Genomic DNA, 72,089 nt, shown 5'->3' on the forward strand with positions numbered 1-72,089 from the left:
TACGGGCTCGCCAAATGGATGAATGGTTTGGATATAATACATATCTCATGATGGGACCCACAGAATTTGTTGACGTCAATACAGCAGCTATATATTTGGTGTAAGGTACACCAACGAATCTGGATCCTACTTGGACGCGGATTAGCTACCGATGGACGTGGATTGCATCCTACCCCTGCGGGCAGGGCTCTATGAGGCCCACTGTGATGTAAGTATTTTATCCACACCGTTAATCATTTTTATATGATCATTTTAAGGTACCATACAAAAAATGAAATAGTTACATAGCTCCATTTGACCACATCAAAGGAAGCTGCATTGATAATGACACCCACCGTTGAAACCTTTCTAAGGGCCACTGTGATGTTTTTTTTACCACCCAACCTATTAATAAGGTCATGCAAACTTGGATGAAGTGAAAACACAAATTTCAGCTTGATCTGACACTTCTCCAGCTCCCAAGAAGTTTTTAATGGTGAACATTCAATCCCCACTTTGTGATCCACTAAAGCCCTGGAACTACCTCAATTTTTGGCTCATACCTTAAAATGATTATATAAAAATGATTAATGGTATGGACTCTCTTGATGGTTACCAATGATATCATGAAACAGAGAGGTGACTCTTAATATTGATAAGCCGAGATTGCACTTTACACCTATGGAACTCAATGTTTAGGATTTTTCTAATCGATGGATAATTACTTTGAACTTGATTATGAAATTTACCATGCGCTTAAGTCCAGGAGAAAGGAATGCCCAACATTCATGAATCTTCATATTTTTGCATCTCGATTATTCTTCACTAATTACTCGTGTTCACAGGAATTATCTCGTAATTCTCAACTTATTTTTCGCATAACTTGCTCGGGAGTAGCAAGATGCTGGTTGGGGGTTGTGTTGAGGGTCAAATATTGTATATTAGACCCCATTTATTACGTGGATTTACGAACATGGTACTGTTTAACGCCCGATTTTAACCGTGTTTGTGCTGCAGGGTGTATTTGCGAGCCTGAACTGAAAATGATCCAAAAAGCATAGATTTAACGCTCAAGAATCACCAAGGCAATGGACGGGACTCCAGGGGACCAAGATCAATACTAGAAACCCAAGAAAACTGAGAAACTGAAACTCAAGTGCCTTGGAAGATGTCCAGAATGCAAGATTACAGGCTTCCCACCATTCATTCAACTCAAAACTTCATACATGGACTTAGGACCATAAACAAACCGTACACGTCAAATCTCAGCTCCCGGATCCCAGTGGAAGTGGCTCAATAGACACATCAGCCCCTAAACCGTGATTTAGGGCCCACTTGCTATCTGAATGTGCCTCAACTTCGTTCCCCACGATTAAAAGGATATGAGAAAAGAGATGCACGGAACGGATCTCGCATATACACCCAAGTGGACCCCACCTTGAGTGGCGTGCGCATCCAACTCAATGAAAGTCCATAATTCTCACAATCTGAAGAGAACCTTCATCTACATACTCCCATGGTCACATTTTGTCGCAGAAAACCATGGGAGTTGTAATTAAATCATTACATTCATGACCATTATTCATGTTGATGATCCAAACCGTCCAAGTACTTCAGGGGGTGGCCACAACCCTTACCTACATGATATTTTGAGACCATGCAAGATTTTGCAACATCCCACCTGTTAAACGTCAGATGGACGGCGAAGTAAGCAAGCTTGTGGGCCACACCGATTTTCTCCAAAAAATACCCCTTCCCGGAGGGTTTTTCGTCCTGAACCCAGTGGACGGAATGAATTTCTCAAAATACATCACTGTGGGGCCCACTGACCATCACAGCGCATTCGCGTGGGCTCCGTTTCGTAGCAGAGCCTGCGGTTGATCTTAGTGGGCCACCATCAGGGCCCATCGGCCTAATCGGGACCATCCACCAGAAGACCTCGCTTTCTATCATCCAATCCTAGCTGACGAAATTACAGGAAGAAATGAAGATCGGGTTTTTAACCGTCTAAAAGGAAGACGAACAGTGCATGAAGAACTCCACGGACCACACCGCAATCAGTCAAGAACAGCCTATTCCCGATGGGTTTTTCGTCCTGCATCTAATGGACGGATTGGATTCTTCCGAAGAAATCAATAATGGGCCCCACCAAGCTTCATCGTAAGAAGCTTACGCAGCAGATTGTGCGTCCGAGAGCCCTGCTGCGCAGAGCGTCTATGACCAAAATTTTGGCCCTGATCAGGACCATCCAAACTTCATGTATGAAGAATTTGGACCCTTCCTTAGAGGCGAACAGATCAAGGTTCGATCTGTGAATGTTCAAACTGCTCCGATCCTTGCTGCCAAGAAGACAACTGTAGCTGCGTAATGCCTCTCTGCATGCAAAAAGAAATCCGTACACAGGGGAGTGCGTGAAACTCTAACCGACCTTTCCATGCTGACCGACCTTCCTACCACTATAAAAGGAAGGGAGGATCAGCAGATTTGGGACGTGGAGCACAGAGGAGAGAGAGAAGAGTAGAGTTGTTCCCCCTTTTTTTTTCTTTTGTTTATTTTATTTTGTTCAAGAGATTAGCCTAATCAAGTTTATGGGCTAAAACTCTTAGCTAGGGCTAAGAGGTGAAGCTTGTAGTGAGATGGGAGATTCTATTTTATGTCTTTAATTTAGTTTTTATTTCTAAACTGAATTTGATAATAGTTTAATCAAGGGATTGTTTTCAGTTTTTAATGGTCTGTTGTGACTAAAATTACAATAGGTCTGTGATAGCTTTGAGCATGTTCCTTTCCTTTTTATGTTTATGACGTCAGGAAGCCCTGTTGTTCACCATCATCTCCTGGGTATGTTTGGATGTCGGTACTCTTCATAACCTTCATAACATGATTGATTGGTTGATAATTAGTTTAATTCTGTTGTTTACTTTGTCTCATGGGCATGGTTTGGTGATGGAATCCATTCTAATTCATATACCTTTCATCTCTTTTAAACTATATCAAAGGAAGTTCAGTTTAACTGGATGAAGATGAACTCTACGTCTAGTTGAGTAATTTATGCAGGCATAAGATCTCCCTGATCTCTACAAGTGGATCCTCTGAATCCTTTGTTTCTCTTTTCTGATTTCGCTAAGTTTAGATAATTATTTCACCATTATTCCTCCAATTACAAGTGATTTAGATTTCATCTTAATCTAGTTCTAGTTCAAATTAGTTTCAGATTACGTACAGGTTTTAGTCCCTGTGGATTCGACCTCGGTCTCACCGAGTTTATTACTACATCACAACCCTCTACTTGGGGAGTGAACAAGTTTTTGGCGCCGTTGCCGGGGACTGACGGCTACGTATTTTTGAAATTAATTGGTTTTAGAATTAGTTTAAGATTAGGATTTTACTGACTTTAGTTTTAGGTTTTTCGTTCTATTTGATTTTTAGAAACTAACATGCTTTCCTGCTTTATATGATTTTGATAGACCTTTTAAAGTGGAAACTTCGTCCTAATTTCTTTATTTTCTCTATTCTCTAGATTAGGTTCTATTTTTTTTAGAAACTAACTTGTTTTGTTTGTTTTACAGGTTTTTAAGTTAGGATCCTCCAATCTGGTAACTTCTTTCTAACTTCTCCCCCTCTTACTTTCTATACTGCTGTAGGATTCTTTCTTTTGTTTTTTCGTAGGATTAAAATCAGAGTTAGGGTCTCATCATGTATATGCACGAGTGGGAAAGTCAGTACGCTGAGAAGAATAATCTATATTGGGATAATGACAATGGTAGAAATCAACCTATGTCTCAAAAATTTTCTGAAACTATCATCGAGAACCGACCGAAATATAATGATCCATCGGTTAAGAAGTCCTTACGCGATCATATGCGGGAGAATAATTACACCCCACGAATTAACAAAACAGTACGTGAGTGTTGGGGTTATCATAATTATGAGCGTGATGACTATTATCACCCATCAGATAAGAAGAAAACAATGCGTGATTATATTATGAGTGATAATATGTATTACCAACCATCAAATTCCCCCACCTATGATCCGTATGACTATAATTAGTGGAAACATCAAAATTGGGAAAATAAACCAACAAAATGTCATAGTGATTATTCTCTTGGATCTCCTACCTTTGAGATCCAACCAGAAATGATACAAGAGGATTCATGTTTTAATCTAAAACAATTCAACCAGCATGTTGCAGACATGATGAAATCACTTCGAATTTCAAGATACGTGATGTTGGTAATCTAGAACATTGCTTGGTTTTAGATCCCGATGAACAATTGGTGTTTGGTAATGATGATGAAGATAATCGAATGCCAAAGCCACATCAACGGCTATATTTAGTCTTTGAGTACGATTCAAACTCCTCGATTAAGGTTGTTCATCTACATTTGGATGCAACCACTTCTCCTTACTACCATTAGGCATGTACTCAAAACACTAGAGCTTTGAAATCATTGCCATTAAAATCAATGCTTGAGCAAACCGTTGAGATCTTGACAAGATTTCGATGCTGGATGTTTCTTAAAGCTTCGCATTCAGCTGCAAAACTCTTAAAAGCTCCTTGCTGTACGAGGTTGAGTACCTTCACTGCAACAAGTGTTTCAAAGCATTTTAAAATTCCTTTATATACATTACCGAAACTTCCCACACCAATTAAATTAGCTGAAGAAAACCCATTTGTTGCTTGAAGGAGATCTGCATAAGAAACTTGTAACCACTGATTCTCTGTGGAAGATGGAGAAGAAGCTTTCTTTGGAGAATTTCTTCTCCAATAAAGAGCTGCAATGATACAAGGCAGGAGAAACGAAGATAAAACCACAGTAATGACTGTGACTTTTACTCTTGGAGCAAGAGGCTTTCCTCTTTTCTTAGAAGCTTGCTTAAGGCACCCTGACAATTATAGTTCTGGTATATGATGCGGACACCAGGCCATTCAAAGTATATCAACGCAGGAGGCGTGCATTACCCGTGTCGATGTGGTTGGATGACGGATACGAGTCGGGTTTCTAGAGGTTGAAAACCTTACACATATGTTCGTGACATATGTAAGTTGCTTATAGGAGACACTTGGATCGTTGGATCGCGAGGATGGTGTGATCGGACCGTTGGATCGTCACGACACATTCATTACACCACCTTCAGGGCGCTATCATCGGGGCCCATCGGGCATTTTCAATTTGCATTTAGTTTATGAACATTTAACTTATTTAAGTTTTGAGATAGTTTGTGCACAATTTTGTGCAAATTTCTTTTTTTTTTAAACTTTTTTTAGTAGGGGTATTTTGGTAATTTCATGTAATTACGAATTTATAAGGGTTGCCCTAAACCCATAGCATGTTTTGTTATGTTTTATGAAAGAAAAACAAAGAGCTTTTTGCTTTTGACGATTTCGTCTTCAACTTCCAGTTATTGGAAGAGGGCGTGAGGTCCAGGTAAACGATTTCGCATCCCCTACTTCTTTCTCTTTCTCTCTTTTCTCAGGGTAATCTTTTCTTTAACCCCATTCTCTTCCTTTTCTCTTAGAATCTTTAGATCCAGAAGCCAAATCTTGTTTCTTTTTATCTAAATTATTAGATCTCAAAAGATTTTCATCCCCACATAAAACCCATCACCCAGATCTCAATTTAAAGAACCACCAATTCTTTTCTGAATTTTTCAGATTTCCCAATTCAGGAAATTCCTATTTTTCTGGATTAGAAATCCACTTGGATCGTTAGATGGACCTATTGCAAGACGAAAGTTCTATCTTTTGCTGGATCCAACTAAATTCAGATTTTAAGATTCAATACTTCGTGTTTGTGATGGATGGTCCTAATCAATGCTATATTAACCTTATTTCTTTCTTGTGTTTATGATGTATAAGGCAGAATGATATTTTATTTGTTTATTAATATTGCTTGAATCTGCCCCTTTCATATATCATGCTCATTTAAGGTTAGATTAGGCTGTCTTACATCAATTTTGGTATCAGAGCGTAGGTTCTTACATTGGGTCCTCTTAGATCGAGTTATCAAGAGTCTAGATTTTTATTTTATTTTATTTTTTTTAGGGTTTCATGCTTCGCATATAGAGTCTAGATCTGTAATTTTCAGATTTGCACAAAAAAAGAGTCTAAATCTAAAATTTTCCACATTTGCATCATTCTAAAAGGTAAGATCATCGGTGTCTATAGTCTTGTGTCAAAACAATCTCCTAGAGTCGTGTTTTAGGAAACCTAAGTTGAGTCTTATTGTGTATGCCCACTCGGACTGGTAAAGGATTTGGTCTACACCCAATTTTCACTATGGAACAGTTGACTGAGATGATGAACACGATCAACCAACGTTTGGCCACCATTGAGGTGCAATTTAGGAATACGAATACCCGTATGGATTAGATGGAAGCGTCCCTAAGAAATCTCCGACATTGGAGGGGATGAACAGTCTCACGTAGGGGTAGTTGAGGAACGGGTAGGAAATCGTGGTAGAGATCGTGGACCATGTGGCCGAGGGGTGGGACGTGGAGGGGCGTGAAATCCGCAGTCCGCTGTCGAGTATCATGACTGTTATGATGTCGATGAGAGGGTCTTAAAGAGTGTTAAAGTAGATGCTCCTAGTTTTGATGGGCGTCTTGACCCAAAAGTATTCCTTCATTGGTTAGCGGATATGGACCTTTATTTCGAATGGTATGAGATATCTGTGAACCGACAAGTGTAGTTTGCGAAAATGAAGCTTGTGTGTCAAGCTAAATTGTTTTGGACAAATATGGAGCGTAAGATCGAGAGATCAGGAGGTGTCTCGATCGCACATTGGGTAGAGATGAAGGAAGTCTTAAAAGAAAAATATCTTCCTCTTTCTTATCGTCAAAAGCTCTTAGATCAATGGCAGGCATTACGCCAAGGATTTATGTCGATTGCAGATTACATCGCAAAATTTGAGGAGTATATGATGCGGTGTGATATTCAGAAGGATCCCTTAGTGACGCTGGCGCATTTTAAGGTGGGTCTTTGTATGATCTACAGCGTGAGCTTATGACTCACGCAGTGGGTGACTTGGATCAGGATTACTAAGTTGTACAGGAGTTTGAGCTTTACCTAAAGTCTCCTGTCACGAGGCGCTTTGAGTCCCGAGACTCTAATGTTAGATCTGGTTTTCAGGGAGCCAAACCTAACATTGGAAGTCAGCCTAGGGTGCAGGCTAGTGCACCGCTTAAGCTTAAGGATGATAAGGGCAAAGGTGTCCTTGGTGTCAATCCTAGCAGTGGTGGTCACTTGAGATGTTATGAGTGTGGAGGTATAAGTCATTTCGCATATCAGTGCATGGCAAAGACTCGCGGGAAAGCTTTAGTCATAGGCGAGTCAAATGAAAATGCGGATGACATGGATGATTATGAAGTTGAGGAATAACACCCAGAGATAGGTGCTAGTGATTATGAAGAAGAAGAAGTAGAGACTGCACCACTAGCTGTAGTTAGATGTGCTTTATTGTAGGCTAAAGAGAGTGATGATTGGCACAGAAGCACAATTTTTTACACATTTATCAAGAGCGGTGACAAAAATTACAAAGTCATCGTGGATAATGATAGTTGCACCAACGTGGTCTCAGCTAGCACAGTCACTCGTTTGGGTTTGAAGCCCATCCCTCACCCTCAACCCTACAAGGTTTCTTGGGTTGACACGTCTTCTATGCCTGTGTCTCAACAGCGTTTAGTCTCCATCCAAATCGGTTCATATAAAGACATATTGTAGTGTGATATTTTACCTATGGATGTAAGTCACATCATTCTTGGGAGGCCGTGGTTATACGATAGAGATGTCACGATTTTTGGTTGCTTGAACATGTGTACATTCACGCATGAGGACAAGAAAATCAAGATTAATCCGTTACCAACCAAGAGCCACATGGACAAGACTAAGGATGTGAAAACGAGTGAGTCAAGGAAGGATGTGAGGAAATCTATTCTGAAATCTCTGCATATCATAAATGCAAAAGAATTTGAGAAAGAGACAGAGGATGATTCAACGGTGTATGCCCTTATGGCTAGGGAAGTTACACCCAAGGTTCATGTAGAGTTACCCCTTGGGGTGACTTCGGTTCTTGAGGAGTACAGTGATGTTTTCCCTGAGGATTTACCAGATGAGCTTCCACCTATGCAGAACATCCAGTATGCTATTGATCTCGTCCCGGGGTCTTCTTTATCGAACCTCATTACAAGATGAATCTTGCAAAGCATGCAAAGTTGCATAGATAGGTAAATGAGCTCCTGCAAAAAGGTTTCATCCATGAGAGCATGAGTCCGTGTGCCGTACCAGCGTTATTAATGCCTAAGAAAGATGGTACGTGGCGGATGTGTGTGGATAGTAGGGCCATTAATAAGATCACGATCAAGTATCGATTTTCGATTCCGAGGCTTGTGATATGTTAGACATGATGGCCAGATCCACTATTTTTTCCAATATAGACCTCAAGAGCAGGTATCACCAGATACGCATACGCCCTAGAGATGAGTGGAAGACAGCCTTTGAGACGAAGGATGGGTTGTATGATTGGTTGGTCATGACCTTTGGTTTAACTAATGCACCCAGTACTTTTATGCGTGTGATGACCCAGGTTTTAAGACCCTTTATGTGGAAGTTCTTAGTGGTTTATTTTGATGACATAATCATATATAGTACCACTAAAGAGCTGCATCTCGACCACTTGAGGCAGGTCTGTAGTGTCCTGAGGGCGGAGAGGTTATGTGCGAACCTTAAGAAATGTTCGTTCATGTCTGATAGGGTTGTCTTCTTAGGGTTCATAGTGTCGTCTGTAGGGATGCGAGCAGATCCAGAAAAAGTCAAGGCCATAGTTGACTGGCCTGAACCGCGGAACATACATGAAGTGAGAAGCTTTCATGGCTTAGCCACATTTTATCATCAGTTCATTCAAGGATTTAACACTATTATGGCTCCCATTACTGATTGCATTAAAAAAGGAGAGTTCATATGGTCTAAGGCCGTAGCTAGGGCATTCAAAGATATTAATAGCAAGATGATAGAGGCTCCCGTCATGCGTCTTCTAGATTTTTTTAAAGTCTTTGAAGTAGCGTGTGATGCTTTAGGCATAGGTATATGAGGAGTACTAAGCCAAGAGGGTCATCCAGTTGCCTATTTCAGTGAGAAACTGAATGAAGCAAAACTAAAGTATTCCACTTATGACAAAGAATTTTATACGGTTGTGCAGTTGCTACATCATTGGCATCATTATCTTCTACCGCAAGAATTTGTCTTATTTTCTGATCACGAGGCTTTGAGGTATTTGAATTTCCAAAAAAAGCTTAACCCAAGGCATGCCAAGTGGGCAGCGTTTCTTCAGGAATATTCATTTGTCATGAAATATAAAACCGGGATCGAGAACAAACTAGTTGATGCCCTTAGTAGGAGAGTGACATACTCAACTCCTTGAGTGTAGATGTTGTCGGGTTTGAGCAATTGAAAGACGAGTATCCCATGTATCTAAATTTTGCGGGAACATACGTGTCACTCTTAAGTGCCCAGCATAGTTCGGGTGAGTTTTTGCTAAAAGATGGTTTCCTTTTCAAAGGAGACCGACTTTGTATTCCTCGTACTTCCCTCTGGGATTTTCTTGTTTGGGAGCTTCATGCGGGAGGTATTGTTGGCCATTTTGGTCGAGATAAGACCATCGCCCGAGTGGAGGATTGGTTTTATTGGCCAAGTCTCAAGTGAGATGTAGTCAAAATTTTAGGGCAATGTCGAACATGTCAACTGGCAAAACAGAAGAAGCAAAATACTGGATTGTTCACGCCATTGCCAGTGCCACACGCACCGTGACAAGACATCAGTATGGATTTTTGGCTAGGACTTCCCCAGACAATTAAAAAGCACGATTCCATTTTTGTAGTCGCGAACCGTTTCTCAAAAATGGCTCACTTTCTCCCTTGTTCTAAAACCTCAAATGCGTCCAACATATAGCTGAGATTTTCTTTGAGAGGGTAGTTCGATTACATGGTTTGCCTAAGACCATAGTGTCTGACAGGGATGTCCGGTTTACTAGTTATTTTTGGAAGACATTATAGCATATGATGGGTACAAGACTCCAGTTCTAGTCTGCCTACCATCCTCAACTGATGGCGAAACTGAGGTTGTGAATCGAAGTCTCAGAAATCTAATACGATGTTTAGTGGGTGAACACATTAAAACTTGAGACTTAGTCCTGCCAGTCGCCGAGTTTGCATATAACAGTTCAGTTAATAGGCTTATGGGTATGAGTCCATTCGAGATTGTTAGTGGTTACAAACCTAGACTACCCATAGATTTGTTACCTGTGTCAGTCACCCAGAGGACCTCAGAGTCAGCCGATGCATTTTCCCATCACATTCATGAGTTGCATTCGGAGATTAGGAGGCGGATAAATGCTAGTAATGAACAATACAAAATTTTAGCCGACTTACATCGTAAAATTTAAGAATTTAATGAGGGTGATTATGTAATTGTTAGGATGAGGCCAGAACAGTTCCCACAGGGTACCGTTAAGAAGTTACAAGCACGCAGTGTTGGACCATTTAAGATTCTGAAAAAGATTGGGTCCAATGCGTATGTGATAGATCTTCCACCTCGCATGGGGATTAGTTTAACATTCAATATGGATGATCTTATGCCTTGTTCAAACCATCCCATAGACCCTAATTTTATTCCAAACCATTTGCCTATTTCTGAATTTTCTTCCCAACCTACACCACTTATGCCTACTATACCTGAGATAAGAGAAGAAATTGAAGGAATTGTGGATGAGCAAATTGTTTCCACTCGAGATGGTGGATTTCAGAGGTACTTAGTGAAGTGGAAGAATAGACCATCATCCAACTGTACATGGTTGACAGAAGCAGAGTTGCAGCGACTAGATCCAGATTTGCTAGAAAAGCACAAGAGTTTTATCTCGCCGGAGTCGAGATCTTCTCAGCCGAGGGGAGTTGATGCGGACACTAGGCCATTCAAAGTATATCAACGCAGGAGGCATGCATTACCCGTGTCAATGTGGTTGGATGACGGATACGGGTCAGGTTTCTAGAGGTTGAAGACCTTACACATGTGTTCATGACATGTGTAAGTTGCTTATAAGAGACACTTGGACCGTTGGATCGCCAGGATTATGTGATCAGACTGTTGGATCGTCACGGCCCACCTTCATCATACTACTTTCAGGGCGCTATCATCGGGGCCCGTCGGGCATTTTCAATTTGCATTTAGTTTATAAACATTTAACTTATTTAAGTTTTGAGACAGTTTGTGCACAATTTTGTGCGATTTTTTTTTGAAACTTTTTTTAGTAGGAGTATTTTAGTAATTTCATGTAATTACGAATTTATAAGGGTTGCCCTAAACCCATAGCATGTTATGTTATGTTTTATGAAAGAAAAACAAAGAGTTTTTTGCTTTTGACGATTTCGTCTTCAACTTCTAATTATTGGAAGAGGGCATGAAGCCCAGGTACTCATCCCCTACTTCTTCCTCTTTCTCTCTTTTCTCAAGGTAATCTTTTCTTTAACCACATTCTCTTCCTTTTCTCTTAGAATCTTTAGATCTAGAAGTCAAATCTTATTTCTTTTTATCTAAATCATTAGATCTCAAAAGATTTTCATCCCCACATAAAACTCATCACCCAGATCTCAATTTAAAGAACTACTAATTCTTTTCTGAATTTTATAGATTTCCCAATCCAAGAAATTCCTATTTTTCTGGATTAGAAAATCCGCCTGGATCATTAGATGGACTTATTGCAAGACGAAAGTTCTATCTTTCACCGGATCCAACTAAATTCAGATTTTAAAATTCAATACTTCGTGTTTATGATGGATGGCCCTAATCAATGCTATATTAACCTTATTTCTTTCCTGTGTTTATGATGTATAAGGCAAACTGATATTTTATTTGTTTGTTAATATTGCATGAATCTGCCCCTTTCATATATCATGCTCATTTAAGGTTAGATTAAGCCATCCTACATCAATATACCTCCACAGAGTTTGCTATTTCCGTCAATTGAAATTGCGCTGGCATTTCTAAAGATTCCTCCTTTTGGGCACTTCACCCGCGAAATTATTAAACAACAAATTCAAATACAGTAAGAAATGAAATTCTTCGAAATACTTTGGAATCTGCCCAGACAAGTTATTGCGCAAAAAATCAAGCTCTTTGATACCTTTTAAATTCTTTAGAGACTCTGGAATGGTTCCTTGAAACAAGTTGCCATGAATATAAAGCAACTCCATGCTCTGACACTTTCCCAACGTATCTGGAATTTCACCTGATAGTTTGTTCTCTGAGGCGTCCATTTCCCTAATATTTTCCAAGTTATCAACTTCCAGCAGGAGAGACCCAGTGAATGAGTTACCAGACATGTTGATTTTAACTGCGCCAACTTGTTTGAGTATGGTACCATTGAATTTATTTTGAGGAATGAACAATTGTTCCAAAAATCCCCAATTTCCAAAACTCGATGGTATGCTTCCATGGAAATCATTTCCATCCAAGAGGAGAATACTCAATCGAGTGATGTTGCCAATTGAAGATGGGATTTTCCCTGAAAATTTATTTCGACGGAGATTCTGTAGAGTTGTGTTGGCTTGGACATCCAATGTGTAGGTTAGCCAAAATTTGTGAATCTCTTGAATTAATCTTTCCCTGATCTGAACACTACAACCATCTTCTTGATTGATGCCAATCACCCTCCTAGCCTTGCTTTTTGTAAATTTCTACAACACCACCATCAGTTTGTCTACAAAATTCAGTCATCCAATTTCCCAAGTCAAAATTATTTTTCTGTCAAAAACTTAAAGACTTTTCAGCATGCCTCACCAATCCAATAGCATTAACTAGAGCATGAACTATGGGAGCTTTCACAACTGGAAGCTTTGAACCTGCGTTAGAAATCTTACCGCTATGATAACAATCAAAGTGTTTAAAATAAGTTGATTTCATTAGTTTATATATAATAGCTGAATACTGTATAAGTTGCATCAAACAAAGTTCTACTCTATCAATCTCACAATTGAATTAGAAGATAATGGTGGAGTCACACAATGCTCAGCAGAACATGCCTCCATCTGGTGGGCCCCACCATGGATGGGTGATGGACCAAACCCCCATCAAACAATTACGTCCATCTCATTAATGGTAATTGCCTATTGCAGATTGCCCCTTGGCCTTCTCTTATGTTCCTTTTATCCATCCATTTGCAAGTCAATTATTGAATAGCTCAAATTATCCAATAGAGGTAGGTACCTTTGCAGCGTCAAGCATCTACGATAAGGCCCACCAGATGAACGGTCTACCCATGTGAAAATGCTACTATAATTCAAACCCAAATTGCATATTTCCCCATTGTTATTAAATTTTTTTTTTGAAAAAAAGAACAGATAGAAAAGAAAAAATTTGACGTTTTCCTAAAATCCAAAAAGAAGAAGAAGAAGAAGAAGAAGAAGAAGAACTCACTGGAAGAGGATAAGTGAAAAGGATCGCATTCTTCTCCTTTTTGTAGATGATCAACTGCAACAATCCGTTGAAGACGATATACTTGCCAAAAAGGAGTCAAAGATCTCAAAATAGTAATAATAAATAAATAAATAAATAAAATAAAATCCAATTTCCAATAGATAGATTACACTGCAAAAACACTGAAAAGAAGATGATTTCTTCTCCGAGAGATGTACAAGAATTAGGTTTTGAAGGATACAATGCGATGCAACCGATGAGGAAATCTTTGTTTTCCGGGAACTTCTTACGGTAGAACTGCGCGACGAGAGCAATGGTGATGATGACCGTTCCCACAAGCAATCTAATGTTTCTCAGACGCACGTCTTCGGTGTATCCCCAGCCAGTGACGATCTGCAAGAAGAGAAGAGTTAGAACCTCATGTACAGTCTCTGAAAACCCTAGAAATGCAAGAGAGAGATCAAGATAGATAGATAGGGGGGAGGTCTAGGGTTTTGGAACCTCGGAGACGGATTCGTCGAGAAGGTGTTTGATGGAATGAGGATCCATCAAATTAGCTTTTTTAGGGTTGGGTTTGGGAGATGAGCTGCTGCCGTTGCTCGCCAACTCTCTCTCTCTTCTTCCTTCTTTCTAGCTTTTCCTATTTCCACCGTCTCCGAAGACAGAATACTCACATGCAAGCAATAATCGGAGGAAGCAGCGCGGTAGGGTTGGGGAAGCGGATTGTGTACTGAGTAAACTCTGTGGGAGCCACCGTGATTTATTCATTTTATCCGCTCCGTCCATCCATTTTACTCTATCCAAAGCTCCGGTGGACCACGTCATAAGAAACATTGTGAATTGAACTTCTACCGTTGAAAAATTCTCGGGGGCCATTGAAGTTTTGGATCAATCTGATAAATGTGTTTTCCCTTCGTCCATGTCTGTGTGATCTTTCAAAAAGTTTGGATGACAAATAAAGACCCAGGAAGGTTTCAACGGTGGAAATCATCATTTTTCCTGTTTCATGTGATGTGGTCCACTTGAGGTTTAAGTATGCTTCAATGTTAAGCTCAACCTCTAACATAAGCTGAAAAAATGGATGAATGGCATGGATAAATTACAAACATTCACGGTGGGCCCAACAGAGTTTACTCGGTCTGATAAAAGATTTGATTTGGCCGTGACCTCATGACCAGCCAATTAGTTAGTGTCAAAGCTATGTGGGCCCACCATGATGTATGTGTTTTTTCCATGCTGGCCCTCATTTTTTAAAAAGAAAATTATATATATTCATTTTAATGCATGAGCCCAAAATATGAGGCAGATCCAAATCTTCATGTGGACTACACCACAAGAAATAGTTGGATCGACCACCGTTGAAACTTTCTCAGGGTCCACCATAAAGTATATTTTCCATCCAACTTGTTCATAGGGTCAGACAAGATGGTGATGATGAGAAAATACAAACATCAGCTTGATCTAAAACACCTATGGCCCTAAGGAGTTTTTGAAGGTAAGAATTCAATCCCTACTGTTTCTTGTGGCGGGGTGCACTTGAGCTTTGTATCTGCCTTGCTCATGCCCTAAAATAAGCTAGAAAAATGAATGAACGGAACACATACATCATAGTGGGGACCGCAGGGCTTTGACATCAGCTACCTGGCTGGATCGGAAATGGGCACACCTAGCTTTGGGTTTGGTTTGGCCTGATCTTCGTGGCTTGTTCGTGGGATGCAGGCCTGAGGGTTATGCATGGCCTAGCGCGACTAGCTTGGCATTGGTGACTGAGATTCGTAGTTCCTAGCTTGAGCCTGCCTTGGGTCATGCAAGGCATGGACCTTGATTCATGGGCTAGACTTAGACATAATATAGGCTAGCCCATTTTAGATGCCAGCACATGGGCCACTCGAACCATGGTTTTAAGACTTGGACGAGCCTAATGAGATTCGTCGAAGTTAGCTCAAACTTGGTCCGACTTGATCCGGTAAGCCAGGCCTGGTCCACATCAACTCAGGTCGTGCAGGAAATGACACGGGTTAATGGTTCATGGGGTGCTGGACTTGGACAAGCAATAGGTTGGCCCATTTGCGATGCTAGTTTATGGGCTAGGCTTGACCAATGGTTTAAGATTTAGCCGAGTCTGATGTGACTTGTCAGAGTCAACTCAGTTTGGTTGGACGTGTTCTAACTCTATGATTTCTTAAAGGGAAGCCTCCTTATACCATGCCGTTTTGTGCTATTGGCCACTTGAATCTAAGGTCTGGTCAAACCATCTTTTCAAGATTAGTAGTCAGATGTTGAATGAATGCCTTCAATTTATGCAGAAATAAGGGACATTGATTGATTGATAATGTTCAATCAAATGAATCTCCCTAAAATTAGATGGATTGTTTTCTGAATGTCCTGGACCATGCTTGATGGATTGAATCATTGGGTCGATCAATCAATAGCAATTTAAAAAGTATCCCAATCTCTATGAAATGTTTTTATTATGTTCAATTGATCAAACATGCATCCTTGATCGATTGAGGATTGCTCGATCAATGTCGATTGATCGACAATGCACACGGAATTGCATAAGTGCATGATTTGTTTTTAATTTCGATTGTAGTAGTATATATAAGGTGTAATCAGAATTAGAGTGAATTTTAAGACGTTCGTAAGAGTAATATAGAGGAAAAAGTAGAGTTTTGGGTGATTTGAATGGAGCTCTCATCATTGTAAGTTCTACATCTCATGTTACTTTGTACCGTAGTTTTTGCCCAAGAGGGCTTTTCTACGTAAAATTTTTATATTCGTAGCATGTTTTTGTTTGCATTTGATTTTGTTTTAGTTGATTGAATTTGGATTTGCTTCCACAATATCCCCTTCGGATACACTTTTTCTTGCTACTGCTGCTCGCTGACAGGAACTTCTAATCCATTTCTATCACATTAGATTCGCCAAACCCGCCACCTCATGTACTGAAATGATTGTTGAAGCCTAATTCAGGTCTTTTTGGACATTTACACGGGTACATTGCTAATGGGCTAGACCTTTCATAGGCCAGACTTGAGCTCATGACCTCAACGTTGAAACACAGGTTGTATGCCATTGGGCTATGAGTTCAAACCCATTGAGTTAGTTCATAAATAAGGTTCTCCTATCACGAATGTTCCCTGTACGGAAAATACGGCAAGAGCAAGTGAGAATGGGCAGAATCTAGAGCACCATCAATGCTCGTTCCTTAATCGAGCTGCATTCCTGGGTTGAACCCAACTATACACTAATCAAACCAGGAATTTAGCCCAAATTTGGCCCAATGATTATATGAAAAGCTCAAGCCCAACCCAAATCAAAGTTTCAAAGCCCACAAAAGTAGGCCAGGCCCAAAATAGCTTGGACACTCTTTTCAGTGACATTGTAAGATGCATCGGGAACCCAACAAATGCATGTTGATATGGGCTATTGGTACTGTTTCTTTTAATATCCACCTCTTTCATGCATGCCTGGCCCACCTACTCTAAAGTGGACCTGCCTGACGAGAAGTAACGTCCAGAGACAATGAAACTTAATAATTAAGCCGGTTAGAATCTTTAGAATTTTTTTTTTCCTTTCTACTTTTAGCATGTGTGTATGCACAGCGTACACCTTCCAGATCATCAGGCAAAGCCATTGATAAATACTTAGTAAGATTATAATGGTATTTTTGGAATAAGTTATATAAAATTTTGTAAGGATTCAGTGTCTTAGTACGCAATATTCTCTTTATTCTGATAAGCATTTTCTCTTATTATATTTATAATACAATCACACTCTATCTAGAACAAGATAAAAGAAAGGAAGAAAAAAAAAAAAAGAAGAGGAAGAAGAAGAAAACATCTTCCCCTTACATTCAACACTAAACAATATATATCTAGAGTTTCTTAAGAAAAATACCAAGCAATTTTATTTTATGTCGGAATCTTCTTCAATGTAACTACTAATCTAATCTTAGTAGTTACTGAGGTAAGATGAACCCTCACCTAACAATAGGGGCCTATTTTGTCTCTGTCGGTGAATCCCAACCTCCAGATATAAGTCTCTAATTGCATGCATTTCAATGACAACATCTCTTATCTTCATTCGCTCCTTTGGCGATTCTGCAGAACATGATACACCAATGCTGACCAATGAAACCAAGCAATCATGTATTCTATTTCTCAAATTGTTACGATTTTCATTGTCTTGAATAGCTTCAGCATCTTCTAAGAGAAGTGTTGGATCTATAATCTCCATAACTTGTTCTGGAAAAGCCGACTTTGCAAATTGATGAAGGCTTTGATTGTCCTTAAACATGTCATCAGTTGGTCGTTTTCCAGTGATCATCTCGAGTAGAAGGATCCCATAACTGTATACATCTCCATGTGTGGACGCCTTACCGCCCATCCCATACTCTACGATTTACAAATATCACATATTTGAATGTTAGGCATCTATTTAAAGAAAGATAAAAATAGTGGTTAGATATTGAGAGGGAGAAAGGGAATATTTCATTTAAATAAATAACATTTCCACCTTTTCCAAAATTTAGAATACCTGAGAATAAGGAGCCCTGCTAAACATATATCTCTCTCTCTTCAATCTTTGTATTATGAGTGTATGGTTTGTCAGAACAAATAGTACTCCTAAGAAAATATCCTATAAATAGATAAAAAATCCATTCTTTTCACACACATACACAAACAGTGTATCACGGCTAGAGAAATAATCTAGTAACAATTGTTGGTACCTTATTATAGTGTGAATCCATGTGGGGTCCAATCTACCCAACATTTAACCACTGTGTACCCTTGGATATAAGCGGGTCTACCAAGAATTGTTGAGGCCCATCAAATCACCTTGACCACATGATCACCACCATTCACAAAAGTGCATGCTGTCAATCACATGCTCACCCGCACACATATACACCTTTACACACATATCATGGGCCCAAAATCCGAACAATCCATGTGATGCGGCACCCCATGAAACCCCTAAGGACCAATTTACCCCGGTTCAAAACTTTGGTGGGCCATAGCAAAGAGAGATGTAATCAATAGAGGAAACTGTTTTCTTTTGCCATGGCCCACCAAAAGCTTGGATCAGGGTAAAAGTTGTGCGCTAGAAGTTTCATGGGGTGTTACATCACATGGACCGTTCAGATTTTGGGCTCACATCAAGCACACAAAGAGAAATTTAACAAGATAATCATGATTGTACAAACATATTCAATCATAAAGCAATCCAAATTAAAGTGGGAAAAAATTACGACGCTATAAAAAAAAAATGAAGTTACAAGAGATGAAATCTTAGCAATCAAAGCTCCAAGAAGAAATGCTCAAACCTTTTTTCTTAAAAATCCTCTCAAACCCTTAAGCACGTTTAGAGAACCCTAATTTATACCTTAATTCCAATTACACCCTGTATATATACTATTGCAACTGAAATAGGAAACAAATCACACGCTTAACAATTTTGCGCACCTCTTTGATGGGACCTTCGATGACATCAACAACCATCAATAACCAGTCGATGACATCGAAGAACCCTCAATACCATCGAGTAGCAACTTCTAAAACTGTCCAACAATCAACAAGAATTTTTCTGAAATTTCCCAATAAGATCCGGCATATGTTATTGGCATCAACAAACTCTATTACAAACAAATTTAAGACATTAGATAACTATATATATATATATATATATAGAGAGAGAGAGAGAGAGAGAGAGAGAGAGAGAGAGAGAGAGAGAGAGAGAGAGAGAGAGAGAGAGATTAATGTATCTAAAAATATCCATCGATTATATCAATTTATGCATATAGTTATTAACAAGCTTCACCATAATATTATTATATGGAAATTACCAATCATTTTGCAAGATGAATGAATTAAAAAAAAAAAATGGATTGAAAACCTTACCTGGAGGAATATACCCAATCGATCCCTTAATCCCAGATGTGGTAGTTTGATTTTGGGAGAAACCTTCTGCAGCTTCAGAGAGGAACCTTGTTAAACCAAAGTCACCCACGTGGGCAACCATATCATCATCGAGAAGAACATTGCTTGGTTTTAGGTCTCGATGAACAATTGGTATTTTGGAATGATGATGAAGATAATCTAATGCTGAAGCCACATCAATGGCTATATTTAGCCTCTGGGTAAGATTCAAACTCCTCAGTTGAGGTTGTTCACCTACATTTGGATGCAACCACTTCTCCAGACTACCATTATGCATGTACTCAAACACTAGAGCTTTGAAATCATTGCCATTAAAATCGGTGCTCGAGCAAACTGTTAAGATCTTGACAAGATTTCAATGCCGGATGTTTCTTAATGCTTCGCATTCAGCTGCAAAACTCTTAAAAGCTCCTTGCTGTAGAAGGTTGAGTACCTTCACTGCAACAAGTGTTTCAAAGCATTCTAGAATTCCTTTATATACAGAACCAAAACTTCCCGCACCAATTAAATTAGCTGACGAAAACCCATCTGTTGCTTGAAGGAGATCTGCATAAGAAACTTGTAACGACTGATTCTGTGTGGAAGATGGAGAAGAAGCTTTCTTTGGAGAATTTCTTCTCCAATAAAGAACTGCAATGATACACGACAGGAGAAACGAAGATAAAACCACAGTAATGACTGTGACTCTTACTCCGGAAGCAAGAGGCTTTCCTCGTTTCTTAGAAGCTTGCTTAGGGCACCCTGGCAATTGTAGTTCTGGTATACCTCCACAGAGTTTGCTGTTTCCGACAACTGAAATTGCGCTGGCATTTCTAAAGATTCCTCCTTTGGGCACTTCACCCTCGAAATTATTGAATGACAAATTCAAATACTGTAAGAAATGAAATTCTTCAAAATATTTGGGAATCTGCCCAGACAAGTTATTGTGCGAAAGATCTAGCTCTTTGATACCTTTTAAATTCTTTAGAGACTCTGGAATGGTTCCTTGAAACAAGTTGCCATGCCTATAAAGCAACTCCATGCTTTGACACTTTCCCAATGTATCTGGAGTTTCACCTGATAGTTTGTTCTCTGAGACGTCCATTTGCCAAATATTTTCTAAGTTATCAACTTCCAGCAGGAGAGACCCAGTGAATGAATTACGAGACAGGTTGATTTGAGCTGCGCAGACTTGTTTGAGTATGTTACCACTGAGTTTATTTTCATCAATGAACATTTTTTCGATAAATCCCCAATTTCCAAAACTAGATGGTATGCTTCCATGGAAATCATTTCCATCCAACTCAAGATAGCTCAATCGAGTGATGTTGCCAATTGAAGGTGGGATTTGCCCTGAAAATTTATTTCGATGGAGAAAAAAGGCTTGCAACTTGTTAAGCTTCCCAATAGCATCTGGAAGAGTACCCTTCATGAAATTCACTCCTAGATCCAAAGCATACAAGTTGACAAGATTCTCGATTCCTTGCGGAATGGTTCCGAATATCTTATTATCTCCTAAAACCAGAGTCTTTAGCTGTGTCGAGAGATTAGCAATGGAGCTGGGCAACTCACCCTCCAGATTATTACTGTCTGCACCTATAAGTTCCAGACGGGTGCAGTTGGTCAGTGAAGTAAGGAAGCTCAGGTCATCACCTTCCCTGCTTCCAAGCTGATTTTTGTGGATATCGACAAGGTAGAGACCCGAAAGACTTCCTAAATTCAAAGGCACATGTCCACTAAAACTGTTGGAGCTAAAATCAACTAATTCGAGACTTGAAGCATTGGACAATGAAATTGGCAGCGTTCCAGTGAATTGGTTTATATCTACATAAATCTGTTGCAGGTGTGGAAACAAAAGGCCTAGGTTGGGGGGAATGCTTCCATGTAGCCGGTTAGCTGCCACGTTAAACAGTTGGATGGATGAGAGATTATAAATGGATGGTGGAATCGTACCTGATAACTGATTTGCACCTATTCCAAAAAAGATAATGCCTGCCAATTGACCAAGCTGGTTTGGAATTTGCCCGTCAAAATTGTTATATGTTAGATAAAGAGTAGTGAGAGAGGAAAGGTTCCCCAACGAAGGTGGGATGCTTCCACTGAGATTGTTGACGCGGAGGTTAAGAGCAATGAGCTTTGGCAAAGAGCCAAGCTCAGTGGGAAGTTTTCCGTCCAACTGATTCTGTTCGAGGCTAATGGCTACGAGTTCTGAACAGTGGCTCAGATTGGATGGAATTTCTCCTTGGAGTGAATTATCAGTCAGGTTGAGAATCTGAAGACGGAACAAACGGCCGATCTCTCGAGGGATTTCGCCTTTGAATTTGTTGGAGCAGAGATCGATTCTTCTCAGGAAAGAGAGATTTCCAATGTGAGGTGATAAATAGCCCACCAAGCTGTGGTCCCTGAGGTTCAAGCTCGTGACCCTTTGATGATGGCGGCGACTGCAGGTGACTCCCACCCATTTGCAGAAATGGAGAGAATCGTTCCATGAACTCAAGATTCCGAGAGGATCTTCGGAAATACCATCTTTGAATGCGAGCAATGCGAGTCGATCTGTCTCATTTTTCAATGTAAATACCGAGGGTGAGCAGGGGTTGGTGGACGAGAGAAAGATTGCATGGAAGAGGATAAATGACCATAATACCCTGAGATTGGAAGGTGGGAATTCCATTATGTGGATAGGAGATGCGATGATGAAGAAGAAAAAACAGGAATGCAGTGATGAGTTGTACTCAATATTTGTAGCTCTTGTAGCTGGTATGAGCGCGGATACTCCGTTTCGGCGCACCCTGCTCCCCGTATCTTAGAATTTAATTGGTCCACGTCATTTGTACTGACATCAGCACAGCTCTTTAATAAAATAAAAAACAATTTACAAAATACCGCTTCACTGGGAAGAAAGGCTGCGTTTTCCGGGAAGCCGATTTCCTGCGAAAGACTTTCGCGGAAAGTCCCTGCGCTGGGAACTCAGGTGGGGCCCACTGTGATGTTTGTGAGAAATCGTCCCCGTCCATCCGTTTTTTTAGTTCATTTTAGGACATAATGCCAAAACTTAACCGTTTCCAAAGCTCTAATGGGCTGAAAACGTGATAATTGAACATCCACAGTTGAAATATTCGTGGGCCACAGAAGTTTTTAATCATGTTAATATTTGTGATTTCAGTTCATCCCAGTAGGACATCACTTTTGAACACAGGTAGGTTTTAACAGTAAGAATTTTCCTGACCACAATTTCCATTAGTACGGCGTACTTGAGATTTGGATGCGGTACATTTTTCGCGTCACGTCCGGAAATGAAAACGCAGAATGGATGAAAGGAGAAGATTTCTCACAAACAACACAGTAGCCCCCACCTAGTTCCCAGCGCAGGAACTTCATGCGAAATCCGCGTCCCGTTCCCAGCGGAAGCGGATTATATACTTACAGAGTCAGTAGTCAAATCGCTACTGAAGTGACGTCACAAAGCTCTGTGGACCCCATCATGATGCGTGTGTTGTATCCACACCGTCCATTCGTTTTTCTAGATCGTTTTATGGGTTCAACTCAAAATTGATGCATGTACAAAGCTCAAGTGGACCATACCACTAGGAAAAGTGGAAGTATTGATTTCAACTGTTGAAAAATTTCTAAGGCCCCTAGTTATGTTTATTTGTCATCCAACCTGTTCATAAGATCAGAAAGACATGGATGAAGGGAAAGCACAAATATCAACTTGATCTAAAACTTTTGTTGTCCCTAAGAATATTTCAACGGTAGATGTTCAATTCACACTTTTTCTGGTGGTGTGGTCCATTTGAGGTTTGGATATACTCCATTTTTGGGATATAGTCCTAAAATTATGTGTTAAAAGAGATGGACGGAGTGGATACAATGCATGAATGACATTGGGGCCCACTGTGTTTTCTCAGTACGCTTACCGTACTGAGTTGCTCAGCGGAAGCGGATTATATACTTACAGGGTCAGTAGCCAAATCGCTACTGAAGTGACGTCACAAAGCTCTGTGGACCCCACCATGCTGCGTGTGTTGTATCCATACCGTCCAACCATTTATAGAGATCATTTTATATCATGAGAAAATAAATGAGATAGATCTAAAGTTCAAGTGGACCCACCACAGAAAACTGTGGGATCAGTCACACCCACCGTTGAAACATTTATAAGGCCCACCATGATGTATTTTTTAGATCCAACCTACTCATAAGTTAACATAGAGATATATTAAGTGAAAGCAAAATATAAGCTTGATCGGAAACTTTTGTGGCCCCTAAGAAGTTTTGAACAGTGGATGCCACTGTCCCACTGTTTTCTATGATGTGGTCTACTTGAACATTAGATCTATCTCATTCTTTTTGTCATGCCATAAAACGATTTCTCCAAGTGTATGGACGGTATGGATATAACACATGCATCATGGTGGAGTTCACAGTGTTTGGTGACATTACTTCCCCAGCTATTTGGCTACTGACCTTGTCAGTATCTAATCCACGCCCGTCTCCAGTTCAAGGACATGTGGCTGCCACCCAGAATCGGTGACGTAGGTGGGACCGGACCGTGGCCTACCTCGATGTATGCTTTATATATTTATGCCCTTAGTCCATTTATTATTTATATATTTATTTATTTATTTATTATTATTTTTTTAACATTCATTAATTGTCCAAAAAAATTTAGAAAGATACAAATCTTAGGTTGACCACGTCACAAGAAACATTGGTCACCAAATGGCCACCATAAAAACCATAAAAACCGTGTCCACATAACGGTGACTACTATTTCTCGCACAAATATATAATACATACATCAAAGTGTGCCCCATGCTCAGGTTTTTGCAATACATACATCAAAGTGTGCCCCATGCTCAGGTCTCACTCACACACTGGGGATGCAACAAAGTTGCATTACTTTTTTAAAACCAGATTGCATAGTGTAGCAAGCAGCACTCATGTCAGTGGTGTGTGCTACTAAATAATTTCCACGGGGCCACCATGATAGATGTGTCTTATCCATGTTGTCCATCCATTTTTCACATCATATTAGGGCATGAGCACAAAAATAAGGTCGTTCCAAATCTCAAGTGGATCACACCATTATGTAATTGAAAGCTCACCATTAAAGACTTACTAGGACCCATTGTAATGTGTATTTGCCATCCAACCTCTTGATAAAGCCACAAAGTCATGAATGAAGAGAAAATACAAACATGAATTTGATCCAAAACTTTTGTAGCCACCAAGTTTTTTATGGTGGACATCCAATCACTGGTTTCTTGTCGTGTGGCCTACCTGATATCCTAATCAACCTCGAGTTTATGCTCATTCACTAAAATGATCTATAAAAATGGATGGATAGTATGAATAATACACATACATCATGGTAGGGCCTACAAAGCTTTTCTAGTAGCACACAACTGTTCACAGTGTATGTTACCTTAGGGAATATGCATACCATCTCTTACAACCACTGTTGAGGGTTAATTATTGCATATTATCCCCCATATATATCTTGATTTTATGAACATAATAATGCTTAATGTTTTATTTTATTCATGTTTGTTTTGTAAGGTGAATTTAAGAGCTTGGATTGAAAATGATGTTAAAAGCATGGATTTGATGCTTAAGAATCACCAAGGCAAGGGATGGATCTTATAAGGCCAAGATTGAAGAATTCACATGCTCAAGATCCAAGAAAACCAAGTGACGAATGAAGAAAATCAACTATTTGAAGGATTGAAAAGGAATCCTGAAATTGTCCTGAAAAACAAATATATTCCTAAAAGTGTCTTGAAGAAACATATTCTGAAACTCTAGGTCATTCAGTGAAATTGCATAGAGTGAAGTCTATTTTGAAAAAATGCATAAATTTAAGGCGGTTTCTAGAATTTTCCAAGTCGGTGCGAGAGGAGGTGCTGTAAAACTATAAATAGGAGTCCCTAGGACGTCCCTAGGCATCATCTTGGGTTTGTGGAGTAGAGCTAAAGTGTGGAGAAGCCGTCGCCAAGAGTTTTTCTTCCATTTCCTTAGTTATGTTTATGCTTTTATTAAGAGATTCTTGTTCAATCATATCTATGGTTGGCTAAACCTCTTGGCTAAGGCTAAGAGGTGAAGCTTGTAGTGTGATGAGATGTTTTCTATTGCTTTGATTCATGTTTAAGTTGAACTATCTTTGATTATAGTCCTATGGGCATGATTGGGTGATGGAATCCTTTTAATCTTCATGATTCTCTTATGATTGGTTGTGGGATTGGTAAATCCTATTGTTTGTCTTGTCTTATGGGCATGGTTTTGTGATGGAATCACTTCCAGTTTTCACACCTCTCATCCATTGAGACTTAGGTCAAAGGAAATTCAGATTTGGTTTTATTGAGATATCTTCCAATTGGATAAGATGGGACTCTGATTCTAGTTGTATCCTTGAATCAAGTATAGATCTCTCTGATCTCTACAAGTGAATCCTTGGAAACCCTAGTTTAACACCTTTGAATTTAATAAGTTTTTTTTTATTAAATCTCTCACAATTATTCTCTCAAATATTCCAGATTTAGGTTTTCATCATCTTCTAGTTCCAGTTCTAGTTGCTTTCAGAAGACACACAAGATCAGTCCCTGTGGATTCGACCTCGGTCTTACCTAGATTAATACTACATCGCGACCCTACACTTGGGGTTATGAAAAAGTTTTTGGCATATCACAATATAAAACCATAGAATCTTATGCAATTCCGTAATCACTTAACATTCTTTTCATCCATATAAGCTGAGTACATGCATTACCTGCCGCAATGTATTCAGCCTCAGCATTTGAGAGCGATACGAAACTTTCTTTCTTACTTTGCCAAGAAACTAAACATTACCAACATAGAAACAACCACCACTGGTTGATTTCGGTCATCAATGTTACCTGCCCAATCAGCATCCGTGTAACCAGCTAATTGAATACTAGTATCATGTGGATACCAGAGACCAATATTAGCTGAACTAGCGACATATTACAAAATGTGCTTAACAGCAATTAAATGTGACTCTTTAGGGTCAGATTGATATCTAGTGCAAATTCATATGCTAAATGCAATATCAGGTATACTTGCAGTTAAATAAAGCAAACTTCCAATCATACTGCGATATAGTTTAGGATCCACCCTCTTACCCGTAAAGTCCTTTGAGAGTTTCAAAATAGTACTCATAAGAGTATTAAAAAATTTTCAATTCTCAAATCTGAACTTTTTAACAAGTTTAAAGTATATTTGGTTTGAGAAATAAAGAAACCATCAGGTTGCTGTTTAACTTGCAACCTTAGGAAATAATTCAATTCCCCAACCATGCTCATTTCGAACTTAGATTTCATAAGATCTACAAACTCAACAATCATGTTCGCACAGGTAGATCCATAAATAATATCATCAACATAAATTTGCGCTATTAAAATGTAATCATTATGTTTCTTAACAAACGGAGTCTTATCAACACTTCCCATTAGAAAATTATGACTTAACAAAAACTTAGTCAACTTTTCATACCATGCCCTGGGAGCTTGTTTCAAACTGTAGAGTGCCTTTTTCAGGCAGTAGACATGATTCGTAATCTCAGGGTCTTCAAAACCCGTTGGTTGTTCAACATACACTTCTTCATGCAAATCGTTATTTAAGAAAGCACTCTTTACATCCATTTGATATATTTTGAACTTTGTAAAGCATGTAATAAATATAAATAGTCTGATTGATTCAAGACGAGCTACTAGGGCAAAGGTCTCATCATAATCGATGCCTTCAATTTGAGTGTACCCTTGTACAACCAGCCTAGCATTGTTTTTAATGATATTACCAAGTTCATCAGACTTATTTTTGAAAATCCATTTAGTTCCAATAATTTGTTTATCTTTAGGTCTTGGAACTAAGTACCAAACATCATTTCTACCAATTGATTGAGCTCTTCTTGCATCGCAACTATCTAGTTTTCATCAGTAAGAGCTTCTTTTACGTTAGCCAGTTCTATCTGAGATGTAAAGCAAATGTAATTATACATATTTTCTAACTGTTTATAAGTGCACACACCGGTGAGAGGGTTTCTAAGAATCTGATTATTTGGATGGTCTTTAACAGTCCTCAGTTCAGTGTTATTTTGACTTGATGAAGTATCTAGTTTATTAATTAGAAATACTTCATCATTTTCTGAACTTAAGACATATGTATTCAAGTGATCGTCAATAACCACATTTATGGACTCTTGAATAACACCAGTCCTCTTATTAAGAACCCGATATGCTCGACTATTCAGAGCATACCCTAAAAATATCCCTTCATCACTTTTGGTGTCAAACTTGCCCAGATTTTCTCAGTCACGTAAAATATAGTACTTACAGCAAAAAACTTGAAAGTATTTGACAATAATCTTCTTATCAAACCACATTCCATAGTCATTTTACCATTTATTTTTCTTGTGTAAACACAATTGATTATATAGCAAGCAGTATTTACGGCTTTGGCACAAAGATTTTTAGGGAGCTTCATACTATTTAACATTACACTTGCCATTTCTTGAAGCACTCTATTTTTTCTTTTAACTATTCCATTTTGTTATGGTGTTTTGGGCGCAGAGAATTCATGTGATATTTCCTGATCACTGCAAAACTTCTCAAAACCGCTATTCTCAAATTCTGATCCATGATCGCTACGGATCTCATAGACTTGAGACTCTTTTTTAGTTTGGATACATCTAAGTACCCTTTTTACTTCATCGAGAGTTTCTGATTTGTCTCTTAAGAAGACTACCCAAGTATATCTGATAAAGTCATCAACAATTACCAAAATGTACTTCTTGCCATCTCAACTCTCTGTTCTAGTTGGTCCAATAAGATCCATATAAAAGAATTTGAACAGTTTAAATGTGGCATTGGAGTCTACTTTTTTATGAGAACTCCTAGTTTGTTTGCCAATCTAGCATTTGCCACATATTTTATCTATTTTTTGTATTTTGAGTAAGCCTCTTACCAACTTTCTTTTGCTCAATCTATATAAGTTGCGGTAGTGTATATGTCCAAGGCGTTTATACCATAACTCGGTTTCATCGGTATGAACCATGTAACAGGATAAATTAGATGAGGTAGAATCACTTACAATATAGCAGTTTTTAGATGTTCTGCGACTAGTTAATATTACAGAACCATTTTTATTTAAAATTTCGCACCCTTGGTTAGTAAATTTCGCATATTTGAAAAATGCTTAATAAGTTGTGTTTTAACCCTTCTACATATAAAACATTCTCAAATAAAGGAATGCTAAAAAGTTGAACCATACCTTCACCAATAATCTTGCAGTTGTTGCCATCACCGAATGTGACTGAACCATCAGTCATATCTTTAAGATTGGTAAATATACCTTTATCACCTGTCATGTGTCTAGAGTAACCATTGTATAGGTACCACTTTGAATGACTTGTAGCTTTGAAAGCAGTGTGGGCAACCAAGCAAGTAACCTTAGGAGCAACCAAGCAAGTCATATCTTCGTATGTTTGTAGTTGTTATAAGACCGACCTACTGAGTTAGATTTTAAGAGCTCCTTAAGTAAATCAACAATTTTCTCAGCTAAAGGATTACGATTCTGATTTTTATAGTTGATATGGTTGCTTTTAGGTTTTAAGGATTGAAAAGTTTTAGCATTTTTAGGATGATTTTGATTTAGACTTTTCCCTTTTGAGTTTGAAGACTCTCCTTTCACAAACTTAGGAGGAGTATTCTTATGTTTGGGAGGAATAGTTTTGTCATAGCCCAAACTAGATCGGTCGCCACATTTTCTAAATCCAGATAAGAGTTTTTCTAACTTAGGATCACCTTGGGCATACCTCCAAGTATCTTTTAAACTCAAAAGTGAAGAGACTTCAAGCTTTAGTTTTTCATTTTCAGATTTTAAGTTTTCAACTTGGGAGGTTTTGAAATCTAAGTCGCCCTTAGTTTTTTCTAAACAGTCTAAAATGTAAGATTTTTCTAAAATAAGAGAATTAAATTTTTCTTGAAGTTTTGAAAACTACTGTTTTTGAAGTTTAAGTTTAACAACAATTTTACAACTCTCCTCGTAAAGGGCATTATAAGCATCTTGAAGATCTTCTTCATTTTCATTTTCATTACAATTGTGTCTTTCAAGTGGGCTTACACAATTCAAAAACCTCACACTCTGAGTTTTCTGGATCACCTCAGACAAACCAAAACAATGAGATTTTTCTCGTAGAATCTCAATGAAACCAAAATAAAGAATTTACAAAGCTATAAAATACCTGGATATTCTCCTTTTGATGCAGCCCGGAAGAACTAAATCGGAGTTGAAGTTCAACATAGAATTTCAATGTCCACACTCACTTTTGAAATGGTTCTAAGATCTAGATTGATTTTAAATTAAATCACCTTGGGCTAGCTTGATTTGATTTTGATTCTAAGAAATGGAAATACTTCAATCCCTCTTTTAAATAAAATTAGAATGCAGAATACAAAATCAAATACAAAGAAAGCTAATTAAAGAAAATATATAATGAGCACTAAATAGCTTAAGAATATTACTAACTTATCTCTCAGAGTGGCGTATTGATTTTGCTTGAATTGAATATCAAATTCTGAAATTCGTGTTCTATTTATAGTTGTAGAAATCACACTCTCGACTGGTCCTGAGGTCCTCTCAACTGGTCATAGAACCGACAGACTTTTGAAAATTTAAGCGTGATAAGATAAGGCCGTTCTACGACTAGTCGTAGGGTCTGCTCGACCGGTCGAGTGGCCTCCACGACCCGTCGAGTCTTGTCCACGACTGGTCATGTGAAACTCAAATTAGTTGTTAGACTTCGAGTCGAGGCTGCAGGACTGGTCGAGCACTGTTCACATGACCGGTCGAGCAGTCTCCAGGACTGGTTGAGGAAATAACAAAAATTTTCGAAAATCAGTAACAAACTTAGGACTGGTCGAACCAGTGCTAGGACTAGTCGAACATAGTCCAAGACTAGTCGAGAAACAGTCTATGCACTTATAAAATGATCCAATTTAAATTATGTATTCAAAATGACCTACCGTATGGTCAATCTAGGGTCATTCATACCTTATACATAATGTATGAACATTAAAACTTCTTTTCCTTCGGTTAATAGATGATCTTTAAAGTTCACGAAGCTTGAGATCTTGACATATATCGAAGCTTGAACTTGAGACCTTTTGTAACTTGAATTTGACTAACATTGAAGCTTGAGCTTGAGGTTCAAAGTATAGGAACTTTGTCTTGACTTGAAGCTTGAACTATGAATCTTGAAACATTGAATTTACACTTGATGTTGTACTCAAACATGTAATCTTGCATTAGAAGTTCTTGAAGTAAAGACCATTGTCCTTGTACCATCTTGAATATATCGATGCGCTACACAAGACACAGATTCTAAGAGGTTTTGACACTACAAAATTTGACAATTATAGGAGCTAAAAACCATAGCACTTACACCCCCTGAATCCCAGCGGAGGCCTTCAGGAACAACTGTTCCCACCGCTTCAGAAGGAGCCTCCACCTCCGTACCCTCTCCCTCGACCTCGTAGACAACCGGGCAAGAGGAGCCGACCTTCCCCTTGGCCTTGGAGGAGAACTTCAGCTTCTTTTTTAGCGCCGCTGACTTATCTCGAGGAGGCGCGTGAACCTTTGAGGGAGGACAGATGAAAGGCCAAGCTTCAGGCATCTCCGTAACAACACACGAGCAACATGTCAGAAAAAATTCTTGAAGATTTCTAAGTCGTTAAGCTTGGTTGAAAATCTCGCCAAAGTTCTTATCGGTAAGAGCAGAGTCCAAGTCCATTTTGAGGAGTAGATCGGGCTGAAGGAGTACCCTCTAAGACCTTTTCCCTTCCTCGATCGCTCGCAAATCACGGATCTGAGTTAATGATCCATTGCTAAGCAGAGAAGGATGCTTGGGTACGACTACAACAAAAGACACATGCAACAAAGGTCAGATTTCAGTAAATACTGACCAATTAAAGGACAACTACTACAACAGAAATGTTGACCTGGATCGGAGAAAGCTCGAGGGACAATGGGAGTCGATTCTGGCTCGGCTGTCTCCCAACACCCAGGGCCTAGAACCATTCATCTCTCCAATTTTTGTTGGAGGATGGAGGGTCGGTTATAAGGGCCCTACCAGTGTTCCATCGCGCAGATAAGTAGTACCAGTCAGGCTGAAGATTGTTCGGCTTCAACTGGTATAAGTGGAGGAACTAGTCCACAAATATCTCGAGCTGGTCTAGCTCAGCCCACAGGACCGCACAGCCGAACAAAGCCCTCCACCCGTTCGGGATCATCTGTCCTGGGGCTAAGCCAGGGCAAGCTAGTAAACCCTTGACTATTCCCTATAGAGGAAGCCGTAGGCCTCATTGAAGCGTAACTTGGAAGCTCGCGACGGCCCCCTCTGAAGGTCGGTTCGGAAGCTCGTCCTGTGAAGGAAGCCGGAGGACCACAGGCTCGGGGACATGGTATCCGAGTCTGATCTAGGCCAACTCTTCCTTAGGCAAGGTCGAGGGCACCGGCTCCCTCGAGCCCTCCTCATCATCAGGTTCTTCTGAATCGACCTCTCCGGAAGGGTCGCACCCCACAGCCACCGGGCCCTTAGCCAGAGATGTGCTTGACGCCTTAGGTGTGGGCGTTGTCTTCTACAATGAGGACAAATTCAATACCCTGGCCACAGGCACTGGCCTCTGGGCAGGAGACTGCTTCAACACACGTGACACCAACGACCGGAAGTCGGACTCCACCATCATCACCAGCTGCGACGGTGGGTTCGACATTACCCTAAGGTGAGAACTCGTCCCACTATAGTTGCCAAAGGCCCCCTCCCACGAGCTCAGTGAACTGGAGATGGTGTTTGCGAGTAAAGATACTCGAAAATTGAAAAAAGATAGGAGGAGGGAGAAATGGAGCTCACCAAAGAAGAAATGGGCAAGTCACTGGCCTGATTATAGAAGAAATGGACGTCAGAAATCGTCCAAAGAGAAGCAAGGAGATGAAGATGGAAAGAAATAAAAATGCAGAAGGAAAGACCTCAAGGGTTAGGGCTTCCCTTATATAGTCATGCCATGTGGTAGGCATTAAAGATGCCTATCAATGAGTGCTTGTACGACATCCCCTCAGCTACCCTAACTTGACACGTGGCGCGACCCCATTCTCTCCTCGACCCCTATATCGAGTGTAACGCCACACGTCAAGATCTCATTGGTCCGTCATGTAATGGGTTGTAGTTTTCATGGGTTGTGGTTGCTATATTATATGGGTCGTGGTTGTCATGGGTCGTGGTTATCATGTTATATGAGTCATGGTTATCATGTTATATGAGTCGTGGTTCTCATGTGATATGGGTCGTGGTTGTAATGAGTCGTAGTTTTCATGGGTCGTGGTTGTTATGTTATATGGGTTGTGGTTGTCAAGTTATATGGGTCGTGATTGTCGTGGATACTAGTTATCATGTTATATGAGTCGTAGTTCTCATGTGATATGGATCATGGTTGTAATGGGTCGTAGTTTTCATGGGTCATGGTTGTCATGTTATATTGGTCGTGGTTCTCATTTTATAGCCAAGGCCTATAAAATGAAGACTATGACCCATATAGCATGACAACCACGACCCTTGACAACTACGACCCTTACGACATTACAACCACGACCCTTACCGCACTACAACCACCTGATGCGACTTATACTACCATACATACTACCATACAGATATCATTTGCACGACTATGACGTGACTTGCACTAACTTGGTGACTACATGGGGTAAACATACATAAGATCCTTATCGTCCATCAGATGAAATGATTTATTTACACCGCGAATACTAAATTTCATTCAAATATAAATCTTAAATGGACCATAACGTAAAAATGAATATTAATAGACTATAGAGCAGAAAATGCAGTCTATATGGGTTGTGGTTGTCATAGTTGACATGGGTCGTGGTTGTCATGTTATATGAGTCGTGGTTGTCATAGGGTCGTAGTTATCATGTTATATGGGTCATGGTTCTCATGTGATATGGGTCATGGTTGTAATGTGGTAAAGGATAACCATTGATACAATAGCCTAAGGCCCACAATGGGGTGATCCGTTTCGTCCACCTTATTGGTCAACTCGCCATGGGCTCAAAAAGTTATAACTTGGGCAGTGTCTAAGTTAGCACACGAGCTCTGTATCAGGCTGATATTTAGACCCTAGCCCTAAAATGACACGACAAAAAGGATAGGTGGCATGGATTATATACATACATCAATGTGAGCTTCATGAGTTTGGTCCTTGCCCATGCACAAAAAAGAGCTCCGTACACATCACTTTCTTAGCATTAAATACAACTTAACTTTTTAGGTGGTGAAATTTCACTACGGCGAGCGTGTGTGGGGGGTGTGTGTGGATGTGTAAAAAAAATAAAAATACGATGTAACTTCTTTTTCTCAAAAAAACCGTGTAACTACTGAAACAAGGATAAGAACATTTTGATCCAAATAATTTTCAAAAGCTTACGTGGAAGCCACCTATGAAATATTTAAAATGTTGAATCTCTTTAGGAAATTGACCATACACAGTACAGTCAATTCCCCCGGAAAAAAGGTGTCCTGGGAAGACTTAGAAGAGACTTTATTTATTTATTTATTCATTCTTTCTTTCCTCGTTCACGAGAAAGACTCAATCGGGAACGATCCATGAAGATGTGTCCACAAATTTCAAAATTTTTATTTTTACTAAATACGTATCATCACCACCGTCTGATAGTCATATATAGAGACAGAAATATTATAGTTTTTGTCTCCCCGACAGGAGCAAACGACAAGAAAGCTGGCAATACTTGGTCGAGCACATACTCGACCTTACGTCTTTGAAAATTCTGTCGGGCCATCTGTTACTCCGACGCCTGTGCAATCAAATCCCACCAGGTGGGTCACGATGGAAGCTGGCAGGGCCGGCTAACCACACCGCCTTCTTCCTATCGGCGGAAGCTATATGGGAACCATCACTACTTCCATGTGGCATCCCCTCCGTCCATCTTGCAAGCTCATGTCGATACGTATGCCCAAAAATAAGCTTATTAAACTCAAGCAGAGCACACAGCAGTAAATAGTAAATTTCGTCCTTTGTCAATTGAAGCCTTTAGGGCCATAGAAGTTTCGGATTAGGCTAATATTTGTGATCTCAGTTCACCTCTGCGTAAATAACCCTATGAGCAGTTGAGATGGCAAATAAAGATTATTGGTGGAATTTGGAGAGGTTTTAACTGTGAGTGTTTCCATCCCCAATGGTCTAGCCCACTAGAGTTTTTGGATCTGCCACAGTTTAGAACTCATATGTGTGGAGGAACAGCCGTGAACATGAAACAATTGTCTGCATTCAACCAAAATGGCCGGGATCAGATTTGGTAGCTGGTCCATTCATGAGAGGCCGACAAACCGAGTCAGCGAGGTATGGGCACACTTATACAATATAATAACGGGGGCGGAATAGGTGAGACCGCGGCTTCACTGAAGACGGTGTGACCCGTTTCACTGAAGACGGTGTGACCCGTACTGAGGGTTTACCGTGGCCCCATCTCGATGTATGTATTATGTATCCATGCTGTTCATTCATTTTTTCATATCCCTTTATGGCAGTCCAAAAATTGAAGTAGATCCAATTATCAGTTAGACTCTACCATAAGAAAAGTGGTGATTGAATTCCTACTATTAAAAACTTCTCAAGGTGTACCTTGATATTTCTGTAATGTTTATTTACCGTCCAATCCGTTGATAAATTCACATAAGCCGGAATGAAAGAAAAACAAAAAAATAAAAAATAAAAAATAAAAAAACAAAACAAATACAAGCATGATCTAGAACTTCTGTGGCACATTAATGATCAATCAACACTGTTTCCCATGGTATGAGCAACCTTATAATTGGATCTGTTTCATTTTTAAGTTAATGTTATAAAATAACGTGGAAAAACTGGTGGACGGCATGAATATGTAATACATACGCTAGAGCTGCACCGTCTTGGGTGAGGCCGGGGTCTCACGTATTCCGCCCTCCGTAAAAACACGGTCTTGTTGTGCATGTCCCCCGGATCCAGAACTCTGAAATCTCTTTCCAACTGGCCCACAGTTGTCATCTCTGGACAACACCTTCATAAAACACCCAACCTTTATGAGTCCCACCATACTTTATATATAAATCCACTCCACCCTTAAAGTGAGAACCACTATTTGAGCCGTTTATACTAAAGATCTGACTCATAAAAAATATCAACCAGGCAATATCATTGGAACAAATGTAAAGCTACTTCTAAAATCTTTTAGTTCACATAATGTGGCCGGCCTGATATTTGAGTCAGGCTAATTTTTGTATATTTACTTCATCCACATAATTTAGATCTAATTAGCGGTTCGATGAAAGATACACACCATAGTAGCCCCACACACAATCTATAGTTGGCATCCCATCGTCATTGTTGCGCATGGTGTGACCCACTTGGTTGTTTATATTACCGAGTCTTTACTCTAAATTTCTAGAATTGAAGATAAGGCCTGAGAGATGGAGTGGATTGTTTCAACAAGCTTACATATTTTAGGCATTGGGTACGGTGTAGATTTCCCCTCTTTCTAATCAACCTTCAGCCATCCGGTAGTCTATATACAATAGTTACGTCCCATGTGGGCCGCTCACAGACTTATTTTTTAAACCTCTCTCTCTCTCTCTCTCTCTCTCTCTCTCTCTCTCTGTTTTCATAGAATACGTGGCCAACCTGATGACCGGACATGGATATTTGGCCCAGTGCCCATACGTCGGGCACCTGATAAAGGACTTAGGATCGTGCAATTGGTCATGTGTCAGGAGATGGTTTTTTTGGTAGGACTTAAAAAATGTTATACCTTTGTAAAATATTTCTTGGCCTGACCTGTGGTTTTTTACGTTGATTTATAGGTTTGTAAGGGTATATTTTAGTCTAAAGGAAAGAAATGTATTTTAATCCAAAAAAATAAAATATTGTGCACTAAAAGCTCAATTTGAATTTTGAGCGAATGCTACTACCGGTGAGCAGATTAGGTGAGACCCCGGATCCACACCAAGACGGGTGGGACACTGGTTGGGCTTACAATAGGGCTGAAAGTTGGGCGGGTTGAACCTGACCGACCTGTGACTGACCCGACAATGGGTTGAGCTTGGGCAAGATGTATCGAGTCCGATCTCAAGCTTGGGCTATACAAACACCAACCCGATAAATCTTGGGTGGGACTCGGGTTGAGGTCTTGGGTTACCCGACCCAACCCGAACCCGATCAATATATAAGTAACTTATAAATTATAAATAAGTGTGGATTGTATGTCTTGAAGACATAAGATATTCCGGTGTTGTTGGGTCTCATCGGTCCACATCATTTCCGATGACTCATGCTAACAAGAAATGTTGGATTTCTCTCTCCTAAATAGATTGTGTGCTACACAACACGGCTTTAAATGAGTAGTTGTCCTATATTTTAGCTTGTTTGTTTAGAATAAATGAAGTTCTTTACTATAAATAACTACATATGTAATTAATAAAATCATAAATATAAAAAATGAGATATGTATTTAAATATAATAAATTAATACAATCATTAAAATATTAGCATGTATCCACCCGACCAACCCGATCGAACCCGCTTGGTTTGGGCTTGGGTTAAGAATTCCCAACCCGAGATTAGGTTAGGTTTGAGGTACAAGAACCTTGGGTTGGGCTAGGGTTGAGCACCAACCTGACCAACCCGTACGACTTGCAGCCCTATCTTAGAGTGATGTATGTGCCTTAGATCCACACCCTTTTTTCAACTTTGGAAATGAATTGCTAGTGTGCCACATTTTGTGAGCCTACATGATGTATGTATTATATCCAAATGGTCCGTCTGTCTGGCGAGATCATTTTAAGGCTTGAGCCCAACAATGAGATAGAAATAAGCAGGGATTGTACGTCTACCATTGAAACCTTTTTGGGGTCACAAAAGTTTTGGATCAATCTGGTGTTTGTTGTTTTTTCTCCCCTTCATCTAGGCCTGTGTAACTTTATGAATAGTTTGGATGACAGATACACATCATGGTGGGCCCTAGGAATGTTTCAACAGTGGAAATAATTGTCACAACTACTTTTTGTTTTGTGGTCCACTTGAGCTTTGGACGAGACTTATTTTTGGGGTTTTGACCTAAAATGATCTCATAAAATAGATGGACGGTGTGGATATAATAAATACATCATGATGGGTCCACAAAACTTGCTGACCTCGACAAACCACGGATATTGGTGGCACACCACGCAATCTGCTTCCTTCATCTTTCCTTTTTACAACATTACCAAACATGTGTTACATGCGTACGATGATTTAAACCATTCGTTATATAGGCCAATTAATTTATTAGCTATTAAACAACATTAGTATTAATTGAGCCAGTAATCAGCTACTAAACAGACTTAATTTTCACTACATACAAACTGTACTACTTGTATTCATAATTTTCTCTTTTTTTGTTGAATAACTGAGGTTATGAATGGTTTTGATCTAACCCCTGTATTCCATAAATGTAAAATTGATATGAGGTACATAACTTAATAAGATACGCCTCACAATATAATGTATTAAATGTAAATGTGATGAAGTAACACATAATTTAGTTTATAAATTAGAACTAGGGATATTTTAAATTTTGGTGTGTAACACCCGTATCCTAATATAATCTGTTAAAACTTCTTAGCAGCTGGAATATAAACCTCACAGCTGGCACTGAGAAAGTTGCAATGATAGCTTCTTCAATCTTCACTGTTTTTTGTAATGTGAATCACTTGAGTTTTGAATCTAACTCATTTTTGGGCTCATGGTCTATAATTATCTAGAAATATTGATGGACGGTGTAGATCTAACAAAAAATCATGGTGAGATCCATAAAAATTTCACACGTTAAAAGTTATGTTATCTCGTTTGCATTAGTTGGGACTTGGGAGAGACAAATTGGGCGTACATCGTTAGTGGGAGTCACGGTAAGTGATGCAGACCAATGAGAAGCAACGGCACTGATATCCGCACTCATGACCAGAATGCCCTGAGATGAGACTCGCATGGAAATTCCATTCTCTACAGACAGATTTGGAGAGAATAAAACGCCTGGTGTGGCTCTGATGACCGCATTCATCCAACGGAATGCACATACTCGCGTAGAGTCTCATATGATTCCTCATCACATTACATTTGCTATCAGAGAAATGCCAGGTGAGAATTCCAAGCCGCTCATCCAGGTTGCCCCAAGGAGCAGACTAAGCGACCCGAAAAAGAGTTTGGTGAATTTACATCAAATGTTGCTGCCGCGCTTCAAGGGCCATCCAGGTTTTTATTTTTTATTTTATTTATTTTTTACTGTTTTTCTGTAAAATCATATGTATGTGTTCTATATGATAGGCGAGGTCCGGATCCTTTTTGTTGGGATCCCAAATGACTGTACACCCCAGTCTTTCATCCACAAAGATTAGGTGGAATGATTTCCACCTTCCTTTAATAAAAAATAAAAAATAAATATTGCAGGCCACGCAAGTATTTTGAATGTGGATTTCTAGCTAGTGGACAGTTTAATTTGTTTTAATCTTCCCTTCTTTTGTACAGGGTAAGCCAGCCAAGTGAATGTACCAGCCTGAATTTTATACAGGCAATCCATGCAGGAGTCCACATGATGAGTGGATTAGATCTCGCAAGTTCACACGTGTGTAGCGGAAAGCACAAACATTAGGATTAGCCTGGAGGAAAGGTACGGTAGAAAGACGTTGAGACGACTCGGAGGAGAGGTTTTTGTTTTTTCCTTTCTTTATTTTTCTTCCCTTCCAAGTGAAAGCTTATTCACGAGAAAAATCCAATAGAAAATGATCAATGAAGATGCGTCCATAAATTTCAATTTTTTCTTTTAAATATGGATCATCACGACCTGTCTAATGGTCATAGACGAGGGCCATAAATATTATAGTTTTTGTTTCCACGGCACGAGCGAACCGCAGGAAAGCTACGTTGACATGGCTTGGTCGAGCACACAACTTTCAAAGTGCTTTGTCGGGCCATCTCTTAGTCTGACACCAGTCCAATCAAATCCCACCAGGTGGGTCACGATGGACGCTGGCAGGGTAACCGCGCAGCTCCTTCGCAAGTAGGAAGTTCCTGTTGACGGAAGCTAAACAGACCGTCAGTACTTCCATGTAGCATCCACTCCGTCCATTTTGCCAGCTCATACCGAGACATATGCCCAAAAATAAGCTGATCTAAACTCAAGCAGGAAATAGTGAGGGTTATATCCTATTAATTAAAACCTCTGGGGCATAGAAGTTTCAGATCAGGCTAATATTTGTGATCTCAATTCATCCGTGTAAATAACCTTATGAACTGTTGGGATAACAAATAAAGATAACGGTGGAATTCAGAGAGGTTTTAACGGTGAGTGTTTCCATCTCCAATGGTGTGGCCCATTAGAGTTTTTGGATCCACCACTGTTTAAACTCATATGTGTGGATGAACAGCCGTTAAGAGGTACAGAACGATTGTCTGCATTCAACCAAAATGGCCAAAGATTTATGACCGGGATCAGATTTGGTAGATGGTCCATTCATGAGAAGCCAACAAACCGAATCAGCGAGGTGTGGGCACACTTATACAATTTAATAACAAGAGCGAATAAGGTGAGACCGCAGCCTCACTGAAGACGGTGTGGCACCTACTGAGGGTTTACCCTGGCCCCATCTTATGTATGTATTATGTATCTATGCCGTTCATTCATTTTTTCATATCATTTCATGGCAGTCCAAAAAATGAAGTATATCCAATTATCAGGTAGAACTTACCATAAGAAAAGTGGTGATTGATCCCATTAAAAACTTCTCAAGGAGCACCTTAATGTTTTTGTAGTATTTATTTACGGTCCACTCTGTTGATAAGTTCACATAAGCCTGGATGAAGGGAAGGAAAAAAAAAAACAAATATCAGCATGTTCTAAAACTTTTGTGGCATATTAATGGTCAATCAACACTATTTCCTATGGTATGATCTACCTTATAATTGGATCTGTTTCATTTTTAAGATAATGTTATAAAATAATGTGGGAAAACGGGTGAACGGCATGGATATGTAATACACACATAAGAGCTGCACTGTCTTGGGTGAGGCCAGGGTCTCACACACTCCGCCCTCCGTGATGAAACGGTCTTGTTGGGAAGCGGATTGGCTGGTGTACCTTACACTGGGCGCGGATTGGATACTGACAAGGTCAGTAGGTAAATGGCTATTGAAGTGACATCACTAAGATCTATGGGCCCCACCATGATGCATGTGTTGCATGCATACCGTCCAACCATTTGTAAATATCATTTTATGGTATTACAAACAGAATCAGATAAATATAAAATTCATACGGACCTCACCATAGAAAATAGTGGGGACAGTGACATCCAGCGTTCCAAACTTCTGAGGGGGTTCAAAACTTCTTAAGGGCCACGATAGTTTCCAATCAAACTGATATTTTTGTTTTCACTTCATTTATCTCTATGTTAACTCATGAATAGGTTGGATTTCAAAAATACATCACGGTGGGCCCTATAAATGTTTCAACAGTGGGTGTGACTGCTCCCATAGTTTTCTATGGTGGGTCCACTTGAAATTTAGATCATTCTCATTCCCTCCGTAATGTCAAAAAAACGATCTTTACAAATGTTTGGACGGCATGGATACAACACATGCATCATGGTGGGTCCACATAGCTTGGTGACGTAACTTCAGTAGCGGTTTGGCGACTGACCTTGCCAGTGTCCAATCCGCGCGCCCGCACGACGTGTACCCACAGCAGCTATATGGCTGATGTGTGGTACACCAGCCAATCCGCTTCCGTCTTGTTGTGCATGTACCCCGGATCCAGAATTCTGAAATCTCGTTCCAACTCGCGCGGAGTAGTCATTCGCTGGACAACACCTTTATAAAACACCCTACCTTTACGAGTCCCACCATACTTTATAGATAAATCTACTCGACCCTTAAAGTGAGAACCAATATTATTTGAGCCGTACATACTGAGAATGAGAAGCGACGGCACTGATATCCGCATTCACGACCAGAATGCCCTCAGACTCGCATGGAAATTCCATTCTCTACAGACATATTTGCAGAGAATAAAACGCTTTGGTGTGGCTCGATGACCGCATTCATCCAACCCTCCCAATTTGCAGTGGGAATGCACATCCTCACGTCGAGTCTCATATGATTCCTCATCACAGTACATTTGCTATATGAGATATGCCAGGTGCACTTGCTGCGTGGGCAGCCACACATGCTAATGTGAGAAATCCAAGCCACTCATCCAGGTTACCCCATGGAGCAGACTACTTGGTCCGAAAAAGAAGTTGGTGAATTTATATTGTGAGCGCAAGTACTTTGAATGTGAACTTTTAGTGGATGTGTATGTGTTCTATCATACAGGCGAGGTCTAGATCATTTTTGTTGGGGCCGCCTGATTGACTATACATCCCAGTCTTTCATCAATAAAGATTTGGTGGAATGATTTCCATCTTCCTTCAAAAATAAAAAATAAAAAAGAAAATAAAATATTATGGGCCACGCAAGTGTTTTGAATGTTTTCTTTTGCCATGGCCCACCAAAATTTTGGATAATCATGATTGTACAAACATAACCAATCATAAAGCACTCCAAATTTAAGTGGGGAAAAAACTACGGCACAAAGTAATAATGCACTATAAAAAAACGAAGTTACAAGAGATGAAATCTTAGCAATCAAAGCTCCAAGAATCTTTTTTCTTAAGAATCCTCTCAAACCCTTAAGCACATTTAAAGAACCCTAATTTATACCCTAATTTCAATTACACCCTGTATATATGTTACTGCAACTGAAATTGGAAATAAATCGCACACTTAAGCAATTATGCACAACTCTTCAATGAGACCTTCGATGATATCAACAACCATCAATAACCAGTCGATGACATCCAAGAATCCTCAATACCATCGAGTAGCAATCTTTAAAACTGTCCGACAATCAACAAGAATTTTTCTAAAATTTTCCAATAAGATCCAACATATGTTATTGGCATCAACAAACTCTATTACAAAGAAATTTAGGACATTATATATATATATATATATATATATATATATATATATATATATATATATATATATATATATATCAAGAGGTGTTGTTTTCCATGGTTTCATTAAGTCGCCATCATGGGACCATTGGGATGAATCTATCCATGAGGAGGCCAGGAAGCACTTGATCTTTTTTCTTTTTTTTTTTTCGTGGTAGTATTTATTCTGGAAGCTAAAAGTTTAAATGGGCTTAAAAAAAACCTAACTGATTTGACGCTGAGTCGACAGCAAGGTTATTTAGAACCTCAGGTAACTTGTAAATGGTTGTTGGATAACTTTAAAAGGTAGGGTCTACCAGCAACTTCTGATAAGAGGGATCTCCAATTACCAAATTTGGACATAGATATTTAGGGCCTGTTTGGACATACCCCTATTTGTAGCTTTTTAAACGTATGGTTGGTGACCACCTTTGTAAAATTAGCTTATTGCTTAAACCAACTTCTCCTCTCTCTCTCTCTCTCTCTCTCTCTCTCTCTCTCTCATGGATAGTCCATATCATAGGTGGCCCTACATGATGGATGGTCCACATCGAAGGTGGGGTCCGCAAGTTGGATGGTCCATATCAAAAGCAAGCTCCACATTATGCATAATGAACATTGAAAGTGGGCCCCACACAATGGACAGTCCACATCAAAGGTTGACCATTAATGATGAGTGACCCACATCCAAAGCTAGCCCCACATGATGGACGGCCCATTTTGAAGGTGCGGCCCACATAACAAATGATCCACATCAAAGGTGCACTCCATAGATTTCCGCTAGTTATTTGGGGTAGATCAGAACAGTCTCTTATACCATAGTTCTAAAATTCGGAAGCTCAACACGTCTCAGAACTTAGTCAACTTGGTGCTGAGTAACTATGAAAACTCACCATACTCAACACCAAGTTGTGATAAACTCTAATGCTGCATTTGGAAGCTGCAAGGAATGGTTAGAAAGGGATATTACCAATTCATACAAACTTCTGTCTGAATACCATCTGCATACATATGCATCCTTACCTTTCAAAAAAAAAACAAAAAACAAAAAACATAGGCATCCTTACCTATTCCATCCTGACAGAAGCACGCTCAAGACCATGTTCCTGGCATTAACATTTTGTTGCAACTCTACGTTAAGGGTGCATTTGGTTGCAGCAAATATCATGATATTTCATGATTCGTCAGTCCAATTTAGTGCTACAAACGGAAAATTCTAGCCATTGCCACACCAGCATCCAATTAATCAACATTGTCGACTACCTTTTGCAGCGTTTGGAGTTCACAAAATCCGATGGAGATGGGTCAATGAACAAATTCACCATAGTGGGTGGCGAGGTAAATAAAACCTGAAGCAAAAAAATAAATAAATAAATAAATTCCAAACCTTGGATTCAGCTACTCGAAGGAAGAACCATCGCAATTTGCATTCCAACTCCATATCACATGGATCTTAGCATGACCCCTCAATAGCTGTGCACGAAAAAATGGATGCGGATTGGGGACTACACCCGCCCGACCCTAGCTAGGAACAAATAGGGCTCCGAGGGGCCACCATGATGTATGGGTTTTATCTAGGGGTGTACATTGAGTCCAACCGAGTCAAGTTGGCCTCAGCTCGACTCGGCTCGGCCACTAGTTGACCCGAGCTCAAACTCGGCTCAGCTCGGTCTTCAAGCTTGACTGGCCAACTCGGCTCGGTTCGGTTAGTAGCTCGGGCCAGTTCGAGCCAAGTTTGCTTGTGCAGCATTTTCGCAAACACAGACTATACCTTCAAAATCTCATTATATGTAAAACAACAGCAGTGGTTTTACAGGTATTTTATCAAACACTTTCTAAGCAACTTAAAAACAAGAAAAAAATAGTATTTGTTTCATATACATACCTTTCTTGCCACCAGCCACACTTCGTTGAGTCATTTCATCAAGCACTTGGTGAGCAACATCAATATCAAAGTAACCGAGTCACTAAACTAGTTCGATTCGAGTTGGGTTTGATCCAAGTCAAGTCGAGATGGGGCCAGCTCGAACGCATTTTCAAGCTCAAAAACTCAGCTCGAACTTAGCTTCGAATTGGAAATAGTCAGAATTTCTTGTTAGTTACGACTTAGCTAGCTCGGTTTGTGTACACCCCTAGTTTTATCCACTGTCCATCCATCTTGCCATATCATTTTAGGGTGCAAGCCCAAAAATAAGGCAGATCCAAGGGTCAAGTAGACCACCCCACAGGAAGAAGCAGTGATAAAGAGAACCGCCGTTGAAACCTTCCCAGTGCCCACTGTGATGGTTAATTGCCATCTAACCTGTTCATAAGGTCACATAGACCTGGACGAAGGGAAAACATAAATATCAGCTTAATCCAAAACTTCTATGGCCCCCCAAAAGTTTTCAATAGTAGGTGTTTAATCCCCAATGTGTGATCCACTTGAGCCTTGGAACCGTCCATTTTTGGGCTTGTACCCTAATATGACATGGCAAAATGGATGGATGGTGTAGATAAAATTCATACATCACGGTGGCCTCAAAGCCCTGTCCATTCCTATGGTAGGGGTAGTACCTAATCGGCGTCCCAAAAAAAACATGATAGTTGAGATAATCCTAGTAGTCCAAACAGCTGCCTCTCAACAGATGGACAGATGGTGCAAAAGGTGAGCAATGGCAAAGTAACAGTCCACATTTAAGGTGTGAGCAACTCAACAATCTGCAATAAACATGCCGAAATTCCATGATCAACTGATCAATGGCTTTGGCAAGTGCCTGACTACTGCATGGAGGACATTTGACCAATGTGGCTTATGAGGCTCCTTGCCAGTAGACACATTTACCACAGCTATCTTGAAACAGGCCTTGAATATTCAGATGAAAAGCCAATTCAAAATATTTACTATGCATGGGTCAACAACATGTGGAGAGATCACAGTCATATAAACAGCCTTGCACCTCTGAGCTTGGCCCAGGCTTGATCCAAAGATATAGAATCTGGGCAGGCTCTTTATATGGGACCTAAATTCAGCCCTGGGTGGATGCACAAACCTAAAAATCAAGGCCGAACATGGGACATGGCAGGCCAGGCCTGGGAGCAAGGTGGACCACCTGGGCTGCTGCCTGTGGCCATCCTCATTTAAGAGGCGTGGAGGTTTAAAATGGCCTCGGTGGGAAAGAAGTTACATATTCATTTCTGTTTTCAAAGAGATGTCCAGAGAAATGGTTGGCCATGAATCCTATGAACTCGAGTTCTTTAAAACCAGTAGAATTCGAATTGCCTTAAAATTTTCAAGGGATGAGCGCAAACTGCTGTCTGACCTGTCGTGTCATATGTATTCGTCCTGTTTGAGTTCATTTATTCTTTCGAGAATCTCCACTATAATCATCAATCAGTTTGCTTACATCCTTCCAGAACAGACCTTCCACCAGAATCCCATCACGAGTGAACCTGCAAACCAAAGAAACATTCAAATTCTACCAATTGGATTTATGAGTGCCAATGATTTAGACTCTCTTGCATAAATTCGTCCATACTCATGGATCGTGATCAAATTGTTCGACTCATTCTAAGTCAAATTCTTGTATAAAATGGGATAACAATCCGTGCAACATAAAAGAGGCATTAAACAATGCTCTTTGAGAAAATCTATGGCATGCTTAGGTTCTGTTTGTACAAGTGACCAATGAACTCATGATTCAAATCCATGGGGCAGCTCGTGATTGATAGCCCATATACAGATTATCTCCCATATAGGGAAATCCCATATTGGTGGTCCATATGCCAAATATGGGGAAATCCTATAACTTTTAGTGGTATTGATAGTCCATATACTGAGTATCTCCCATACGGGAAAATCCCATATTGTTGGTCCATATGCCAAATATGGGGCAATCCTATAACCTTTTGTGGTATTGATGGCCCATATACTGAGTATCTCCCATACGGGGAAATCCCACATCGGTTGGCCATACGCCCAAATATTGGGAAATCCTATAACCTTTAGTGGTTGCCAGTAGGCACAGTAAAAAAGTAGAAAGAAATGGTCCACATACAAAAATACAACAGAACAATGGCGGAAGATTCAATGGTCATGACCAATCTGGGAGAATTTTTGGTGCACATGGAATTCACAATACAACCCATAATATCAACAGTTTGGAATCATTGGACTGTGATCACCACTGGTACAATTTATTTATTTTTTCTTTTCTGATGTGCATCCCCACTAGTACAAACTGAAAACCCAAGCTTACAATAGATACACCTCATGCGTAGTACAATAGCTCCATGCCAAAACGAGGATTCTGGCATTCCATCCCTGGAAGGAGAAATTTGAAAATATATCAAATGAACTTACCACTTGGTAACACTCTTTGTGAAATGGAATGCTTTATTGGAAGAAACAGATTTTGGATCTGCGCTGGCAACAGACAGTGTATACAAGTCAGAGAATCTTGGCAGCTTGGAAGATACTACCAGTCCAGTGCTGTTGAATGATCCCTGCACACAACAATTGCAACTGAAAATTCAAATCTCAAAAAGAAGAAGAAGAAGAAGAAGAAGAGGGAGGGAGGGAGAGCATCAGCAACATAGTTTCATGGAGAATCCAAGACACCTAGAACCTCCAAAATTTCATCAAATGGTTCCACCTTAGGATCCTACATATCTAGGTAATGGATCAGGCTAGAGCATTTAACTGGATTTGCATTAGTTTTAGAAGAACTGATCATCTATAGGCAACAATACCACAACTTGGGGCACTGTACCATCTTTCCTGCCATATACCATTTGTTTAGAAAGTCAGTACCATGAAAACATTATGTCCCACCATGAAGATTGCCCTTTACAAAAATAAAGGCTGATCCACTCACTGGGTAGGCCACAACTCTATGTTGAGTTATACCATTGGTTGTCCATTGATTCCAACAGTGTGGCCCACCTGAGCGACCGGGCCTGATTTTTGTGCCAGGTGATCTCATGGTGGGGTTTACCATTTTCATGGTACTGATGTCCTCCACTAGAGGCATGTTGGCGGAAACATGGTACAGTACTACAAGTGGTACCTTGATCTCAGTGTTTTAGTGCCTTTCAAGTCCTCTTGGGTGTTGAGCTCTTGCCATCCCTTTTTTTTAACACACACACGCACCTCTCATTGGCATTCAATCCATGATCTCAGTGTTGAAATAGAGTCTGCCTACCACTGAGCCATGGAGCCAGACCCAGCTCTCGCCATCTATTTGTTGGTACCAATTATTCTCTTCTTTTTGGAATCTTATTAGGGATCGATTATCAAAACCACCCAAAATGCTCACAAGGTAACTCCATGGTTGCCAATTTTTAAGGCGGTTTTCTGGAGTAGCTCTATGGGAGTTCCCATTTGCTTCACACATGCAAGGGAGCTTTATCATGGTGCCTCCTGGGGCTACCATGTTGGAGACAGTTATACAACTGTTCCTATGAGTTTGAGTCATCTGCGGCTTCCCCTTGACATGGGGGATTCCAGTAGAAGAGAATCCCCTTGAGTGGTATTGGCATCGTGTTACATATTCACATACCTGTGTTTGCTCATAAACAGCTATTGTGTTTGCTCATAAACAGCTATAGGAATGCCACATCTGGAGATACTTATGCATTCACATACATGCATGCCTCTATTATATAGTTCATGGAATGAGGCATTATCAATGCATGGGCAAATTGTAGAGGGAGGACCTTAGGGCCATCATTCAGTTGTCCAAATTGTTGATATGATGGGTCAAACTCTGGATGGCCCATGCACCAAAAATCCTCGAAACTGGAGGCAGTATAGTTGAAGGCGCCAGGAGCACCTGCCCCTATGGTGCCTGAAATTTTCTAGTGGCTTAGGCACATGCCTAGAGATTCCAGGTGCATTTTTTAATTTTATATATAAACATTGATATTTAATCATTTATGGATATAAATTAATCTTTTTTAAATAATTAAAAGTCAACGCCATGAATTCCTCTTAAACTGGAACCCCACGTTCCCAATTTCCCCCAATTTCCCAAAATTTAAATCCTAATTTCTCCAAACCCTAACCATAAATTTCCCACTTTCCCCAAATACCCAGATTCGCCGGTCTAAAACTACAATTTGCCAAAATCCCTAATTTTTCGAAACCCTATAATCCAATATTCAAAATCCCTAAATAACCTATGTTTTCCAATTCTCCTGAAATACCCAATTCAGCTTAATCTCTTGTACAACAATGATGAAAGCTCATCCTGCTTTCAAGGAGTCCAACGCGATGACCTTAACATAAAAGGAGACAAGTTGTTGGAAAAGGGCTTAACAGCCATTTCTTTTCTGTTCACACCCTTATTGGGTAGTAAAAAAAACCATACCTATGAGGTGCCCATAAGGGTATCTCACATAAATTTATATTTAAAAAAAAAAAAATAATAATAATAAGGCTCAGGTAGTCGCCTCGGCCAGAGTCTAGGCAGGGTGCAATAGGGCCAAAATGCCTAGGCATGCAACTAGAATGCATTGACTACACTCCCAAGAGGGTCTAACCTATAGAATATTTGGCCTTTTCTTGGGTCCAATGAGAACTATTGCTTTTGTTCTTTCTTTCTTTCTTAACTGATCCATTATCAAATTGAGCAATTAAAGAAAAATCTATTACTTCACAATCTACCTTCCATTAAGAATCAACGCACTCCAAACAATGAAACACGAAAGGATATCAATGCAATGGATTTCTTCCAAATCACAAAACTTGAAACAATCAATATACCTCCCTTTTGAAAAGTCATTACCAAGTTTATATTAATACAAGTTATTGAGTTGTTAGGACTAGTTTCAAGTGTCTTTGTGTTAGCTGGAGCACGGTTCATTTCAGCACATGGTACAGGAACAAGCAAGCAGTGCACTACTTCCTCCAATGGTTGTACAATAGGGGTAGGATCATGTGGGTTGCTCTAGCACATAACTCGGTATATAGCATAGTTTTATACAAGAATCAATACTGCAATTTATACATGAAATAAGGAATATTATTATTACAAGGCCCACATGCATAATATTATATGTGCATTCTATTTCATAAATCAACGTATAAATCTCTTCACTGTGAACATAGATCGACATCACAAGGTATTCTAGTCTAGATTATAGAACCATACTTGTGATTAGTCAAAATAGTAATTTGGATTGCAAATTACCTGACGTAGGGATAAATGTGATGAGGCCGATCACCGTCTTCCTCAAGGGGATAACTACTTTGAATCCATGTAGCTTCTTTGAACTCCTCACAGGGATACCTTGAATCCACGAGGGAAAATAAGAAAATAGAAATAAATTCTAGAAATTCGACAATTGATTGATTCATAATAAAAACAAATTTACAATCCTTTAAATAGTGTTACCAAACCTAGGAAGAAATTTCATAATCAAACTCCAACTCAAACTCCCTAAAGCACGTAATTACCAAAAATAGTAAAATTCTAACTCTAATAAAAATCCTAATTCTAGTCAAACTCTTCTAAAGCCTAATTTCTAAAAATAAAAATTTCAAATAAACTTTTGATAGAAGAGTCCTAGCATGATTACAAGTTGTTTCTAAAAAAGAAGAAAATCTAAAACTCTAAAAATAAGAAAATATTAAAAAAAAAATCGGAATTACTAAAAATAGTAATTTTTCCTTAAATTTTCGTTTTTGAATTGAAAGCGCGCATTTTCTGGGGAAATGGACAGACATGACTCACTTTGTGGGTTGATGTACCTTGGATGGCCCGTTTCAGTAAAGATTGATAGGTTGTGTGCCCCGTAACGATACCTGGATCAAAAGTTATGGCCAATTTATGGTTCACCTTCTTTTGGTCCAACCATGCTAGGAATGTCTTTGTGCCACGTCCTACATCATGACCCATAATCCAGATAGCAAGATTCATAACTGAAAAGATTGAAAGATCAATGATTTCGGTAAAATTGTTCCCATTGGGTTATTGGTTGGTTAATATGATAAGGAATCTAGTTTGTTTTGTTGTTGTTAGAGGCAAGTAGGTAATACTTTATACAGTTGCTCTTGGCATTGCAGTTATCTTAACAAATCTTGAGAAGCTTTGTTGTCCATCAGAACTAGGAAAACAAGATTCTGCAGAGTTGGGTTGACTTGGACATCCAATGTGTAGATTAGCCAAAATTTGTGAATCTCTTGAATTAATTTTTCCCTGATCTGAACACTACAACCATCTTCTTGATTGATGCCAATCACCCACCTAGCCTTGCTTTTTGTAAATTTCTACACCACCACCATCAGTTTGTCTACAAAATTCAGTCATCCAATTTCCCAAGTCGACATGATTTTTCTGTCGAAAACTTAAAGACTTTTCAGCATGCCTCACCAATCCAATAGCATTAACTAGAGCATGAACTATGGAAGCTTTCACACCTGGAAGCTTTGAACCTGCGTTAGAAATCTTACCGCTATGATAACAATCAAAGTGTTTAAAATAAGTGGATTTCATTAGTTTATATATAATAGCTGAATACTGTATAAGTTGCATCAAACAAAGTCCTACTCTATCAATCTCACAATTGAATTAGAAGATAACGGTGGAGTCACACAATGCTCAGCAAAACATGCTGCCATCTGGTGGGCCCCACCATGGATGGGTGATGGACCAAACCCCCATCAAACAATTACGTCCATCTCATTAATGGTAATTGCCTATTGCAGATTGCCCCTTGGGCTTCTCTTATGTTCCTTTTATCCATCCATTTGCAAGTCAATTATTGAATAGCTCAAATTATCCAATAGACGTAGGTACCTTTGCAGCGTCAAGCATCTATGATAAGGCCCACCAGATGAACGGTCTACCCATGTGAAAATGCTACTATAATTCAAACCCAAATTGCATATTTCCCCATTGTTTAAAAATAAAAAATAAAAGAACAGAGACAGAAGGAAAAAATTTGACGTATTCCTAAAATCCGAAAAAAGAAGAAGAAGAAGAACTCACTGGAAGAGGATAAGTGAAAAGGATCGCATTCTTCTCCTTTTTGTAGATGATCAACTGCAACAATCCGTTGAAGACGACATACTTGCCAAAAAGGAGTCAAAGATCTCGAAAGGAAAAAAAAAAAAATCCATTTTCCAATAGATAGATTACACTGCAAAAACACTGAAAAGAAGATGATTTCTTCTCCGAGAGATGTACAAGAATTAGGTTTTGAAGGATATAATCTGATGCATCCGATGAGGAAATCTTTGTTTTCCGGGAACTTCTTACATTAGAACTGCGCGACGAGAGCAATGGCGATGATGTTGCTCAGACGCACGTCTTCGGTGTATCCTCAGCCAGTGATGATTTGCAAGAAGAGAAGAGTTAAAACCTCATGTAAAGTCTCTGAAAACCCAAGAAATGCAAGAGAGAGAGAGATCGAGAGAGAGAGCGAAGGGGGAGGTCTAGGGTTTTGGAACCTCGGAGACAGATTCGTCGAGAAGGTGTTTGATGGAATGAGGATTCATCAAATTAGCTTTTTTAGGGTTAGGTTTGGGAGATGAGCTGCTGTCGTTGCTCACCATCTCTCTCTCTCTTCTTCCTTCTTTCTAGCTTTTCCTATTTCCACTGTTCGAAGACAGAATACTCGCACGCAAGCAATGCTCGGAGGAAGGAGCGCGGTAGGGCTGGGAAGCAAATTATGTACTAAGGCCTCGTTTGTTAAATCTGAAGTCTAAAGCCTGAATCTAAAATCTAAACCTGAATCTGAAATCTGAAGCCTAAATCTGAAATCTGAAGTAAAAAAACTTGTTTGGTAACTATGGCTGAAGTCTGAAAATTAAGTACTGAATTGACAATCTACCATTGAAAAAATTTGTGGTGCCACGGAAGTTTTAGATCAATCTTATATTTGTATTTTCACTTCATCTATGTCTTTGTGATATTATGAACATGTTGGATGAAAAATAAACATCAGGTGGGCTATAGAAAGGTTTCAACAGTGAAAATCATCATGCCCATGGTTTTTGTGGTATGGTCCACTTGAGCTTTAGATATACCTCAATTTTGGGTTCAACCACTAAAATAATCTCAAAACACTGATGGACGGAGTAGATAAGACAAATACATTCACGGTGGGCCCAACTGAATTAAATCATTATTTCCCCCATTTCATCTGGTGTGATCCACCTGAGGTTTACATATGCTTCAAATTTAAGTTCAACCCTTGCTCTTGCTAGGGTGGTGGACTCTCGGGAGCTTCAACACCCAGTCAAGGGTTCGAGTATCCATGGGTGGTGAAAGCTCACCGCGGCGTGAGTCTGAGGGGGGCGTGTGTTTAAAAAAAAAGAAAAAGCTCAACCCCTAATATGAGCTGAAAAAATGGATGAATGGTATGGATAAATTACAGACATCCATCAGTAGGCCCAGCAGAGTTTACTCGGTATGATAAAAGATTTGATTTGGCCGGTGACCTCAATAGGAGCCAATTAGTTGGCGTTAAAGCTATGCGGCCCACCATGATGTATGTGTTTTTTCCATGATGGCCCTCCATTTTTTTTAATATTCATTTTAATGCATGAGCCCAAAATATGAGGCAGATCTAAATCTTCATGTGGACCACACCATAAGAAATAGTTGGGCCGGCCACCGTTGAAACCTTCTCAGGGTCCATCATAAAATTTATTTGCCATTCAACTTGTTCATGAGGTAAGACAAGACCTGGATGATGGGAAAATACAAACGTTAACTTGATCCAAAACACTTGTGGCCTTAAGGAGCTTTTTAACGGAAGAATTTAATCCCTACTGTTTCCTGTGGTGGGGTGCACGGCTACGGCACGGTTGCAAAGATACAATCTCAAGTCGAGTCGACTCCGATATGCAGGACTTGACTCAGGATCACGCACAAATGCTGATAACAGATTGCAGGTCACCGAAAATCGACCGGGAGGACCGCGGAAGCTTACGGAACGGTACAGACTAGGATACGAGCCTTACATGCAGGCCTGAGGGTTATGCATGGCCTGCCGTGACTAGCTTGGCAATGGTGACTGAGATTCGGAGTTCCTAGCTTGAGCCTGACTTGGGTCATGCAGGGCATGGACCTTGATTCATGGGCTAGACTTGGACATGATATAGGCTAGCCCATTTTAGATGCTAGCACATGGGCTGCTCGAACCATGATTTTATGACTTGGAAGAGCCTAATGAGATTTGTCCGAGTCAACTTGAACTTGGTCCGACTTGATCCGGTAAGCCAGGCCTGGTCCAAGTCGATTCAGGTTGTGCAAGAAATGACATGGGTCAATTGATCCTTATACTATGTCCTTTTGTGCTGCTTACCGCTTCAGATCTAAGGTATGGTCAAACCACGGTTTCAAGATTAGCAGTCGGATGTTGAATGGATGCCTTCAATTTATGTAGAAATAAGGAACATTGATCAATTGATAGTCATACTTGATTGAACGTCGTTAAAATTAGATAGACAGCTCTCTTGACACTTTGGACATGCTCGATGGACGATCAATAGTAATTTGAAAAATATCTCAAATTCTTTGAAATTTTTTTGGCATGTTAAATTGATCAAACATGCGTCTTTATTGAATGGAGCAATTTATTTTTAATTCAGATTGTGATAATATATATATCCGGTGCAATTGGTACTAGAGTATTCTAAGTGAATGTTAAAACCTGCCACCTCATGTACTAAATTAGTCACCTCATGTACTAAATGATTGTTGAAGCCTAATTCAGGTCTTTTTGGGCATTTCCACCGGTACATGGCTAATGGGCTAGACCTGGACATGTTTCACCGGGCCATTTACTGCTCTAGTTCATAGCCAAACTTGAGCTCATGACCTCAACGTTGAAACACAGGTTGTATGCCATTGAGCTACGGGTTCAAACCCATTGAGTTAGCTCATAAATAAGGTTCTCCTATCACGAATGTTCCCTGGACTGAAAATATGGCTAGGCTAAGTGAGAATGGGCAGAATCTAGAGCACCATGCCAGTTCGTTAATCAAGCTACATTCCTAAGCTAAGCCCAACCATACACTAATCAGACTAGGAATTTAGCCTAGATTTGGCCCAATGAGTATATGAAAAGCCCAAACCCAACCCAAATCAAAGTTTCAAAGCCCACAAAAGTAGGCTAGGCCCAAAACAGCTTGGACACTCTTTTCGGTGACACTGCAAGATGCATCGGGAACCCAACAAATGCATGTTGATATGGGCTGTTGGTACTGTTTCTTTCAATATTCACATCTTTCGTGCATGCCTGGCCCACCTGCTCTAAAGTGGACCTGCCTGACGAGTACTGTCCAGAGACAAAGAAACTTAATAATTAAGACGGTAAGAATCTTTAGAACTTTTTTTTTTTTTTTTTTTTTCTGTTTTTGGCGTGTGTGTGTGTGTGTGTGGATGGCGCACACCTTCCAGATCATCAGGCAAAGCCATTGATAAATACTTAGTAAGATTATAATGGTATTTTTGGAATAGGTTGTATAAAATTTTGTAAGGATTCAGTGTCTTAGTACACAATATTCTCTTTATTTTGATAAGCATTTTCTCTTATTATATTCACACAGTCTAAAAAAAATAAAAAAGAAGAAGAATAAGAAAACATCTTCCCCTTACATTCAACACTAAACAATATATATCTAGAGCTTCTTCAGAAAATATCAAGAAGTTTTATTTTATGTCGGAATCTTCTTCAATGTAACTACTAATCTAATCTTAGTAGTTACTGAGGTAAGATGAACCCTCACCTAACAATAAGGGCCTATTTTGTCTCTGTCGGTGAATCCCAACCTCCAGATATAAGTCTCTAATTGCATGCATTTCCATGACAACATCTCTCATCTTCATTCGTTCCTTTGGCGATTCTGCAGAACATGATACACCAATGCTGACCAATGAAACCAAGCAATCATGCATTCTATTTCTCAAATTGTTATGATTTTCATTGTCTTGAATAGCTTCAGCATCTTCTAAGAGAAGTCTTGGATCTATGATCTCCATTACTTGTTCTGGAAAAGCCGACTCTGCAATGTGATGAAGGCTTTGATTGTCCTTAAACATGTCATCAGTTGGCCGCTTTCCAGTGATCATCTCGAGTAGAAGGATCCCATAACTGTATACATCTCCATGTGTGGACGCCTTACCGCCCATCCCATACTCTACGATTTACAAATATCACATATTTGAATGTTAGGCATCTATTTAAAGAAAGATAAAAAATAGTGGTTAGATATTGAGAGGGAGAAAGGAAATATTTCATTTAAATAATTAACATTTCTGCCTCTCCCAAAGTTTTAGAATATCTGAGAATAAGGAATTCTGCTAAACATATTTCTTCAATCTTTGTCTTATAAGTGTATGGTTTGTCCTAAAAAATAGTCTTAAGAAAATATCCTATAAATAGAACAAAAATCTACTGTTTTCACACATATACACAGACAAACAGTGTATCACGGATAGAAAAATAATCTAGTAACAATTAATTGTTGGTTCCTTATTAGAGTTTGAATCCATGTGGTGTCCAATCTACCCAACATAACCATCGTGTACCCTTGGATAAGAGGGTCTACCAAGAATTGTTGAGGCCCATCAAATCACCTTGACCAGATGATCACCACCATTCACAAAAGTGCATGCTGTCAATCACATGATCTCCCAATCATAGTTATTTGGGGTCATGTGCAATCAACGGGGATTCTTTTTATTTTGTTAATTATAAGCCATACTTTCAATTTCTAACTGACCGTAGCTCATCATCACTAATATATATATATATATATATATATATATATATAGAGAGAGAGAGAGAGAGAGAGAGAGAGAGAGAGAGAGAGAGAGAGAGAGAGAGAGTAATGTACATAAAAATATCCATTTATTAGATTATTTAATTTATGCATATCCTTATTAACATGCTTCACCATAATATTATTATATGGAAATTACCAATCATTTTGCAAGATGAATGAATTAAAAAAATGGATTGAAACCTTACCTGGAGGAATATACCCAATCGATCCCTTAATCCCAGATGTGGTAGTTTGATTTTGGGAGAAACCTTCTGCAGCTTCGGAGAGGAACCTTGTTAAACCAAAGTCACCCACGTGGGCAACCATATCATCATCGAGAAGAACATTGCTTGGTTTTAGGTCTCGATGAACAATTGGTATTTTGGAGTGATTATGAAGATAATCAAATGCTGAAGCCACATCAATGGCTATATTTAGCCTCTGGGTAAGATTCAAACTCCTCAGTTGAGGTTGTTCATCTACATTTGGATGCAACCACTTCTCCAGACTACCATTAGGCATGTACTCAATTACTAGAGCTTTGAAATCATTGTCATTAAAATCAATGCTCGAGCAAACCGTTAAGATCTTGACAAGATTTCGATGCCGGATGTTTCTTAATGCTTCGCATTCAGCTGCAAAACTCTTAAAAGCTCCTTGCTGTTGGAGGTTGAGTACCTTCACTGCAACAAGTGTTTCGATGCATTCTAGAACTCCTTTATATACAGAACCGAAGCTTCCCACACCAATTAAATTAGCTGAAGAAAACCTGTCTGTTGCTTGAAGGAGATCTGCGTAAGAAACTTGTAACCACTGATTCTGTGTGGAAGATGGAGAAGAGGCTTTCTTTGGAGAATTTCTTCTCCAATAAAGAGCTGCAATGATACACGACAAGAGAATTGAAGATGAAACCACAGTAATAACTGTGACTTTTACTCTGGTAGCAAGAGGCTTTCCGCGTTTCTTGGAAGCTTGCTTAGGGCACCCTGGCAATTGTAGTTCTGGTATACCTCCGCAGAGTTTGCTGTTTCCGACAACTGAAATTGCGCTGGCATTTTTAAAGATCCCTCCTTTGGGCACTTCACCCTCGAAATTATTGAATGACAAATTCAAATACTGTAAGAAATGAAATTCTTCAAAATATTTGGGAATCTGCCCAGAAAAGTTATTGCGCGAAAGATCAAACCCTTTGATACCTTTTAAATTCTTTAGAGACTCTGGAATGGTTCCTTGAAACAAGTTGCCATGCATATAAAGCAACTCCATGCTTTGACACTTTCCCAACGTATTTGGAATTTCACCTGATAGTTTGTTCTCTGAGATATCCATCTCCCTAATATTTTCCAAGTTATCAACTTCCAGCAGGAGAGACCCAGTGAATGAATTACGAGACAGGTTGATTTGAGCTGCGCAGACTTGTTTGAGTATGGTACCATTGAGTTTATTTTCAGAAATGAGAAATTGTTGCATAAATCCCCAATTTCCAAAACTAGATGGTATGCTTCCATGGAAATCATTTCCATCCAACTGGAGAAAGCTTAATCGAGTGATGTTGCCAATTGAAGGTGGGATTTGCCCTGAAAATTTATTTCGACGGAGACTCAAGCCTTGCAACTTGTTAAGCTTCCCAATAGCATCTGGAAGAGTACCCTTCATGGAATTCTCTCCCACACCCAGAACATACAAGTTGATGAGATTCTCGATTCCCTGGGGAATAGTTCCAAATATCTTGTTTTCATCTAAAAACAGAATCTTTAGCTGTGTCGAGAGATTAGCAATGGAGCTGGGCAACTCACCCTCCAGATTATTAGTGGCTGCACTTATAGCTGTTAGACGGGTGCAGTTGGTCAGTGAAGTGAGGAAGCTCAGGTCATCACCGTCCCTGCTTCCAAGCTGATTTTCCTCGATATTGATAAGGTAGAGATGCGAAAGACTTCTTAAATTCAAAGGCACCTGTCCACTAAAACTGTTGGAGCTAAAAGCAACAACTTCGAGACTTGAAGCATTGGACAATGAAATTGGCAGCGTTCCAGTGAATTGGTTTGCTCCTAAAAGAATCTTACGCAGGTGTGGAAACAAAAGGCCTAGGTTGGGGGGAATGCTTCCATGTAGCTGGTTAGATACCACGCTAAATTCTTGGATGGATGAGAGATTATAAATGGATGGTGGAATCGTACCTGATAACTGATTTGGACCTATTGCAAAATAGATAATGCCTGCCAATTGACCAAGCTGGTTTGGAATTTGCCCGTCAAAATTGTTATATGTTAGATCAAGAGTAGTGAGAGACGAAATGTTCCCCAACGAAGATGGGATGCTTCCTCTCAGATCATTGGTTGAGACAGAAAGAAAAATGAGCTTTGACAAAGAGCCAAGCTCGGGGGGAAGTTCTCCGAATAGCTGATTCCGTGCAATGCTAATGATTAGGAGTTCTGAGCAATGGCTCAGATTGGATGGAATTTCTCCTTGCAGTGAATTTACGGACAGATTGAGATGCTGCAGCCGGAATAGACGGTCTATTTCTTGAGGGATTTGGCCTTGGAATTTGTTGTTGGAGAGATCGATTCTTCTCAGGAAAGAGAGATTTCCAATGTGAGGTGATACGTGGCCCTCCAAGCTGTGGTCCGTGAGATTTAAGATGGTGACCCTCTGATGATGGCGGCGACTGCAGGTGATTCCCTTCCATTCGCAGAAATGGAGAGAATCGTTCCATGAACTCAAGATTCCGAGAGGATCTTTGGAAATACCATCTTTGAATGCGAGCAATGCGAGTCGATCTGTCTCATTTTTCATTGTAAATACCGAGGGTGAGCAGGGGTTGATGGACGAGAGGAGGATTGCATGGAAGAGGAAAAATGACCATAATACCCTGAGATTGGAACGTGGGAATTCCATTACGTGGATAGGAGATGGGATGATGAAGAAGAAAAAACAGGAATGCAGTGATGAGTTGTACTCACCTACAATATTTGTAGCTCGTAGCTCGTCAGGAGTGCGGATCCTCTGTTTCCAGCGCACCCTGGCTCCCTGTACCTTAGAATTTAATTGGTCCACGTCATTTGTACCCTTTAATAAAATAAAAATCAATTTACAAAATACCCCTCCACTAGGAAGAGAGGTTGCGTTTTCCGGGAAGCCAATTTCCTGCCAAGGACTTTCGCGGAAAGTCGCTGCGCTGGGAACCCAGGTGGGGCCCACTGTTATGTTTGTGAGAAATCCTCCCCGTCCATCCGTTTTTTGAGTTCATTTTAGGGCATAATGCCAAAAATGAAGCGTTTCCAAAGCTCAAGTGGGCTGAAAACGTGATAATTGAACGTCCATGTTAAAATACTCGTGGGCCACAGAAGTTTTGAATCACGCTAATATTTGTGATTTCGGTTCACCCCAGTAGAAATGAAGTTATTAACGGTATGGATGGCATGTAAACATCACTGTTGAACACAGGTAGGTTTCAATGGTAGGAATTTTCCTACCCACATTTTCCATTAGCAGGGCCCACTTGAGCTTGGATGCGGTTCATTTTTGGCGTCGTGTCCTGAAATGAACTCACAAAACGGATGAAACGGCCCATAGGCCTAAGATTTATTTATTTATTTATTTAGATTTCATACAAGTATCATGGTGGAGCCTTTCAAAATTAAGGGTATACATCAGTTCCAACTATTTCTTTTAGTGCGGCCCATGAGAATCACAGTTCGATCCGATTTTTTGTCTTTATACCCAATATGAGACTTAATAACAAATAGTCATAGTGGATCTTACAAAAACATCACAGTGGGCCCTATCTTTTTTTAAAAAAATAAAAATTTACACACGCATGCACACCCTACACACGCACGCTGTGGGATTTCACTACCATGGGTACTCGAACCCTTGACCCTGTGTTGAAACTTCAAGTAGTCTACCATCCGGGTAAGAGTAAGGACCCTATCTAAGTCAATAGTTATGTCTCGTACAATTTTATTTTATTTTCCAAGTAAACTCTATATACAATTAAAGAGGTTCTACTACACAAAGTGATGGGTTCCACTAGACAAAGTGATTAGATTTTTAGATAAAGGAGTTCCACTAGATAAAGTGACAGGCTTACCAGATAGAGTGACAAGATTCTACCAGACAAAATGACGAAATTCTGCAAGACAAACTAACGAAGTTGTTGGACAAAGTAACAAGGTTTCACTAGACAAAGTGAGAAAGTTCCACTAGACAAAATGATAGGATTATGAGACAAAGTAATATGGTTCCATTAGACAGAATGATGGAGTCTTACTTGACAAAATGACATGATTCAATAGACGAAATGATGGAGTTGCTAGACAATTACAAGATTCTACTAAAGAAAGTGATGGGACTATGAAATAAAATGGTGTGGTTGCAGTAAACAAAGTGATGAGTTTTATTAAAGAAAGTGACCGGGTTGCTTGACAAAGTGACGAGGTTCTACTAAGTAAAGTGATGGGATTGCCAAAAAAAGTGTGATGGTTTCGTAAGACAAAGTAACGAGGTTGTCGAACAAAGTGATGAGATTTGACAAGACAGTGATGATATTACTAGATATAGCGACAGGTTCCACTAGAAAAAGTGATGTAATTGTTAGACATAGTGATGGGTTCCACTAGACAAAGTGATGGAATTGCTAGACAAAGTGGTGTGGTTACACCAACCAAAGTGACAGGGTTCTCTTATAACAATCTAGGCTACCAGTACTAGAGCACCGAATATCTTAGAACATCACCAAATAATTTTATTTTATCATTGACACAAATAAATTTGCACACACCCCACTACACTCAAGAACCCTAAAAATTTATGCACATAACCCAAATTTTGGGTTGGTGCATCCACAGTCCATAAGGCCCACAACTGGGGTTAAGCAATCCAACACGTAATTACCAAGTCATCTAATCAATGGGGATATCACTAGTGTCCATTCCATCTAGGCAAGGAAATCTTATAACCATTGAGATCAATAAGGAATGACATCTGATCCATAGATTGTAAGAAATCAACATCCGCTACCCAAAACATAGCAGTATGGCCCACCTAAATTTCGGTTTACTTGACGAATGGGCCGGGGTCCTAGCAGACCAAGCAGAACCCAATGATCGGTCCAAATTTAAGACAACATAGTTGGCACCACACAGTGGTTGCAAGCACACAACTTGCGTGATCCTACGGCTCACCGAGCCAAGCGCGTGGTCAAACCGGTTTTAACCTGATGCCGCCCAAAGAGGAAACTCTCCTCTCCCCTTTTTCCGCTTGGTAGAAATTTTAACATATAATGTCTATGTTCTTCGATCGGTGGCCCATCTACGCTGTCGGACTACACAATCTGAACTGCCTATTTGACCATGAGGATGGACCCTGAGGATGGCCCATCACTTCACCCAATAGAACCCCGTCAAATTGTTTGGTAAAACCTCGTCATTTTATTTAATAAAACCCCACACTTTGCTTAGTGTAACCACACTGCTTTGTCTACAATTCCATCACTTTGTCTAGTGGAACCCGTCACTATGTCCAATAATCATGTCACTTTGTTTAGTTGATTCTCGTCACTTTGTTCGACAATCCTATCACTTTGTCTTATGAAACCACTACACTTTTTTCCAGCAACCCAGTCACTTTATTTAGTTGAACCTCACCACTTTGTAATCCAACCCGGTCACTTTCTCTAATAAAACCCATCACTTTGTTTACTGTAACCACGACGCTTTATCTCATGGTCCCGTCACTTTGTCTAGTAAAATTTTGTCTCTTTGTCTAGCAACTCCATTACTTTGTCTAGTGAATCTCGACACTTTGTCCTCTAATCTCGTCACTTTGTCAAATAAACCCCATCACTTTGTCTGGTGGAACCATGTTACTTTATATGAAAACCCCGTCCCTTTATCTAATAGAACTCCATCACTTTGATCCATAATCCTATCATTTTGTCTTGTAGAACTTTGTCACTTTGTGTAACACCCCGTTTTTAATACTCGAGTATTGAAAATTCTCGAGTGTTACCATAAAATGTAATTTATTATGTACATACGTACGATACAAATCTAGCTATTTTAACCCTACATTTTAACCTTACACTATTTTTTGTAGTGTGGTCCAATTGGGATTTTTTATCTGCTTCATTTTTTGGACCAGGTCCTAAAATAAATTGTTAAAGTGGATGGATGTCATGTATATACATCAAGGTAGGCCCCCCGGTCAGTGTCACACCCACCTGGCTGGATCTGGGTCGCCATAAGGAGTAGAGCTGGGCACCAGAGGATGGGTGAGTCCATCCGAATCATGTTGACAATTCGTCCAATCCAAACTCAAATTGAGTCGAGTTCGAGTACACCTAGTAACTCGACTCGACTCGACCCGAAATCCAACTCGGTACTGGCTCGACTCGATTCGAAAATCGACTCGAACTCGAACTCGAACTCGACTCGCCTCGACTCGAAACTCGAACTCGAGCTCGATATATATATATATATCTATATATATATATATATATATATATATATATATATATATATATATATATATATATATATATATATATATATATATATATATATATAAACTCAAATTTGATGTTTCATATCTGAGATGCCATGTAGCTAATGGAGAGGAGCAATTCTAGCAAATCTAGTTTTTGAGTTGTGATTTTAGCCTGTGGATACCCGCTGCACTCGATCTGACTTGGTACTTGTGACTAGGACAGACTTGGTCGGGATTAGTCCGGGCCAGACTCGGACTCGGATCAAGTCAGGCAAGATGGACTCGGTACTGAGTCAGATCAAGTTCAGGTTAGGCCTATTTCAAAACCGGATTGAGTCAGATCAGCCCAAACTCCGTCCGACTCAACTTGATGCACACCTCTAAATTTAGGGGGTAAATTAGCTGGACTTGAGAACCAACCAGTTGAGTGTGAACCTGGCTGTGGAGCCCACCAAAATGTATGTGTTGTACATCCACACCGTCCATTTGTTTTGACAACTTATTGTGGGGCATAATCCCAAAAATGAAGCAGATACAAATCTCAGGTGAACCACGCAGTAGACTTTTGTAGCTTATTTTGATTAGCAAGCACTCCTGGAACTTGCTTACTCTGTCAATAGTTTCTCTTTCTAAGAGCAACTGTTGATATGCAATCTCCATAACTCGTTCGGGAAATGCGATGTAAGCTAATTGGTGAAAGGTGACATAGGGATGGGCGTGATGAGATCGAGCAGCATCTTCCTCAGGGGATAATTACTCCGAATCCACGAAGCTTCTCTGGACTCCTCAGAGATTCCTCGAATTCACGAGGAGAGAGAAAATAGCAACAAATTCTAATAAAAATTGATTGATAATTGTCTAATTTGTATGTGTCCTTGTTACATTAATATAGAAAAAAAATTAAAATTCATATTTACCAAAATAGTAAAAATTTTAACTCTAATAAAAATCCTAATTCTAATAAAACTCTTTCAAATCCTAATTTCTAAAAATAAAAATTCCAAATAAACTTTCGCTACAAGAGTCCTAGCATGATTACAAGTTGTTTCTAAAATAGAAGAAAAATCTAGAACTTTAAAAATAAGAAAATAATATTAAAAATTTTAGAATTACTAAAAATAGTAAATTTTCCTTAAAATTTCATTTTTGAGTTGAAAGTGCAAGTTTTTAGACAAAACGAACAGACACGATACAATTTGTGGATTGGTTCACCTCAGATGACCCGTTTCAGTAAAGATTGATGGGTTATGCGCTAAGTAACGATACCCAGATCAAAAGTTGTAGCCAATTTACGGTTCACCTTCTTTTAGTTCAACCATTGTAGGAATATAAACATGTCACGTTCTACATCAAACCCCTCCACTTGGAAAAAACTGGTCCTCGAGTTACTTAAGGGACTTGGATCATAATAATCAAATAATTTCTGATACTAATGTTTATTAGCCCTCTTTTTGTACTTAGCATTAAACTCTTGAGTTGACACAATACATGTACTCATGCTCTCTTTGACTTGACTAGTATGGATCAATTCCTTCACTTATGCCTGCAAGATCTCACACTCTTTCTAATAATGTGGGCAATTAGGCAGACTTGCCCCTGAGACAAGATCAATGTGGTTTTGTATATCTCGTATGGGAGACAATTTATTAGGGAGTTCATCGAACACAATTGCCTTGAACTCCTACAACACTGGTTTCAAATACTCTGGGAAATTCATAGGCTCTATATATTTTTCCTCTTCAACTAATGCATCTATATCTCCTGTTTTCTCAAATTGTTTAACAAAATCTTGTTTGGTTATGAGAAATTATCCCTCTACTTTAGAAGTCTTGGGTTGGTTTTCTGTTCCCATAGGGGTCATATGTTCACCATTGATGAATCCTTTGGCCTGTCGCAACTTCGTTTCAATGTGGTCATCTCTTGCTGACAAATAATGAAATTTCTCTGCATAACCCTTATTGATTGGCTATCTTGCCAATAATTTTAGTTTTGTTGAAATAATACCTGATCGTAGTTACTAGGGAGGATTCGCATGCGCAACAACTACTTCACTGCAACCACGTGCGGATTGACGCCTTCATCTGTCTCGTTCGCTCAAGTTGAAGTTGTTCCTAACAAACCAAAATTTTGCCCTTCAATGTAAGCCACAAGTTTAATTTTCTTTTCTTTCACAATGTTCATGTAGTAGAAGAAATGTTCGAATTCAAGCAACCAATCGTGGAAGCCCTTGAAGTGGAGTTGGCCGTTGAAAATAGGAAGATCGACTTTCATCTTGAATTCTCGATCTGTTCAATCTATCTGATCAATGCCTCGTCCAGGATGTTGTGGAATCATGTTGTTGGATCCCACCTTCTCAGGAGTGATCCTGTGGTTTACTATCGGCACCATCATGCGATTAGTGCGATTACAAGTTTCAACCCTTGCTAGGGGCGGATCACCGCCATGAACACGGAGTTGCCCTAGGGCCTCTGTCATGCGACCGATGGTAGACTATAACCCTTGCATGACTTGCCAATTTTCTCTCTATGCTGCTTTAAAAGCTGCCACAATTAAATGATGATTCCTTGGAGCACCGTTCATGGAATTGTTCTCCGACCCGTCGTTAAAAGTCATAGATCCAAGGAGAAAGCCTTGCCATGATACTATTGATGCATCGATGGACGTGATGAGGCCGAGCACCATCTTCCTCAGGGGATAATTACTCCAAATCCACAAAGCTTCTTTGGACTCATAGAGATTCCTCGAATCCACGAGGAGAGATAGAAAATAGTAATAAATTCTAATAAATTTTGAAATAAATTGATTGATAATTGTCTAATCTATATGTGTCCATGTTATACCATTAATATAGAAAAAAATTCTAATTACCAAAAATAGAAAAAATTCTAACTCTAATAAAAATCCTAATTCTAATAAAACTCTTCTAAAGCCTAATTTCTAAAAATAAAAATTCTAAATAAACTTTTTCTAAAAGAGTCGTAGCATAATTATAAGTTGTTTCTAAAAAACAAGAAAATCTAAAACTCTAAAAGGAAGAAAATATTTAAAAAATTGGGAAGACTAAAAATAGTAAAATTTCCTTAAATTTTCGTTTTTGAGTTGAAAGTCCGTGTTTTCTGACGAAACTGACAGACGTGACCCACTTCGCGGGTTGGTTCACCTTGGATTGTCCATTTCAGTAAAGATTGATATATTATGCGCCCTGTAATGATGTCCAGATCAAAAGTTATGGCCAATTTAGGGTTCACCTTCTTTTGGTCCAACCATGCTAGGAATGTATGTGTGCCACGTTCTACATCAAAAGGTAAGATCATCTTTAAATGAGTAATCGGTGGGTCTCTTTCCGAAGAACATCTCCATCAGAAGGATTTGGTAACTGTAGATATTTCCTTGTGTTGATGCCTCACCACCCAGTCCATACTTTACCATAGATACAAAAATCATTTCTAATAAGATTGTAAGTTCACCTACAAACGCAGGGTTGCATTTTGTTGCACAAATATATATATTGAATTGCAAACATTTAGTTAAATCCAAGAGAAATGACAAATGCTTTCTTGTGTTGGTTTTGAGCAAGTAGCCTAAATGTGAAATTTTGTCACTTTTGAATCCCACTTAGAAAGTAAATTTCAATTTGGAGCGTAAACGCTAACATAAATGCTAAGGCATTTTGGATGGCAGTATTAGCAAAATTCATGGCTGAGATATAGACGTAGAGTAGGTTCCAGACCTATTTCTAGCTTAGATGGACCGAAAAAAGGCCAAACGGAAGCAAATGTGATCAATTAGATCTGGGTCCAATCAAAGATTCAAAGTTCACATACAGTGGGCCGGGCCCAAAACAGCTTGGCCGCTCTTCTGGGCAACACTGCATGATGTATCAGGAAGCCCACCAAAAAATAGTGTGAAAAAAAACAAGATGCACCTTGAATCCTGCTGTTCTTGGACACAGACTCATTTTCTACACGTGGCATTCATGTAACTAAATTAAACCGTTGGAATCCTCGTAACCATGATAGACAAGGAAGCACCTTGGCCCTTTTATTTACCTATTCTAATAATTGTATCTGTGACGAAGTCTCTGTTAAAAACAAGATTAAAGATAGGAAAAGATTTAAAAAAAAAAAAAAAAAAAAATCTTCCCCTAGATTCAACACCAGAATAATATATATCCAAAGCTTCTTAAGAAAAATATCAAACAGTTCTATTTTATATCGGAATCTTCTTCAATGTAACAACTAATATTAGTAGTTACGGAGGTAAGATGAACCCTCACCTAACAATAGGGCCCTGTTTTGTCTCTGTCGGTGATTCCCAACCTCCAGATATAAGTCTCTCATTTCATGCATTTTGATGACAATGTCTTTCATTTTCGCTCATTCCTTTGGCGATTCTGCAGAACATGATACACCAACGCTGACCAATGAAACCAAGCAATCATGCATTCTATTTCTTAAATTATTATGATTTTCACTGTCTTGAATAGCTTCAGCATTTTCTAAGATTAGTCTTGGATCTAAAATCTCCATTACTTGTTCAGGAAAAGCCGACTTTGCAAAGTGATCATCTATAGTAGAAGGATCCCATAACCGTATACATCTCCATGTGTGGATGCCTTACCGCCCATCCCATACTCTATCATTTACAAATGTCACATATTTGAATGTTAGGCAACTATTTAAAGAAAGATAAAAATAGTGGTTAGATATTTGTTGTGCAGCACGCCAACAACGCAGTGAGCCTAGCCCCAATCTCAGGCCTCACCCACAAACGATAAACAAAAAGAAATATAAACTAAAAATAGATCAAAGCAATCAAAACAAACCACAAGACAAGATATACGTGAAAAAACTCCAAATTAGGGTAAAAAACCACAGATGCAAACTTCCACTATGAAGAACGAAGATTACAAGGCAATATACTAACCTCTCCCTAGGAAGTATAGAGAAAATCCCTTGCCCACACCTTAAAAATATTTTTCAATATTTTCCTTAACACTAGAATAGCCTTAGGAACACCTATTTATAGTTTAGACAACTTTCCTTTTGCACCCTTGCGAAAGGCAACACCAAAATCTGCAGTCCGCATCGGATTTGGAAACGAATCTGCGTAACTACGACTGGTCATGTAGCTTGCATGATCGGTTGAGCGAACCCTACGACCGGTCGTGAATGGGCCATGACCGGTCGAGCACCTTGGGACCAAAAAACGATGCTCGCTGGACTTTGAGTCGAGCCAGTCTATGACCGATCAAGCGGGCCCTATGACCGGTCGAGCGGCCCCTAGATGTAGCTCCACATCTCAACAATCTCTCACTTAGAGTCACATCACCACAAACCTTCATCTTCTTCAACCAGAGTGCACCACCTCCCTGTCTTCAAGCCTGAAGACCAATCAAAGCTGAATAGAGCTTCAGCTTCTCTCGTGTGACCGCCTTGGTCAGCATATCTACAGGATTCTCACTTGTATGAATCTTCTCTAGAGCAATCGATCCATCTTCTAGTAACGAACGTATAAAGTGATATCTGATGATAATATGCTTGATCCTTGAATGAAAGGCTGACTTCATAGCCAAGTGTATTGCACTCTGACTGTCACTGTACAGCTTGCAATCTGCTTACTTCTTACCTAACTCTTCCATGAAACATTGCGTCCACACTATCTCCTTGCACACTTCTGTAGCCGCAACATATTCTGCTTCTGTCGTACTGATAGATACTATCTTTTGTAATTGCGAGACCCAACTGACTGCAGCACTACCCAGAGTAAAGATATAACCTGTAGTGCTTCTTCTGTTGTCGATATCTCCTGCCAAATCTGAATTTATGTAGCCTTGTAGCTTAATTTCTGACCCACCATAGCACAACCCTACATTCTTAGTACCTACCAGGTATCTAAGAATCCACTTCACAGCTTCTTAATGTTCCTTCCCGGGGTTGTTCATAAACCTGCTAACAACTCCACTGCTTGAGCAATGTCTGGCCTCGTGCTCACCATAACATACATGAGACTCCCAATAGCTGACGCGTATGGGACTTTAGCCATGTAGTCCCGTTCCTCCTGCGTCTTTGCACCTTGCTCCTTAGATAGCTTGAAGTGGTTGGCTAATGGAGTGTTAACCAGCTTAACACCTCCCATATTGAATCGATCAAGTACCTTAGCTATGTACTCTGCCTATGACAAAATCAATTTCTTGTTTTTCATGTCATGCTTTATCCTCATGCCTAGGATTTATTTTACAGCTCCTAAATCCTTCATAGAAAATTTTTTAGACAGTTGTCTTTTGAGATCTGAGATGTCCTTCATGCTTGAACCGGCCACAAGCATATCATCAACGTACAGAAGAAGGATGATGTACGACGTATCAAACTTCTTCAAGTAACAACAGTGGTCTGCATGACATCTCCTAAAACCGTTTCCCGACATGAAACTGTCGAACTTCTTGTACCACTGCCTCGGGGCCTGCTTCAGGCCATATAGACTCTTCTTCAGTCTGCACACCTTGTTCTCATTTCCTGGTGTCACGTATCCTATCGGCTGATGCATATATACCTCTTCTTCAAGGTCCTCATGAAGAAAAGTTGTCTTAACATTTAGCTACTCTAGATGTAAGTCCTCTATAGTCACTATACTCAAGACCATGCGAATCGTAGACATTTTCACCACAGGTGAAAATATTTCAGTGAAATCGATACCTGCCTTTTGTTGAAACCCTTTCACAACCAATCTAGCCTTGTACCGTTTCGAACCATCGTGCTCCTCCTTCAGTCTGTAAACTCACTTGTTATGAAGAGCTTTCTTACCCTTGGGTAGAGTGACTAGCTCCCATATACGATTAGACTCAAGAGAGTCCATCTCATCATCCATGGGCTGCTCCCACTTAACCCGTGTATCTGACTATAATACCTCTTCAAAACACTCGGGTTCACCATTATCTGTCAGTAGTAGATAATGTAAGGAGGGTGAGTATCGGACCGTGGGTCTCTTCTCCCAAGTAAACCTCCTCACAACCGCTGTATTCGGCTCTGCCTCATAATGCTCCTGTGCATGATCATCCTGTGGCACTGTAACAACTATGTCCTGTAACTCTTCCAACTCTACGAATTTTTTCTCCTCGGCTTTATTTTTCTACACATTGTCTTTATGCATCACTTTTTCATTGAACATTATGTCCTTGTTTCTGATGATTTTTCTATTTTCTACATCCCAAAACCTGTAACCAAAATCATGCCGCCCGTAGCCTATAAACGTGCACCTCCTGGACTTCGCATCCAGCTCGTTTCTATGCTTTACATCAATGTGAATATATGAAGTGCAACTGAACACTCTGAGATGTGCAAAGTTCACTTCTTTCCCAGTCCACGCTTCTTCTGGTAGCCCACCATCCAATGGTGCTGAGGGACTTCTATTGATGAGATATGCGGCAGTATTTACAGCATCTGCCCAAAAAATCTTGGGCAACCCTGCATGTAACCTCATACTCCTAGCGCGCTCAAGGATGGTCCTGTTAATACGCTCAGCCACACCATTTTGCTGTGGTGTCCCTGGAATCGTGTTCTGATGTTTGATTCCATTTGCTGCACAATACTCCTTAAATCTCTTATCCCAGTACTCTTCCCCATTATCAGATCTGAGACATTTTACTATTTTACTTGTCTCATTTTCTACCATAACTTTCCACTTCTTAAATATATCAAATACATCAGATTTGTGCTTTAAGAAATAAATCCACAGTTTTCTATTAGCATCATCAATAAAAGAAACAAAATAACGTGAGCCACCAAGAGATCATACTTGTGTTGGTCCCCACACATCAGTGTATACAAGCTCCAACAGATGCGTCTTTGGAGTGCGTCATGTCTTCTTGAAGCTTACCCTCTTCTGCTTGCCATACACACAGTCCTCGCAGAATTCCAACTCAATAGATTTTAGCCCTGGTAGCTTCCCTTTAGACAATAACACTTTCATCCCCTGCTCACTCATATATCCTAACCTCTGATGCCATAACTGCCCATTCACTCCAGTTGATGCGACTGTAAGTGAACTATACGATCTTGAAGTCACGTACAAAGTACCTTCTTTCTTGCCTCGAGATATCACCAATGCACCTTTTGTGATCTTCCAGGAATCACTGGTGAATGTCGTCACATAACCGGTATCGGCCAACTGCTCCACTGAGATCAAGTTACGTTTTAAACTCAGTACATGTCTGACATCCTTCAATTTCATGACCATTCCATCTTTCTGATTTACATGAACATCATCATTTCCAACAATACTACACGGCTCATCATCACGCAGGTAGACTCTTCCAAAGTCACCTGATACATAATCACGCAGAACTTCCTTACATTAAGTGACATGAAACGAAGTACCCGAGTCTATAACTCAAGATTCATTCCTTGCATCAAGAGACAAGATCAACACCTCTGTGTCACTCTCTTCAGATAGATTCACTGAATCATTTCCACCTTGAGAGCTTCCTTCTTGTTTCTTGAGTGCCCTGTAATCACGTTTCATATGCCCCTTCTTGCCGCAATACCAATACCCGTCTTTGTCTTTTGGTCCTTTGGACTTTTTCCTCGACTTAGAATGCCCGTGTTTATTACCTCCTTTGTTCAGCGATCTTCCTTTTCCTTCAACATTTAGAGCATTTCCTGAATCCCCTGAAACTCCTGATGCCTTTCTTTTAAATTCTTCGCTAAGAATTAGACCGGCCATATCATCAAATTTCAGCTTTGTAGACTCTGAAGAATTGCTCACAGCAATCACCAAACCATCCCAACTGTCTGACAAACTGGATAAGATTAATAATGCCCTGACCTCATCCTCAAAAACAATGCCAATGGATTTCAACTGGCTCGTGACTGTATTGAACTCGTTTAAATGTTCAGTCATGCTCCCACCATCTGACATCTTTATGTTGAATAGTTGTTTCATAAGATGAACCTTGTTGGATGTTGAGGGCTTTTCATACATAGTGGCTAGGGCTTCCATTAATTCTTTTGTAGTTTTCGCCTTGGATATATTGAAGGCGACGCTTTTAGACAAAGAGAGTCGGATCGTTCCTAAAGCCTTCCTATCCAGTAAAAATCATTCATCATCTGTCATCTTTTCTACTTTCTTCTCTTTTCCTCCTATAGGAATATAGAGGTCCTTCTGATACAGATAATCCTCCATCTGCATCTTCTAGAAGGCAAAGTTTGAACCATCAAACTTCTCAAATTTAGTTTTCCCTTCTTCCGTAATCGCTCCCAATAGAACTAAACCAATAGCTCTGATACCAGTTGTTGCACAGTACGTCAACAACGCAGTGAACCTAGATCT

At 39.6% G+C, this 72,089-nt stretch overlaps 3 protein-coding genes, 1 long non-coding RNA gene and 1 pseudogene across 4 annotated transcripts; 1 reads left to right on the forward strand and 4 right to left on the reverse strand.

Moving 5' to 3' along the window:
- Window positions 1-12,012: 12,012 nt before the first annotated feature.
- Window positions 12,013-13,993, reverse strand: LOC131236263 (probable LRR receptor-like serine/threonine-protein kinase At3g47570). The gene is made up of 4 exons (XM_058233385.1): window positions 13,946-13,993; window positions 13,663-13,837; window positions 12,809-12,870; window positions 12,013-12,705 (listed from the first exon to the last, which is right to left on the reverse strand). The coding sequence occupies exons 1-4, from the start codon at window positions 13,991-13,993 to the stop codon at window positions 12,013-12,015; spliced, it is 978 nt and encodes a 325-aa protein (XP_058089368.1).
- Window positions 13,994-17,040: 3,047 nt separating this feature from the next.
- On the reverse strand, window positions 17,041-22,088 carry LOC131236243 (probable LRR receptor-like serine/threonine-protein kinase At3g47570; annotated as a pseudogene).
- On the forward strand, window positions 18,504-42,179 carry LOC131236246 (uncharacterized). The gene is made up of 2 exons (XR_009166649.1): window positions 18,504-18,683; window positions 42,091-42,179. It is a non-coding gene; the product is annotated as an uncharacterized LOC131236246 (long non-coding RNA).
- Window positions 42,180-45,435: 3,256 nt separating this feature from the next.
- LOC131236264 (signal peptidase complex subunit 2-like) lies at window positions 45,436-54,927 on the reverse strand. The gene is made up of 4 exons (XM_058233386.1): window positions 54,903-54,927; window positions 51,490-51,581; window positions 46,860-47,002; window positions 45,436-45,949 (listed from the first exon to the last, which is right to left on the reverse strand). The coding sequence occupies exons 1-4, from the start codon at window positions 54,925-54,927 to the stop codon at window positions 45,853-45,855; spliced, it is 357 nt and encodes a 118-aa protein (XP_058089369.1). The 3' UTR covers window positions 45,436-45,852.
- Window positions 54,928-55,081: 154 nt separating this feature from the next.
- On the reverse strand, window positions 55,082-59,171 carry LOC131236265 (probable LRR receptor-like serine/threonine-protein kinase At3g47570). Its single transcript, XM_058233388.1, has 2 exons — window positions 56,483-59,171; window positions 55,082-55,649 (listed from the first exon to the last, which is right to left on the reverse strand). The coding sequence occupies exons 1-2, from the start codon at window positions 59,169-59,171 to the stop codon at window positions 55,207-55,209; spliced, it is 3,132 nt and encodes a 1,043-aa protein (XP_058089371.1). The 3' UTR covers window positions 55,082-55,206.
- Window positions 59,172-72,089: the final 12,918 nt, after the last annotated feature.

The sequence above is a fragment of the Magnolia sinica genome, unplaced genomic scaffold (genome assembly GCF_029962835.1).
Source record: "Magnolia sinica isolate HGM2019 unplaced genomic scaffold, MsV1 ctg348, whole genome shotgun sequence".
NCBI classification, from domain to species: domain Eukaryota; kingdom Viridiplantae; phylum Streptophyta; class Magnoliopsida; order Magnoliales; family Magnoliaceae; genus Magnolia; species Magnolia sinica.

Bases quoted from the DNA above. Each gene is read 5' to 3' on its own strand.
- LOC131236263 (XM_058233385.1), bottom strand. From the start codon at position 13,993: ATGGATCCTCATTCCATCAAACACCTTCTCGACGAATCCGTCTCCGAG. The intron at 13,838-13,945 runs GTTCCAAAACCC...CTCTTCTTGCAG, and splicing joins TCGACGAATCCGTCTCCGAG to ATCGTCACTGGCTGGGGATA. The intron at 12,871-13,662 runs GTACATCTCTCG...TTTCTAACGCAG, and splicing joins TCCTTCAAAACCTAATTCTT to GTTCAAAGCTTCCAGTTGTG.
- LOC131236265 (XM_058233388.1), bottom strand. From the start codon at position 59,171: ATGGAATTCCCACGTTCCAATCTCAGGGTATTATGGTCATTTTTCCTC. The intron at 55,650-56,482 runs GTAAGGTTTCAA...TGTAAATCGTAG, and splicing joins GATTGGGTATATTCCTCCAG to AGTATGGGATGGGCGGTAAG.
- LOC131236264 (XM_058233386.1), bottom strand. From the start codon at position 54,927: ATGGCTTTGCCTGATGATCTGGAAG. The intron at 51,582-54,902 runs GTGTGCGCCATC...ATCTTTGACTCC, and splicing joins TTTGCCTGATGATCTGGAAG to TTTTTGGCAAGTATGTCGTC. The intron at 47,003-51,489 runs GTGAGTTCTTCT...TGTTGTGTGCAG, and splicing joins TTTTCACTTATCCTCTTCCA to GGATCATTCAACAGCACTGG.